The sequence below is a fragment of the Procambarus clarkii genome, chromosome 28, assembly GCF_040958095.1.
Source record: "Procambarus clarkii isolate CNS0578487 chromosome 28, FALCON_Pclarkii_2.0, whole genome shotgun sequence".
NCBI classification, from domain to species: domain Eukaryota; kingdom Metazoa; phylum Arthropoda; class Malacostraca; order Decapoda; family Cambaridae; genus Procambarus; species Procambarus clarkii.
The window spans coordinates 35,410,173-35,482,261 of record NC_091177.1 but is presented as its reverse complement, the minus strand read 5'-3'; the positions used below and the strand labels follow the sequence as shown (position 1 = coordinate 35,482,261).

At 42.2% G+C, this 72,089-nt stretch overlaps 1 long non-coding RNA gene across 1 annotated transcript; it reads right to left on the bottom strand.

Annotated features, from left to right (window-relative positions):
* Nucleotides 1–28,186: 28,186 nt before the first annotated feature.
* Nucleotides 28,187–54,314, bottom strand: LOC138369403 (uncharacterized). The gene is made up of 3 exons (XR_011229824.1): nt 54,258–54,314; nt 29,863–30,010; nt 28,187–28,293 (listed from the first exon to the last, which is right to left on the bottom strand). It is a non-coding gene; the product is annotated as an uncharacterized lncRNA (long non-coding RNA).
* Between the last annotated feature and the right edge of the window lie 17,775 nt (nt 54,315–72,089).

The following is a 72,089-nucleotide window of genomic DNA, read 5'->3' as shown; positions in this document are numbered from 1 at the left end:
GGAGGCTGAGAGACTTGCTCTCCAATTTGCAGAAAGAACAGCTTCATATCAGCTTCCTGCAATGGTCCGAAGGCAGCAAGAACACTTAAAACAAGAGAGGATGACAGTCATTCATGAGGGCATAGCTATAAATGACGAATGTGACTGTCCCTTCACCGAACAGGAACTAAGCAGAGCCAAAAAAGGTGGTAAGGACACTGCACCAGGTGCTGATAACATTACATACTCAATGATCGCACATGCAGGTCCTGCTGGAGACCGGGGGATATTGGACGTCATCAATGCGTCTTGGCAGCAAGGCAAACTACCGCCCTCTTGGAAGAAAGCAGACATCATACCGATTCCTAAGCCGAATGAACCTGGCAGTTACAGACCCATTTCATTAACATCATGCGTTAGTAAAACTGCAGAACGGATGGTCTTAAATAGGCTACTGTGGAAGACTGGAGACCTTCATAAACACATATTTGGCTTCACTAGAGGAGTAGGTACTGCAAACTGCATAGCAACATTACTAGGAACAGTTAACTCGGGTCCAGCTATAGTGGTCTTCCTTGATCTGGAAAAAGCGTTTGAACTTGCAAGCCCGCCAGCAATACTACACACCTTAGTTAAAAAAGGTGTGAGGGGGAAAATGCTAGCATGGATTCAAGATTACCTAAGTCACAGGTATGCCAGAGTAAAGTTGCAAGGACAAGTGTCGGACTACCACTTGCACGAGAATGGGACTCCACAAGGAGGAGTCCTCAGTCCTAGTCTTTTTAACATCCTTATGGAAAACCTTGTTACCATGTCCTTTCCAGAAGGGGTTACATTGCTAAGCTATGCTGATGATCTAGCATTAGTCGTTACGGGTCCTTCACTTCTAAATAAAGCTCAAGGTGCTTTAGATCAAGAGACATCTGAATGCAGTGTTTTAGGGCTAAAAATATCTGCACAGAAGTCTAAGGCGATGAGACTCGGTGGCAAGGCTCCAGACAGGCACCTACGCAATCAGGACATTAACCTTCAGTGGGTTACACAATATCGATATCTCGGAGTGTGGATTGATTTTAAAATGACATTCAATAAGCAAATTCAATATCTAAAGGAGAAAGCAAAGTCACGAATAAACATAATGAGAGCAATCACAGGGTCCCGTCTAGGAGCAGGACACAGAGTGTTGAGAATGTTTTACATACACGCCGTTCGTTCCCTGGTTGATTATGCAGCACCTGCCTTACTCACTCTTTCTCCTGGTCAGTGGGCAAACGTTGAGGTTCTTCAAAATGATGCATTGCGAGTCATAACAGGTGCTCCCAGATGGACTAAAATCCTGAACCTAAGACTAGAGACAAAGCTAACGTCGATTGAAATAAGGGTAAAGGGGATTGCTGCGTGCATGCTGACCAAGATATTGACTAGACCTAGAATCAGTTCACTTAAAGATATGATCACTGGAGCACTAACTCTGGACAGAAGAGCCTCCAATGGCAACAGGTGGACCCATTGTGCGATAAACGCCATCGATACATTCGATATGGCAAACACAGTCACTGAGAGGGGTGTCGACGACATACATGCAGACTTTGTTATACAAGCCCCTTGGGAATCTCTGCCAGCAGACTTTCAGATTATGGCTCTTGACGGAAAGAAGAACCAGACAAGTCCTCATCTGCTACGTCACATTGCACAGATGCATATAGAAGCGAACATGGCATCCGACAGCTTCACTTACTTCACGGATGGGTCAGTAGACCAGCAGGGACATGAAACCGGAGCTGCAGTTAAAGCAGGAAACTCTGTATATAGTTGGAGGCTCTCAAATGGGTGTTCGACTTTACAGACCGAGATGCTAGCCATTCAAAAGGCTTTGGAACATGCTCTTGCTGATCACCGACAACATGTTATCATCCATACAGATTCGAGAACCGCCATTGAAACCTTGCAACAGGAACACATATGTGATAACATCCATCTGATCACCAATGTCTTATCATTCATGCACACACTCAAACGACAAGGCCGACGGGTGCTTATCAACTGGGTGCCAAGTCATGTGGGACTATTAGGTAATGACATTGCAGACGAAGCTGCAAAACTTGCTACTAAGAGGAGGAATGTAGACATTTACATACCACAGAGTCTCTCCCAGATGAAGAAAGTGATTCGAAACAGAGCAATGCGAAAGATGTACAGTGACCACAACACAGCAGTTGCAACATCAGGATCTGCGGGTTGGTACAAGAATTCAACCAACTACGAACCACTTAGTTTGATGAACGGGGCCAGTAGAACAACAGAAGTGCACTTACATCGCATCAGGCTTGGATACCCTTGTGCATGGGAAATAGGCTTACAGGTTCCGGAAGGTGAGAGGAAATGTCAACACTGTGGAGAAATGCCCGACAGACCACTGGAACATTATCTAACACAGTGCACAGTTACAAACCCGTTAAGATTTCACCTTCGATTCACCAGAGCAGAGGAAGTTGTTAAACACATTTGGCAAAATCTTACTGAAGCGACCATACGAGTCATACATACTCATCCTCCGCCCAGGTAAAACAGAAACGAGCATCACTTAGTGGGCCAGCCAGAGGCTTAGGGCCCGCGCAGGATTATCCCTGCTTAAAAGAAAAAAAAAAAAAAAAAAAAAAAACTGTGTGTTGCTCTTACGTCCAACAGATGGCGCTGTTTATCCAAAAAAGGATGTTTTTTCCTGTCACAGGTGAGGCATGTATATAGTAAGAATATAAAAACATGCACCTATTCAAATGCAACGTTGTGACAAAATTTCAAAGCAATCGGTAAAAAAGTTTCGAAGATTTCTCTCACATGAAAAACACAGTAAAAAAAAAAACGTTTTTTTCGTCACAGACGTGACATCAATATAATATGTATATAAAACCCCGCTCTGATGTGAATGGAACATTGTGTGAAAATTTCAAAGCAATCGGTGAAGAACTTTTGGAGATCAGCGATTTTCATCAAACGAACATTTCCATTTTTATGTATATACTAGCTGTACCCGGCCACGCGTTGCTGTGACTCAGCAACAGATGCTGAGACACAGCAACCTTCCCTGTCGCCCAGTCCTCCCCACCATTACCCCCCTCTTTTCTTCCCTCGTCCTTCCCACTATCTCTCACTTCCGTCTTCTCATCAACCTTGCTATTCCCCACTCCCTCGTCCAATGCCTTCCCAAATGATCTGATGTTCCCATCACTGAAATATAATAAAAACAGTTAAATAATGAAATGAAAATATGAAAAAAATTAAAAATAAACTATACTCACGAAATGAACGGTATGGTAAACAATACAGCTTAACTCCAACGCAATTCACACAAAATAATTAAATCAAAATGAAAATAAATCAAAATCTATGAAAATTCAATTTATCAATGCAATCAGAAACATTGAAATGGAATTATAACATTTAGTTTAGCATGTGTGTTGCTCTTACATGCAACAGATGGAGTTGTTTTTCAAAAAAAGCATAGTTTTACCTGTCACAGGTGTGGCATCTATACTTATACTTACGAAATTAACGATCTGGTAAACAACACAGCTCAATTCCAACACAATGTCACAAAATAATTCAAAAACAAAATTAAATAAATCGAAATCTATGAAAATAAAATTTATCAATGCAATCAGAAACATTGAAATGGAAATCATGACATATTTGGTATAACGTGCATGTTGCCATTATGTGCAACAGATGTTGCTGTTTTTAAAAAACGCATGTTTTTACCTGTCATAGGGGTGGCATCTATATAATAGGTATATAAAAACACGCGCCTATTCGAATGCAAAATTGTGTCAAAATTTCAAAACAATTAGTAAAAAACTTTCAAAGATTACAGCGTGTGTAGCCCTTATGTCCATCACATGGCACGTTTTTTTCAAAAAAAGCAAGTTTTTTCCTGGTACAGGTGAGGCATGTATATAGTACATATAGAAAAAGACGCGCCTATTCGAATGCAACGTTGTGTCGAAATTTCAAAGCAATCGGTAAAGAGGTTTTGAAGATTTCTCTCACATGAAAAAAACACAGTTTTTCAGAAAAATCATATTTTTTTACCGTTACAGTCGTGACATCTATATATTATATATATAAGACCTGGCCGGATGCAAATGGAACGTTGTGTGAAAATTTCAAAGCAATCGGTTAAGAACTTTCGGAGATTAGCGATTTTGACCAAACGAACATTTCCATTTTTATTTCTATAGACTAGCTGTACCCACCACGCGTTGCTGTGGGTATACAATACTTTTTGTGGTTCCATTGTCTGTGGAGACATAGAGATTGTCTGGTTTGCCGACTCTAGAACACACAACATATAATTGTCCATGTGAGAAGCAATCCGTGTCTAGATATAAACCGCACAATTCTGAAGATTGGCCCTGAGCTTGGTTGATGATGATGATTGCAAACGCCAATCGAATTGGAAATTACAATTAGTTAAATTGAAATGGCATATCTGTTGGAATCATAGGAATGAGAGGAATAAGGACATCTTCACCTTTGAAAAGTCCTGTCAAGATTGTTGCTTAACGACGTTGCTGATTATTTTTTTATTGCAAGCCGCGTGCCGTTGTAAAGCTTTGTCTGGTTAATATCTCGCAACACGATAATTGGCACGTCGCTTTTCAATTGCAGTATATGTGGTGGTATCCATGGGAGATCGAGTGAATTCAAAAATTCAGTTGGATCATTAATCGCTTCATCTGCTTCCACAATAATGTCGACGGTCTTGTGTGTGACTTCCTCGATTTTTGTTAGAATGTTAGAATGAATAATATTGTTAAGTTCGTAGACGTCTTTGTTCTTGGCCGTAAGAATAGCTCGTTCACTCAGCCTATCGTGATTCTTATAATTGGTTTGAATATTGGAAAATACTTTTACAATCAATTCTTCTTTTGACTTCACTAAATTGCAGAAGTAAGGAGGCAATGAAATTCGTCCTGAGGTCAGATCAACCGGCACGTTTCCGTTCCCAGTTTCCAGAAATTTATGTGAGAATATCTCAGCTGATGGATCATTTTGCAGCTGGACACGCACATTTGTAGTTAATTTTAACGTCTTTACGCTATGCCACAAAGTACAGCATTTCAGGCAAGCATTTATTTCGTCCGCTGGTGTCGATCGAGGAATTACAGGGAATGTTTGCCTGAAATCTCCGGCAAGCAATATTAATGCGTTCCCAAATGGTTTGATGATGTTTGATGTGATATTTTGCAGTCCATTGTGCATTCATCCCAAACAATAAGTTTGCATTTCTGCAATACTTTTCCCATGACAGATGCTTTGGAAATATTGCACGTGGGAGTTTCAATGAATTGCATGTTCAGTTCAATTTCAAAACCGAATGAGCAGTTCTTCCACCTGAAAGCAATATCACAGTTATTCCGGGCAACGAAAGACCCAAGACTATGCCAGTTTGAAATCGAATTGCTGCTAGAATCTATCTAATTTGGAAAGTTGTACCAGTTCCTCCTTGGCGCATCTAAGAAGATTTCTTCAATCCCATTATTGACAGTTTTAATAATTTGGTAGTAAATGCTTTTTTGCTCAACCGTTAGCTGAGGAATATTTGATTGCACATACGACAACAGATCACCCGTTTTGTAATTTTGTTCACGACACAATTCTACAACGAACGAAGCAGCAGCATATCAATTCGGTGATGGCATTCCCAACTGAATGAGAACTTTGTTCGCAATTTCTAAGCACAAATCTTCAATCATTAACAACGTTTCAATGTAGATTTCTGCTGTGAAATCCATCTGTCGTTCTCCAATATTCTGCTTACCAAAAATGGCCCACTAGATGCTCAGATTAGTCGCCGACGCTTCAGCGTTCAAGCAAGCTCGCAATAGCTTCTGCTTACCAAAAATGGCCCACTAGATTCTCAGATTAGTCGCCGAAGCTTCAGCGTTCAAGCAATATGAACATGGAAAAATCCATGTTCATATTGGAATTTTCCTTGCGTATTCGACGGACAATATCTGAAGTCGTGGGCAATTTACATTTCTCCCATAACTGTGTTGGAGATGGAGAGCAGGCGGTCAATACGATTTCAAACAATGCACGAATCTGATTTGGATGTGACGTGTTGGACGCATCATTAATGCATTCATCCCAGTGTCTGTCGTTCTCCAATAAATTCAGAGCTTGACATGCACTACGAAAAGTGGTATGTGTAACGCCGTTTGAAAAATCTCAATTGCTGGAAAGACGTAGGACGGGCACATTTACCAACAGCATGCGAAGAAAGAAGCATTCATCTTGATTGGGAAGCAGGGTGCCCAGTTTGCCTATCTTAATTTGTTTGAATATGCCAGGTTGTCCGTCGATTCGCTCTCCTCGTTTGCGTTGTTCATATGATTTTCTACTCCCAATCCATATGTAATACGCAGCCACTTGCGAATACAGCAGTGTTTTCGCAAACAAATTATTCTGACATAACGTGAAGAAAGTAGTTAACGGAGCCGTAGCCGGAGGATTCATGCCTATTTGTTGTACATTTGCAGCTATGAAATAAACGCTTTGTCCATTTTCTTGTTTTCAAAGTGAAATAAAAAGTACTAACGAAATATTTCAATTCAAACGCAGATCAATCGACACAGCTCAATTGTACCATATATTGCACTGAAAAAAAGGACAGTTAAAAAAGTGAAATGAAAAAATGAAAAAATTAAAAATAAGCTATACCTACGAAATGAGCAGTATGGTAAACAAAACAGCTCAATTTCAACGCACTGTCAAACAATATAGATAAATCAAAATGAAAATAAATCGAAATGTATGAAAATTCCATTTATCAATGCAACTGGAAACATTGAAATGGAATCGTAACATAAGTAGCATAGCGTGTTTTGCTCTTACGTCCAACAGATGGCGCGGTTTTTCAAAAGAAGCATGTTTTTATCTGTCACAGGAATTGCATCTATATAGTTTGAATTTAAAAGACGCACGCATTCGAGTGGAACGTTGTGTCAAAATTTCAAAGAAATCAGTGATAAACATTGAGAGATTACAGCGCGTGTTGCTCTTATGTCCAACAGATGGCGCTGTTTTTCAAAAATAGCATGTTTTTTTCTGTCACAAGTGAGGTATGTATATAGTAGGTATATAATACCATGCGCTTATTCGAATGCAACGTTGTGTAAAAATTTCAAAGCAATCGGTAAAGAGGTTTCGAAGACTTCCTTCACACGAAAAACACATGAAAAACACAGTAAACAAAAAAAACATGTTTTTTCGCAATTACAGACGTGACATCTATATAGTATGTATATAAAAACCCGCTCAGATGCAAAGGGAACGTTGTGTGAAAATTTCAGAGCAATCAGTGAAGAACTTTTGGAGATTAGCGATTTTGAACAAACGAGCATTTCCATTTTTATTTATATAGATTGTTTTAGATACGAATGTTTATTGCACAGACAAAAGCATAATAATTGTAAGGATAATTAAATGCATAACACATTTTCCTTCAGTAAGAAGCAGAACAATGATGACAAAACCACCCGTCGGAAAGTTTAGAAACGACGTTTCGGTCCGTCCTGGACCCCTATCTAGTCATGTGAATAATTATATTGACTTAATAATTGTCTAGGATTGACCGGTGCGTCGTCGTTTCTACATTTCCCGAAATGTGGGTTGCTCATCATATCTTCTGCCATTTTATTGTGACTCATCACTTGCAAGCAGAACAATGCCAATTTGTCTTTCACTTCCATTAACATTGTATAAACAAACTGTTTTAACTTTGGCATTAGTTAATATAACTTATTGGAGATTCCCACACAATTTGTCGAGCACGCCTCAGTAATTATACTCTAACCTTAATAGTCCACTGACCATATTCCTAAGCGAATTATGAGGAAGACACGATGGATGACTGTTTGCCCATGGTTGTTCTTCGATATCTATTGTATGATACCCATTTGCTCGCCTTAGTCAGTTCTCGGCACTAATTTCTATATTTTAGTTTTCATGACAAAAGGGCTTGGTAAGGATTGGGCAGGTAAAAGGATGAGGACTGGAAACGATTGCGACGAAAGTTCAGTGTTCAGTCCACCTTGGAGTGGAACTCGGTTTGTTGTTGTAGTTTATTGTATTCACCTAGTTGTATTCACCTAGTTGTGCTTTTGTGGGTTGAGCTTTGCTCTTTCTGTCCCAGTAATAGGGACACTCTAGGGCACCTCACTTACAGGCTTAGACACAAACGCCCACCTATCCACTCCATAGATGGCGTTGCTGTCTAAGCTCTACCTCACCAGAGGTCAGCAGCGGCTGTGTTATGAGCTGATCAGGACGGGAAACTCGCCCTTGCAGCCAGTATATCTCGTCCTCACTAGATGGCGTCGTCCATTTGGAGGGGGTTTCGGGAGCTGACCCACAGATGGCGCGGTCGTCACTGTTCCGTGCTCGGACGCTGGGCTCGGGTCCGTAACAGGCACAAAAATGGTAATCAGTTAATCACCTATCACAGCGTCTTGCACGCTAATGACAACCAAACACTCTACCAACTCCCTACAAGTGGCCAATAAGAACTTCCTTTCCACCTCTGGAAGTTCACTACCCTGACATCTTCAGGTTTTCCTAGAATCGTCTACCAGGGTCCTCCACAGCTCTCCTGGCTGCTACACCATGAAGTCTTCCTTAAACAACAATGGTGCTTCATAACTGGTATCACAGAAGCATGTGAAACTTCATTCCACTGCTCCTCTTCTCACAGCTTGAGGTCCTGCTCCTCACTGTATGACTGCTCTTCCACAGAGCTCAGAACCTTCCACAACCTTGGAGTCTCATCAACTACTCCCTCTCTGCTGGTTTCGAAGTTCTCAGCAATTCCTTCCCCAGACAAACCTGCTACCCATCGACACGCCAATATAAATGTTTCCCTATAAACACAAACAAAATAAACCGCACAATTAATGTTTCCACCCAACATCTCTCTGCTTTCTACATGCTGTGAGGACGGACTCCCCCATCCAGGATGAATCCATCTCCCGCCCCCCGTCGGGCGATTCCTCTGCCTGTCGCGACGGGGCAGCCCCTCTGTCAGGAGCTAATCCTCCTCAGTCACCTGCCAGCGCTCGGAGGGAATGAATGTCGCTCCGCCCTCCAGGACGTTCCTCCATCTTTACTCTATTATTTAGGCCTTCTCCCCTATCAAAGCATGCCTCACATATCAACAGACACTTGCTACAATCGCTGGGTGCACGATCAACTATAGGCAATCACTATTAACTAGTAAAATTTGGGTTTACCGCAGCAAGGTCTCCTGCAGGGCGCTCCTCAATGACGCCCGACCTGGGCGCACACTGCTGCTCCTGAAAATGTTTCTGTCAGCTTCAAAACTCTTCCTGTCGTCCAGGACTTGAGACCACAATGTTCCTAACTTGATTCCACAGCTGAAGCGTTTGCACACTTCCGTCCTCTTGAAGGTATAATCGCTAGGGGTTCCTCTCTAACAGGAGCTCACACGGAGCGCGGCTTTCCCCTCACGATGTCTGGTGCTCAAGTGGGGGTCAAAGCCCTCCAGAAGCGAGCCTCACACTTCTAGCAAACTCTCCACATCTCATGTCAAGTTATTTACTTATATTCTTGATCACTGCCCATACTCTTAAACTATTTATCAAATCTAACCAATTATTTTACGTTTGTACCTCCAAGTCCATTTTTCTTTGGCCTCTTATTTAGGTCAGGTCTTGCAGAATAATTCACAAGGTAGACTCGTTTCACAGCTACCTGGGATCATAACACCAAGAGGCAATTGCTTACATGTATATTGTGACGGATCGGTGGCTGAAGATGGCAGGGCAGGGTGTGGTGTCCTAATTAGGAAATATAATGAGTTTGGAACTGTGGATAGGGAAAATGAACTTTGACTTAGTAATTATATATCATCCAAAAAAGCTGAATTGCAGGCCATTCTGGCTGAACAAATCCACAAGTGCCTTGATGAGGTTTCATTTGATAAATCACGTTATTGTGGTTTCTGAGTGTATTGAAATAGGGGCGTAGACGTAGAAATATGGTTGACAGAGCCAGAGTGTATGGAGGAATTGTGTGAAAACCCCAGTAAGGCTTCTGAGAAGCTTTGGGATCTTCGTGAGGGCAGTAGCACTCCAGGATCCAATTCCTTTGACTCTGTCGTGGTACAGTTGACTAAGGCGCATCTGGGAGCATCCCGTGCATAGGCTTGAAACCTCATCAAGGCTCTTGTATTCACCTTGTGGTGCTTGCAGGGGTTGAGCATTGCTCTTTTGGCCCGCCTCTCAACTGTCAATCAACTGTTACTAACTACTAACTAACTTTTTTCTCTCACACCACCACCCCCAGGAAGAAGCTCCATAACAGTTGTCTAACTCCCAGGTACCTATACTGCTTGATAACAGGGGCATCTGGATGAAAGAAACTTTGCCCATTTGTTTCTGCCTGGTACGGGATTCGAACCTAGACCACAGAATTACGGATCCTGCTCGCTGTTCGCTCAGCTACAAGACCCCCTTGTGGATTTGTTCATTTGATATATCACGTTATTGTGATTTCTGTGTGCATTCAGGGTGAGATGATGAGATGAGATGAGACGTATTGATTTGGAGAAAGTAAATCAATACGAATTTTTTTTTTGTACTTATCGATGGGCGAGGATCACATGAGTCGTCAAACAGTCGAAGTCACGTCTTCATGTCCATATTTGAGGATTTAAGACCAGGATAAATGAGATACAGCTAAAAGGTCACAAAGTGAAATTGAAGTGGATTCCATCTCATGTTCGAATAGTGCTTAACGAGGTGGCGGATGAACTTGCCAAATGAGCCACATCAAAGCCACTAGTTGACATTGAATGTGTTTTAACCATGAGACAAATAAGAAGCAAAATAAGAAATATTCAAGCGCAAGCAGAAGTGGCGAGGAGAGGTATAGTGCATGAGAAAAGTCAAACCTTGTAACTTGGCATGTATGTGCGAAGCAAAAAAAAAATCACTTATTATGAAAGGAGAAATGTTTGGAGTGACTCTGCACACATGCGGCTCAGACTTGGGTACAAATATTACTGGGAACATGGAACAGGTGTTAATGATAATGAAACGAAGCGTGAACTATGTGTTATGTTAAGGTCTCACACCCTCACCCATTATGTTCTTGATTGCCCATTGATTATATAAAAATATACAGTATATAAAAATGCTGAGCTAAGAATTGTTCCTGAACAAATAGCCAGGATGTGTCTCAACTGAAAGATTGATGATATTCTGAAGAGATATAAGAATTTTGCACCAAGATTGTAAGTTTATTGAGTTGTCTGAATGTCTATTGCAAATTGTCTGCGTACCTAGTCATAAAGATATTTGTGTACCTCTGTTAACATACTGTATGTGTAATGGATGAAATGTATATGTTTATCACTCAGAATGTTCGGCAATATGCAGATTGTTTTTGATGTGTGTCTATATATATGTACATGAACACGTTGAACCGAACAGGGTGAGAATAGCTTGAGCTACTTCATCCCTTTTGTGTATTTATACCTCAATAAACTTATTTCAATTTCAATGTCGATTGTCGGACTATCCTAAACCATAACTTCTCTAGATTCAGTTCATGTAACCCGTTCTTTTGAATAGTACATCGCCATTTGAAGTATAAATCCCCCAAGGCCAAAAATATATGTACTAATAATTATTGTGGCTCACAAAATTGGCGTTATGTCCCATTTTCTATTCTTTGGTCTTCGGTTAGATTAGATTCGGGAAATTTAGTACATCAGTTTTATAACGGAGGGAACACTCTGCTTGCGTGTAGTCTGGTTCATGAACCTACCTGTAAAATTAAACCCTGCATCTGTAGAAATATATTATTTGAACAAATCCAGAAGGGCAATAATGAGGGTTCGAACATACACACTGGATGTTCCCAGACGTGCCTTAGTAAACTGTACTACCAAATGGTCAAAAGAATTGCAACCTGGAGTGCTACTGCCCTCACTGGGATTCCGTGGCTTCTCCGTGGTGTAGGTGCGAGCCCTCATCATTGCCCTTGTGGATTTGTTCATATGATATACCAGGAAATTGTGATTTCTGTGGGTATTAAGAAATATTCAACCTGTAGAGGTAGAACATTTGGTTGACAGAGCCCGAATGCATTGGGGAATTGTGTGAAACCACAGTTGTGCCTCGGAGAAGCTATGGGATCCTAGTAAGGCCAGTAGCACTTCAGGTTGCAATTCTTTTGACCATGTGTTGGTAGTTGACTAAAACGCGCTTGAACATGCAGTGTGTGATTTCTTAGGAGTTAGACAACAGTATCTTTTCTGCCCTCAAGCCTGTCAGGTAGTCCTCTTCCTGTGCGTGTTGTGACATCATAGTCTGGTGTGAGTTCTTCATACAAGCAGTGGTGGTAGTGGCCTCGTAGCCTGGTTCATGAACCTACCTGTAAAATTAAACCCTGCATCTGTAGAAATATATTATTTGAACAAATCCAGAAGGGCAATAATGAGGGTTCGAACATACACACTGGATGTTCCCAGACGTGCCTTAGTAAACTGTACTACCAAATGTAGTAGTGCAGACATGGTGCAGGTAGGTCCTGGACCATAGTAGCTTGGGTCGGCAGCAAAGGTTTTTTGCCACCCCATCAATGGGTCGCAGTGGTTTTTGATGTCTTGTGGAGAGGCTTGAGCTTGCTATTGCTTTACCCATGCAGGACCCGTAATTCTGTGGCGCGGGTTCGATTCCCGCACGAGGCAGAAACAAATGGGCAAAGTTTCTTTCACCCTGAATGCCCCTGTTACCTAGCAGTAAATAGGTACCTGGGAGTTAGTCAGCTGTCACGGGCTGCTTCCTGGGTGTGGAGGCCTGGTCGAGGACCGGGCCGCGGGGACACTAAAGCCCCGAAATCATCTCAAGATAACCTCAAGATAACGGAAGCAGTCGACCACACAGTAGCGTCGTACTATGTCAAGCAGTGCGTACATGACAATATATCGGCCCCCTTCATAACACTCTATCCGCCACATATCGTTGCTGTAGCTGGAGTTGTCACATCTATCCGTCATGGAGGAATTTTTCCTGATGGTTAGCTGTGGTAAGGGAAACACAGAGGGATACGGAGCTCCATGTAGCATTCCTTGGTCACTTGGGCAGGAAGAATGGTGATGCCAGAAAACTTAAGTCCGTGGCGTGGATCGTCGTGGTGGCTGTACTGAAGGTCACCTTCAGTGATGGTCTGCAGTTGACTTCGGTGTTGGAGATGGTTTTTGCCGCTACCGCGGTCAGCGTCGGGTAATGGTCGTTTAGGCTGGCAAGGATGTCGTCGTGGTCTTGGTCGGAGATCCAGGTGCTGGCGTTCCTGACAAACGCAGTCTGGTCAGCCAAGTAGCGTCGTGGTAAGGTGAGTGTAAGGCCGGCGACTTGTAGGGTAGTCGCGGCTGCGGTGGCGAATATCTTCTCAATGTCCAAGTCGCTAGAGTAGAGCAGGGGAATCTCCCTCCCTTATCTTAGGATGTCGGCCGGTGGAACGTATGCTGTGGTGAAGATCTATGTTAAAATCTCGGGGGTGGAGAGAACGAAGTTCTCCTGAAGGCGAACCTTGACCCTATACAACATGGTGCAGGTAGGTCCTGGACCATAGTAGCTTGGGTCGGCAGCAAAGGTTTTTTGCCACCCCATCAATGGGTCGCAGTGGTTTTTGATGTCTTGTGGAGAGGCTTGAGCTTGCTATTGCTTTACCCAGGAATGCTCATTACTTAAAGAGGCCCTCCATCTTCTTCTGAGTATGCTAAGGAAGAGTGGGGCTGACCTTCTAGTGTTATACACCTTGCCGACTATCACACGATTGGTCGCTGTGGGGACGGACACGTCCGTTTCCGTGGCGAGCGTGAAGAAGTTTCAGGACAGAGGAAGTAGTCTAAAACTGCTGATATAGCCACTAATTCATGTCATGAATGGTTTCCAAACATTAAACGAATTCAACAGTCATCCGGTGGTTGGTTTTTGCATAACCCAAGGGGTGACAATAGAAACACCTTCTCTGGAGTGAGGTGTGGCGATAGCGACACTGTCTTTGGATCTGCACTCCAACTCCAAGGCATTAGATGTGACGAAGACAACGCCATCTGTTGGCAGAGGTGTGGCAAATTCAATGCAATCTATGAAAGGCATCCGTTCGTACGTCAGTTAGAAGCTGGGGTCGATGATGAAGACCTCTGGTGACGGAACTAACGGTATCAAAGCCATCTACACTGTGCATCCGATTATATTTTCCCAGCAAAGGTCTGTAATCCTATATTCTCCTTGTATAGTTTCTGTCTAGCTAATGACTATTATGTCCACAGAGATGACGATGAGGGTATATTGTGTTCTGAAAGGTAGTTCACCATGGGCAGTCCTGAACTCCTGACTTGTTTCTGTGAGGACAAGTGGCCGCCATCGGTAGAACAAAGTGTTTTGGCTGTTAAACCTGTGCAGTGTTATTGTGTGGACCGACGTACCTGGGATTTGGCCAAGAGGAGTTACAAGACGACAGAACTGGCCGTCTGCTGAAAAGTTCTGCTTGCGTGTTGTCAGACTTCTGTCAGGATGTCAGTAAAGACCCCTGGAAATGTTATTTGCGACCCCTGTCAGTGTGCTGCTGAAGGCCTCTGCCAGTGTGTTCCTGGGGAGCAGACGTGGGTTATTTGATCATCGTGACAATACGGTGTGGGACTGCCCCATGTTGATTAAGGTGAACTCGCCGGAGTTATAACAACGGAATGCAAATGATGTACGTTCGAAGATAGTGGACTCAACGGGAATTGAAGATATATTAAGTGTCCAGTGCAAAAACGACACTCTGTGTAAATATGTGCATATATAAAGATTATAAGAAGACATTATATTGGTGAAGGTGTTGTTTAGTCTTGTTTACCCCCATTTCTATTTCTTAATTACTTGCTACCTCCAATTCATGATAACTTACTATTGACTTGGGGTAGAATCAAGAAAGAAAAGACTTGAAGTTCCCATATGCAGAAAGAACCCAGTTACTGGCTCACTCAGGTCGTAACATTCAAGGTGAGTCTAACATGCTTAACTCTTTACCAGCAACAAGCATTTTTGTCAAAATTGTTATAAAATACTTGCACTAATATAATATTTTGAGCTCTGGTTACACACTTGGGTTGAGTTGCATGGCATCCTAAGTACTAATGATGTGATTATCTGACAACTTGGATCTTATTTACCTTTCAGAAAAAAAATCCTCTAAGTACTTGCTGTTCCTTTTTTTTCTATTTGGAATGTGAGAAAATGTTCAGCACTTGAAATAATAATAATTCTTCATATTTATAAGCTTTAACGTACTCCCTGTAGTTGTCACTCGTGTGGGGAATTTTCTAGCTGTTGTTTATTTACATTTATATTTACTGTGAGTAAGTGAACTGTAGAAAAATGGACTGTATGTTTTAGTTTTAATTCCTGCTAATGTTACCCTATACACATAAAAATTTGGGGGCTGATTTAATAATACAACACAAATTTACAGTTTTAAAATATGAATATTTAAATGAATTGGTTAGTATGATACACTACTATTGATTAATTGTGATAATTTTAATCTTAAGAGGTCAGAAGAATTCCTCCTAGACTAGCTGGGACACGTGAGTAGACAACAGCTGGATCATGCATGCAATGTAGACCTCGTGCTCACAGCGTCCAGACCTGTGTCGTGTTGGAACAGGTGGGGTTCCTTCTCACGTCGTCACAGAAGATCTGCCGGGATTTCACAATATACCAATTACTACAACCTACTATTCTGACATTTGTTATGACCCCGTGTAGTCTGGGTGTAACAAGTCTGCCCCAGAGAGAGTTATTCAGCATTCTGAACTTGATTGAGAGGTCAGAGGAAAAATATTTATTTAATATATAATAAATAAGCATGTAAATAAGTGACATGAAATGAGATGTCGATACTTTGGTGACAAGACGTGAGGCTAGCAGGATGTCTTAACCTCACTTGAGTTGACGCAGTTGTCGGAGGTTGACATGTGTTCCGTTGTCCTTGGAAAATAAAGAAATATGGCCCTGGATGCAGTGTTTGAGTGATGACTACAGTTCATAACTGCTGAAGAAGCTGTCAAGGGCGCAAAACACATTACCTCTCGGTATTTATGAAGATTTCGAAACGGTCTCAAGTGAAGTGGTGATCATACCTACGTTGAGCTCTAAATCGTAATTTCCTCTGGGGGAGAAATATTATCAGGTTGCTTGGTATGGAGCCTACTGGACGACTATGTGAGCTCAAGTCAGGAGCGGAAGAGCTGGGAGGCAGAAATTAAGGAACTTTGTTGAACGTCTTAGAGAGAACGTCATTTTCGGAAGCGCCAGAGCTCAGCGACCCAAGCTTCAAAATCTGCGGTAAGCTCATTAATCAGTTGTTAGAGTAGCCACTAGTGTTGGATCATGTGCCCAGCAATCAAAGTGAACATATATACATGTAGGATAGATATTTTATTAAGACAGAGAGCTAAAATAAGGAGTTTGAGTTCAGAATGCATGCTTGAGGGAGGAGCTGCACATAGTCCCTCGCCGAAGATCAAGAGGCAACTGAGAGAGCGGAGGCCCCAGCAGCACAGCCTGGGAAGAAGCTCACAGAGGCGTGTCAAGACAGGTCCCTCGCTTGGACCCGTCCAGTTTTGGGGAATACCCTCCACAGTCTGACGACGCGGTTCGGCGTCGGATAGCAAAATTTAATGCTGGTATATAGTTTATTCTTCATGCTATGCTTGGGAAACATTTTTATTTGCATGGTAATGAAATTGCAGGTTTGTTTGGAAGGAGTTCGTGAGGAAACTTCGAGGTTAGAAAAGAAGTTAATGGAGGAACTTTGAGGCTAGAGAAAAAGTGTGCTGAGCTTTGAGGTAAAACAGAACTCCAGAGGGAGGAGTTGACTTCAAGCACTGCAGAGGAGTTACACGTGTCTCTGTGGAATCAGTTGTGAAGCATCACTGATGTTGGAATAGGATTTCGGTGTACAACAGATGGGAGAGCTGCAGAAGTGCCTGACTTGATATTTGGGAGGACCTAGAGATATTCATTGAGTTTGAGCCTCTAGGAGCAGAACAGAAGCTCATGGTGGACACACATAAGGGGAGTGCGTGAATGCTTACTGGCATGTAAGACGCAGTGTAAGGTGAGAGATTGATTGCTTTTTTGTTGGGGAATACTTTTGTAGATGTTTCTTGTGCTTCAGCCCCATGCTGAGTTTTATATACTGTTAGAGTTGAGCGGTACGATATTGTTGTGACAGGATTTCAACCCCATGTAGTGAGGGAGTAGTAAGTGGTAAGCCAAGAGTTGAGCAACCACTTTATATGGACAGTTGGTGAAGCCAGGATATGATGTTGGAATGCTACCGGGTTGTAGCAGGTTAGAGTGTTGTAGGATAATGTTCTATTTTTTATGTCATGTATTGTGTATGCTTTCTCCGTTTATTAAATGTGTATTGTGAGCTGGCTTTCGCTCTTGTCCTGGTGAGGTTTCCCAGAGAGCCGGAGGGAGAGAGAGAGAGAGAGAGAGAGAGAGAGAGAGAGAGAGAGAGAGAGAGAGAGAGAGAGAGAGAGAGAGAGAGAGAGAGAGAGAGAGAGAGAGAGAGAGAGAGAGAGAAAGAGAGAGAGAGAGAGAGAGAGAGAGAGAGGGTCATGGCTGCGGACAGAGTGGCAGTAGATACTAATTCACCACAGGGGGATTTAGATCATTACAAACAATGAGAGAGTGGGGAGTCACTGCAACTCGAGTAGGGTGTGTAAACAAGACAACGAGGCCAGTGTTGAAGCCGCACCCCTAAATATGTGATGCTGAACCCTTCTCCAAGATCAAGAGGCGTACAGGGTGATTTCCTAGATAAATTACAGGCACTCCAGTGTCTAATTGCTGGTCGACCGACGATAGCAGGAGTGTTACTGCCGAGGTCGGTTGTTTGTCCATCAGAGTGGTTGGGGACGTTTTCCGCCTGTAGGCAAGTAACAATATGGAGCAACAACCAGAGCTCTCTTTTAGAGGTTTATGTCCCATAAGCCCCAACCACCTCAGGGAAGGACAAATATTGGGAGCCTGTCTGGGAGTGAATTGACACACCCACACCCTGTCCAAGATTGGATTGACACACACACAGATCGAGTCCAGGAGAGCTGACTGACACACCAACTGCAGCAGTAGGAAGCTCGTGTGACCACAGGTACATTCCCTCTCTCTCAGGAAGAACCACAATGCAAGATGGAGATGGTGCAAGCCTTTGTAGAGTCAGCCAAGCCTGATGATTTGGAAGGTTGCACACCAAAGAGCACTTGAAGCAGATAGAAGAGAAATGTGGCGTCTAGATTAAGTCATTTAAAGTGGCCGGAATGAAGGATGAGATTCTTATGCAGTTGAAAGCTAGGAACGAAGTGACAGAGTAAGGAGCCCAGAAAGGAGGTGGAAGTTGAAAGGAGGATGATGGATGAGACGAAGTGAGATCCCAAGGATCAAGTAGGAGTAGTAGGAGTAGCCACAGTAGCAGGAGTAGCTGGAATAGGAGCTTAGAACAGTTCCAGTTAGAGCTTCAGATGCATCGAGAGTGTGAGCGTGAGAAGAAGCAGTTCCAACTGGAGAAGTTGAGGTTGGAGCTTCAGATAAAAAATGAAGCAGAAAAAGAAAAGGAGAAAACCAGAATATGAACACTGGAACTGGAAGAGAAGAAAGAAAAAGAGAAAGCCCATTGTTTCTATGACAAATCTTTCTTGGAAGGTATTTGGTAACGGACATCTCTACCAATTTATTTCGCTACAGATTGTTCTCTGGTAAGTGTTCTCTACAAGGTTTCAATTTTATTTGTGCTAAGGTACTTCTTCAAAGACGTATCTAAGGTTGCTGAAGGACTGAAATGATGAAGAAGAACTAGCACCAAACAAAACTGATGCAACCCTGCAGGTGAATATTTCTTTAAGTGGATTACTGAAATCTTGGTCCAGAGAAACTTTGTGTGCTTTCAGTCTTCCCCTATGAAGACCAACTCTAAGGTGTTTTTGTTGCAGTTGGCTTTTGAAGACCTACCCTAAAGTGGTTTATTGTTATGGTTGGCTGACCGTGTGCATCAGTTTGTTCTGGACTATTGTCCTTGTAGGAATTTAAAGGTATGGGAGGTTTCTTTGTGATTTCACTTTCCTGCTAAATTCGTTGGGTGCTAGGCTTTATAGCTTCATTGTATTTCATTTGCTTAAAGGATTGAGTGTGGTCAGTTATTACAATCAAGGATGGTTCTGGGACTGCAGTAGGATCAGTGACTTTGGTCATTGTGACTTGTAGCTGTTTTAGGCTACTGGTCACTGACTATCCACTCAGGCCAACCCGTTCTCGCAAATTTAATAAGTCAATATTGACTTATTAAATATGTGCATAGGTGACATACTTAACATAATAGATACCCTTAAAAAAATTCATAGAAAACACCGACCTTACCTAACCTTGTTAGTATCTTAAGATAAGCATCTTATTGCTTCGTAATTACAATTATTACCTAACCTATAATAGGTATAGGTTAAGTAATAATTGTAATTACGAAGCAATAAGATGCTTATCTTAACCTACTAACAAGGTTAGGTAAGGTCGGTGTTTTCTATGAATCTTTTTAAGGGTATCTATTATGTTTAGTATATCACCTATGCACGTAGTTAATAAGTCAATATTGACTTTACGAATTTGCGAGAACGGGTTGCTCAGGCCCATATAACCACCTTTCCTAATACTAATTGTACCAAACTCAGTCTTTGGTTTATATCGTCAGCTGTATTCTACTCTGTGTTTGGTCGCTGGAGATTTATATTCAGCTGACAAATTTGTTTTATTAGTAGTACTGATGGGTCAGCAGGCATAGGCTTCTTTAGGTTTAGGACTGTACCTGTGAGTAGATGGTTTTCTGCTGACATTAGCAGGTTCGTTCCCTTGTTGTTTGGTTTGTCCAGTAATAAACTGGTAGTAGTGGTCTGGTCCTTCAAGTATACCAACTTCGGTCAGGCGGTCAGACGTTATCTTGTTGTCAGCCAATTTAACTCCCCTTTCCTGTAAGAATCTGGCTGTTTTCCCTAGACACATTAACATTTAGGTCAAATGGGATTTGGTCAACCACTATGGTCTGTACAGACTGGGCTTAACCGCCTAAGCGTATTAGTGGCTGGACTACTGCATAGTCTTGGGGCCCCCCCCTCTGTTTATCATGAACTCTGGAAGATTTAATTTTACCTGTGTTACTGGTTTTAGTAACCTGCTATTATCAGCAGGTAATCTGCTATTATCTGCCTAAGGATTTCTGGGACCATTGATCAAATAGCTTGCATCAAATTACAATGAGTTGGGCAGTGGACAATGTTGCATTAACTATAGATGTTGCTGATTGTACACTGTAATTTTCTCGCACCTTGCAGCAGTGTACTTTGGTGGAATTTCTATCTCTCACCTTGGGGTCTGAATATTTTAATTTTGTATACTTGCACAGTACAGCATGATGCTGATCCATTTTACACCTATTGCATGTATATAGTGGGATCTTGTAGTTGTTAGCATTATGTGGTTTGAGACACTTGGTGCATCTGTGTAACTGCTTGATTTGCATGACTCAGTTGTCTCTATTAGGATAAGTTGTGCCATGATATAGTGAATGGTGTTGATGGCAAAACAGACATAACCCCCAACCTACAGGATGTTTATGAGTCACCGGTTTAGGTGAAACAGTAACTACAGGTTTTTAGGGAATTGCTGCTTGTGTGCCCTTACTGCCGTGTTTCTTCCACTTTGGTGCGGAAGTGTCTGAATGGTGTTTCTTGGGATTATATGTTGTACTCTTAGTCTCATTGATAAATCAGTGTTTGACCTGTTAGTGTCAGATTGATTACTAGTACCCATATTACCTAATGACTGTGTCACTTTAGGAGGCTCATTTAAAGAATTTGGCGTAGGGTACTGTTTCTGTAAATTTAGTGTAGGTTGTGAGTGCCTGGTTTCCTTGTCATTTATTTACGGCTGAACGCAAACCTTTAATGATGTCCTGTGAAATCAGGACTGTATTAGTTTGATATGAATGTAACTTGTCTAGCACCTCACCGGACAATTTCCTTTTTATGACAATTTTGATCATCCACTCAGCAGTGGGTTGATCCACTTCACTGCTGAATGATCTTAGCAGTGATATGAGCTTTAAGCTAAAGGTTTGTAAGGAGTCAAAATTTTATCTGGCTGGATTAAGTCCAGTAACTGGTGCTGGAGAGATATGATAGCCTTCTCTTTGTCAGCATTTTTCTTTGGGAGCTGGATTGAGTGATTATTGCTATCATTATTTTGGGTTTAAATTTTCTGTCTAGCTTTAGCTTCGGTTTCAGCTTCAGCCTCTGTTTCAGCTTCAGTTACTCCCGTAAGTTCACCTTGGAGGCATAATAGTTCAGTAGCCTCATGTATTGAGTCCTCAGAATCAACAGAGTGTATGAATATGTTTTCTGTAAACTGTTCAGTTTCTGTTAGTGTAACATTGGGGAAAGCTGTGTTAGATCAGGCTGTAGTGAACGAATTTTTAACCTCAATAATTGATCCAGTATAAGGATCTAATCTGATTAAAGGAGTATCCTCATATTGATCCAAATCACTTATTTTATCTGATATACTGTATTTTTGATCTGGCTCAAGCATCCTGTAAAAGTGCTCAAGCCCAGCATGAATTTCCTCTTCATAATCGGCCAGGTCAGATAAGATTTGCTCCTCGTCAGTTTCAGTATCACTGGCAAGGAGCTTGTTTCTGTAGAACTTGTTCATTTTTTCTCATGATCAAATCTTTGTTCAGACACTTGTAATTTAATTTTCACCTGATTATGATCAACTGGAGACTCTCATGTCAAATTCTCATATTGGTCAAGTAATTTTATCACATGATTTTGGAACATTATTAGAGAACATTTTGTGCTCTCTAGGTTAGCCATGGCGACTACTTGTTTAAGTTGGAATTGTGCTCTAGCTGCCGTGAGGTGAGGACGTGTCACCTGGCCTCTCCGGTAGTTTGGGGTGTTTGCCGCTTTCGTCGGCAGGGGGTAAGGGTGTCTCTACCCTCCCTGCTGTCCCTGGTTGGTGTTGACATGGCACTTTTGCGATGGGCGGTCATCTTTCCCCTATTGTGAGGGATAAACTCCATGGGTTTGGAGTTTACTGGCAGTGCAGGATACCCTATCATGGAGATTGTCATGTGTGACATGCTCCATGTCCCAGTCATGGAGATCTACGGTGTTGAGCTGGTGACTGCTTGCCATGTGATCATTAAGTTTGTGGGAGAAGCGGCGTACCGTGACTTTCTCTGACGATACGAGGGACGTATCTTGCAGTTTCTGGATGGTACTGGATCTGTGGCCATTTCAGATCGAAGTGGTGCCGTGACGTATGTGAGTGTCCATGGGGCTCCAATGGAGTGTCCTGAGACCCTCCTCCGGCGTTTTTTCCCGAGATTTGGCACCGTCGTCAGTGTGCAGATGCACACGCTGTCTTCTGGGATGTATATGGGAGTGAAGACAAACATTCGTACCCTCGGGATTCGCCTGAGGGCGGACATTCCATCCTCTGTCCGACTTTTAGAGTACTACGTGCGGGTGTATTATGCCCGGCAACTCCGTACTTGTTTCCAGTGTGGCATGTTGGGCCATCAGGCTGCCGGGTGCACTGCGGATCCGGTTGCTCCCATCAACTTGTTCCGGGAAGAGGATGTCCCACCGCTTCCTCTGGAGGAGGACTCCAGGGATGAGGTGGTGAGCGTCCAGTTAGCTGATTTGGCTTCCCCTGCATCGCCCGACGTTCCTCTGGTTGTTGGTGACCCTCCTCCAGGTATTGCAGTGTCGTCGGATAGTCTACCTGCTCCTGTCAATGTCCCCGCTGCTCCCGTGGGCCTTCCTGGTGATCACTGTGAGGCGTTGCCGTCTTCTCCCTCGTCTTCGGCTGCTGCGCCTGGCCCTGTGTCCTGGCCTCGGGTCCTGGCTGTGCTGAGTGCTGGGGTGGCTGCGGAGCCTCCTGCTGTATGAGGTCCGGTTCTCCCTGTGGTAGACGCAGCTCCCGTTCTGCATCAGGCATCGGTTCATCCGGCTAGTGGTACCCGTGTTTCTGGGTCTGTTTCCGGCTCTGGCGATATCCGGCCGGAGTACAAACATTCCCGGCGTTCGTCTTCTGCCTAGGCCGATGTTGGGGACTTCAGTGATTGTGGGTGTTCCGGTGTTGACGGTGTGGATCCGGATGCGTCGATGTCTCCGCAGTTGGTAGTGGTGGAGGTCCATGTGCCTGCTGGTGCCCGTGTCTTGGGGTGCCTTCAGTTCCTTCTCCGCCAGAGGACTCTCCACAGTGGGGAGTGGTGGCTTCCGCTACCAGGGATGGTGTGGATGCTGGTGCTGGGCATGGCCTGGTAGTCACCTTACGGAAGAATGCGCGCCGCCCAGGTTCCCTGCAGTTGTCTGGAGGTGTGCCCGTGGCCGCCTGTGTTCCTGTGGTGTTGCCCTTTGTCCAGCTCGCTCCTGTGAGGTTGCTCGTTGGAGACCTTGGGGACATGTTGCCATCGTCTGTGATGCCGGCATTGTCCAATGACAATGCCGGCAATGCAGTGTCAGGTCATTGGACAGAGATTGCCGAGTTAATGCTGTCTGACGAGTTGGAGGACTTTCATGGTGGGAGGGTTCCCATGATGTGGGGGAGAGTGGTGATTACTCGCCTCAGAAGTGATACCATCTGGGTCCCCTGTTTGCAGGTGGTTGTTGCCAGGGTTCCGGATCAAATGGCATCCCCAGTGGATGAACGAGACCCTTGGATGTGGTTGCACTGGGAAGCATTCCATGTACAGTTCCCTCCGGGTCATGTTCCCGGGCAAGTATGTCCGCTGATTTCCTATTTCTTTGCTTGCTGTAGTACTGTGTGCCCCTCTGGCTGTTTGTTTGCCCTATTGTACTCTGTGCCCGTGCCTGTTCCTTTGTTTGTTGCGAGGCAGGTGGTTTGGTGTGAGTGTTCCTATTCATGTATTTGTTTTTGTGTTGTTACTTTGCCCTGTGTGTTCTGTTAATGCATTCCATGTTGTATTTTTTATTTTTTTATGGCTGTTTTAGGTTGTGATTTTCTTGTGTTATATTTCATGTTGTACTTCCTGATGTGCTTTGTTTTTGGTCCTTCCAGCCAGTGCTTCTGTTTGATTTGTTTTATAATGTTACTGTTTTGTTTTCTTGTCTATTTTTTTGCATTGCTTGCTTGTTTGTCATTGTTTTATATTTTTTGTCTTGATGTATGCTGTGTTTCTCATGCGTTTCTCCAGTTTTGTTAATTGTTATACTGTGCTGTCGGTCCTTCTAGTCGGGGGTTTCTTGATTTGTTTTGTAATGTTTTCTATGTTATTTTATTGTATTTATTGTATTAAACTTGCATGCTTGCATGTAAAAATAATACAAACAAAAACTTGTTTATGTCTTATAGGGCTTATATGTCAATTACTGATAGCTGGGGTACCTGCTCATATATGTGGAGCAAGTACGGTGAGTAATAGTCTAGTATTCAAATTTTCTTTACTAGGCTATATTCTCCTACTTACATATATGTTGGCATACAGATTAAAGATTAACTATATGTAAGATTTGAGTGATACTCTGTACCACTACAGGAGGTTCCTAAGATTAGTCCATCATTTTCGCCTTCTGATGGTGAAATTTGAAGCACTCGAAGATGAGACACAGTAGAATAAAATAATAATAATGATAAATATGGTATATATGAGAAACACAATCTGTGTAATTAATAATTCCCACCCTAATTTGGGTCTTCACAATATTAAATGTTGGTTAGGCTGTACATTACTTAGTACAGTACTAGCTGAGTAATAGTCCTACCCTAGTGGGTTAGCTGGAAAAGAAAGAAAATTAGATTAGGTTACATTGTGCAACATTTAGTTCAGCTCTAGCCTAAGTTATCCTACCCACATTTGAGTATTGGCTGAAATTTATAAAATACAAGAATCTGCAAATTGTAAAAGCGCTCTTTTTTATGATTTTGTTTATATAAGAAATATACACAGTTTATATGGTAAAATATATACAAATTATGTTTGGCCTTCTGGCCACAACCGCCTATGATTTTTTATAGTATTAATTAATTAATTTTCACAGAATTGTCGAATGGAAATATTTTCACAGAATGGTCGAGCTGTAAAATGTATATCAGTGGCTTCCAACCGCACCCTTCTCCTGAGACGATAGTCTATGTAATTAGCTGTGCGTTGGTACAATTCTGAGCTCACACCCAAACGGTTATTTCTCGTTGGCTGGCGAGGTTCTATGATTATATTACACATCAGTGGAAATGTTTACACTTGAAGGAATTAATTATACTTCTAAGGTGGTTGATTTTCCTCAGTTGGATTGTGAGTGGGGTGAATGTCGTTAACGACAATTGTTAAGTGATGTGGCTACTCCAAAGCTGCTGTCAACACTGGGTTATTATTGAAATTATCATCCGTGGCTCCAGGTGATCTGAATATTTGAATTTCGGTGTCGGGTATGTGGGGTAATTCTGTGGGTATTTGACTTTGGCCCCACTATTGCTACTTTATACATTAGGATTTATAGCCTGGTAGCTCTGGAGAATCACTTAAGTTATTAATGGAGATTGGCCGAGTTAGGCTATGAACTGCAACAGTCTACTAGCTGCAATAATTTATGATTTGATTATGAGTAACCTAATATCTGGCTGCTCTTGATTATATGTTCAATTTAATGCACTGGTTTGTTCATGGATCGTGTAGAGCCTGATTCGTAAGACCATAAATTTTTATGCGGGTAATTTTCTAGCAGTTGTTTATTTATTTTTAGATTTACTATGAGTAAGTGGACTGTAGAAAATGGACTGTATGTTTTAGTTTTAATTCCTTATAGATGTTACCCTATTCACATAAAAATTTGGGGGCTTATTTAATAATGCTAAACCAACTTGAAATTTTAAGATAAGAATATTTAAATGAATTGGTTAGTGTGCTTCACTTCTATTGGTTAATTGTGAGAATTTTAATCTTAGCTGGTCAAAAGAATACCTCCTATACTAGCTCAGACATGGGAGTAGACAACAGGTGGATCATGCATGCAATGTAGACCTCATGGTTACTGCGTCCAGTACTCCATCATGTTGGAACAGGTGGGGTACCTTCTCATGTCGTCACAGTAGATCTGCCGGGATTTCACAATACACCAATTGCTACAACCTACTATATATACATAGTAAGAATATTCGTTAATACCCATTGAAGATTGAGAGAAGCTTACTTAGTTTATTTATTGGGTATGCCTCGTAACCCGGTTGACATTCTAATCTTACAGATTTCTAGTAATAATGGGTGAAAGGTATACAACTGGGACACATTCTCTCGTGTTTGGTACACGTACCAAACGTACCAGAGTCATACGACACGACTCTGCTGCTCAACCTGCGCCTACGAGAGACACGCTTCTATGTCTTATAAGTACAAATATGGCGTCAAAGCGAAAGCAGGGTGGTCCGTCCGTCCGTCTCTAGTACCATGTGCTCACCGACTCCGCTAGTGCATGGCATCCTACCTCCTCCCTCGAAGCTGATAGCATTGGTTAATTGTACAATAGCTCCCTCGCATTGCACCTCTTTTCAGTGCAAATTTATGAATGAAAGTAAGTAGATGCATTTTTTTGAGAGATTTTACTATCCTCAATTACTATGAACAGTTTTGTACTGTTCCTGATGTCTTACTGCAAAGAAATAAGTAATTTAGGGAGTATCATATTGGGATAGAATTCTCAGTATGATCATTCCTCTTCCTTCATTCCGTGCACTTATTCACGGCGGTTTTTAATTTTACTATAAAGAGAAAATCAAAGAATTCGATCTAGTTTTTGATTAAACTCAATCTAAGATAGCAATCGCAAATGAAAGCAGATTGCAGACGGAGATTTTATCAAGTGTTAGGCAAAGAAATAGTCACTGTGAACATGTGATGGCTGATGCAATCATCCCTCTCCATGTTCTAGAACTTCTAAACTTTCAATTACTACACTCTTAGTAAGGTTAATATCTTACCACACTTATTTACCTTACTGTGTCAAAGGTTAGTATTTGGGAGTGTCGAAAATTTCCCACAACTTGCATCTTTATTCACTCTGTCTCTATTTCGTAAAGGAAACCTACAATGGGCAAGGAGCTATTACGAGGCAAGGAATGGGCTTCTCGACATGCGATTGTTAGTGTATCTATCAATAAACAAGGTTTAACTCAGTGAGTGAATGAGACGAGACCTCATAATGAACGCCTTCATTCTTAACATTGTGTAATTTTTTTTTAATATTTGATCCATGTGAAATAAGTGTTATTGCATTATTACTCATGCCTGTAAAGTATAGAAAAAGGCTATTACTCACTCAAACTTTGCTTCTGTGACAGGAACACTGATATTTAAATATGAAAAAAGTTCATATTTTCCAGAACATTCCAAATAGATTTATGGCTGAGTTAAATTGATGTAATTTCTAGGACTTTTCCTGGAAAATTTATGTTCATCTCATAGTGCATTACAGCAATATGAAGGCGATTATCGGGACTATTATTATATATTTGGTTAATATAAGGAAGCCCTACAACACAGCAGCAGGGGGTGATTTAGCGTTAGTTCATAACAAGTAGTATTCTCATGATTATTATCCATTTAACCCACCCATACGTTTCATATCACAATTCAGTGGCTCGTCTGGGAAATTATAAATATGTATTGTTATTGAAAACGATGTATATTGTAAAAAGTGCATCCCATTAATTCATCGGCTTCCTAGGTACTAAGATTGTGGAGGGAGAGTATGTCTGGTGGTGGAAAATATTATTAAACTGACGCTGCGAGGCCACGCACAATACAGATCATCCTCACGAACTTTTGTCACAGTGCTGAGGGTTGAGGCGCCGTCCGTGAAGAACATGACAGAACAACTGGGCTGAGACTCACCTTAGTCACAGTGCTGAGGGTGGAGGCGCCGTCCGTGAAGAATATGACAGATCAGCTGGGCTGAGACTAACCTTAGTCACAGTGCTGAGGGTTGAGACAACGTCCATGAAGAACATAATGGAACAGCAAAGCTGAGACTCACCTTAGCCACATTGCTGAGGGTTGAGGCACCGTCTGTGAAGAACATAACGGAACAGCGGGGCTGCGACAGCGTTGCCAACACGGCTTTCATAGCACCGCTCAGTAGTGTTACTATATAGTGACAATCTGTAAAATATTTGTAATTACTTCCAGATTTTTATTATCTACTTAATATACCATATATTTTACACAATAAAGTGATATATCTAGGAGTTAATTTCTGGAGCAAGACAGTGGGGTCAAACCAACGTCCTTGGTCACTCCATATGCCCATGGACCATCATGTGCTTGAAAGTGAGTTGGAGCAGTCTCGAGGTTGTGTAGCTTTTAAATATATCATAGTCCACGGGTTAAGTCGCACATCTGGTGTGGCCCATGATGTGGGATCCATCCTGCTCCAAAAAAAATTTTTTGTTGTTGTTGTAACCAGAGATTTAATATCATTAATTAAAATATAATTATATATACGCTAGAGTCCAAAAAGGTAATTCAGAACAGGGTTGCCAGATCCAAATTGCTAAAAGTAGCGAGCTGACGGTCAAAAAGTAGCGAATTTGCAAGTAGAGTAGCCCAATTTTTTGTTTAGTCAAATCGAATCAAATCAAATGTTTATTCAGGTAAAAGTAAATACATACAAGATGAGTTACAAACATAATGTTAGATTTCTAGATAGCGAGAGTACATACAGACAGACGACATTCAAATTTAGTAAGTTTATCTTCCTTCTTTGATAGAACAGACTTGATGCTCATCTGCTGATGACTTACCTCCGATATATTTTGTCTGTGTTTTAATGTTTCACTGTGTTTCTTTAAACCACTTCTATGAGCTCTTATCTCAGTTCTACAAACTTTACAATATGCCTTATTTCCATCTTCTTTCACTTCAGCCAACCACTTCTCAAACACGGGATCCTTAAGCCGGGACATCTGAAACGCTTCCTGGTATTTAGACCACTTCCCCATTTTACACTTCTTTATCTTAACACTTAAGCAAATTCTAAAAGTAACAGCGGTAACTTCTTTTCTATATGCGGTAACTTGTGTCGAACTATCCTTCTGGAGGTCAGAGTCACACTAACAATGAAAGCACAAATGAAGCTGCCAAGTTCACTGTATGCTAATCCGCTCTAACGGCAGTCATTGGATTCTTGGAAACACCTAAAGAGAAACCTAATATTTACAGTAGGCAACAGTGGGAGGTCACTTAACATAGACAGGACTCGGGATGAAGTATTAATGGCAATTAAGGTTGGGAAATCTATAGCCCCTGGGGAGGATTATCTTGCCTTGCGGTTACTTTTTCTTTGGGAAGTTCCTAGGATCAACGTCCCCAGGGGGTTGGTCTCTGACCTGGCCTCCTGCGGTAAGTGGTCTATTCAATCAAGCTGTTGGACGCGGCTGTGATTTGTACACATGACATTATAAAAAGCATAAAAATCATAATTGAGTTTCTTAACATTAATAGCCCAAAATAGCCCAACTTGTTTTTAAAGTAGCCCAAAAAGTTGCAAGTAGCAAAATTAAAAATTTAGGAGCGCGGGGCCCTGAAAAGTAGCCCAATTCACTACTTGTAGCCCAATCTGGCATCCCTGATTCAGAATGATTATAATGAAATGTTGCTTAAGAACGTCCTTAGTGAAATCTGAAAGTGCTCAGAATATAAATATTGGGGAAGATGATAATAGATAAATACCGTGGGAGGGCTGGAGCTCCGTAGCTGCAAGGAGGGAAGTGACCAGCAGTAACAGCACTACAAATATCACTGCAGTCATCATGGTAACGTTGAGAGTATGTTGCAACTTGCACATTACCAACTTACATCCACCTTCTTCCTCACTGACCTACATGGGGGAGAAATATTATTCATGAGTAATGAGCTTTGGATATTTTGTGGCTGTTGGAGAGATATTCATGAATAATAATGAAGGAATATTATGACTTATTAAATAAGAAAATTGTGTAAAACTGAATAAAGGATGGAAAAGACTATAGAATATCTTTAATACAATGCCAAATAATTTTTAAAAAATTAGGAATGCAGATTGCAACTATAAAGTGAGTTTTGCCAATAAATGGAGGCTGTTTTTTTATTTCTAGACAAAATTTTATGTTCATATTTATTATATATTTGCTATTGCAACGTATGTGTGAATTCAATGAGAACCATTTAAATTCAAGACAACCAATAAAAACTAAATCTTTCACTTCTATATTGATGTGACATAATAGCACTCATATATTACTGATAAGTCATTTCTTTGGTAACATTAGGAATTAAACAGAAAGTTATAAAAAATCTTTTAACATATCTATATACATATGTACATATCACAATGAAAGTGTCACTTTCGCACAAGATATTAAAACAATTAATTCTGCAATCTTCTTTTGCCGGCGAGTCCACTTTAGCTTCTATTATTCATCACCCAAGTTCTATGGTGCTCACGCTGGCGAGTTCACCTATTCAATAATATATGGGCCCTACACCGTATTGTCATGGTGTCCAAAACCCCACTTCTAATCTCCAGGAACATATTAGCAGAGATCTCCACCAATACGCTGATAGTGGTTACCAACAACACGCTAGCAGAAATCCTCAGTAACACGTCAGTAGATGTCTTCAGGAATGCACTGGCAGAAGTATCCATCAACACACTGGCAGAACTCTACATAAGCTTACAACAAACCTTTCCAGATGGCCAATACTTCTATCTCATAACTCTGGTCCTAACCCAGCAAACACAAAACGTTTTGGAAACCTTCACCAAAGTTTCAACATGGTTTTGGGGAGAGATAAGTTTCATTTGTGGTTCAACAAGCACATGAGCAACCATTAACCCAGGAATGGTTAAAGTATTTGTTTATGTAATACAGCAAATGCTGCCTTTTCTTACACTAGTTTCACCTTTATATAATAAAAAAATATTTTGTTCATGTTTAAATATTATATTTATGTACATTATACACATAAATTGTGAATGCTTAAATTATACACATAAATTGTGAACACACACCTATCATACTTAGTTGTATGATAGGTGTGCGAAACATTTACTTTTTATTATGATCTTGCTAAAAATTGTTTATATAACCCTGTTTGCTAATGCTGTATTCAGTAATACTGTTTTTATGTTTAAATTATATTTTGATACTTTATGAATAATACATCAACATTAATGGAAAATGCTGCTGCATAGGTGTATGACGGACACACGCAACATTTAATCTACCATTTTTTTAATAAAAAATTAGAGTGCATCAAAATACCTCTTTATTACCTGCATCTGTATTATAGTAGATTTTACTTTAAATATCAATGAAGTACAAATAGGTGAGTACAACTAGGCAAGCACAACAACATGAGTGCAACTAGGAGAGTACATGTAGCTAGGTGAGTACACCGTGGTGAACACTGATAGATGGATACAAGTAGGTGAGTACAACTGCATGAGAGCAACTAGGGGAGTGCATGTAGGTGAGTACAACTACACAAGAACAAATAGGTGAGTGCATGTAGGTGAGTACAACTCACCTTGCAACACCTCAGAACTACAGAAGTCCAGGAAGAGGAGGAGAAGGGGAGTATGGAAGTGCATCTATACTGCACTTAGGGAGTAGGAGGTCGAGGAGGAAGAAGGAGGGCAAGGAGGAAGGAGGAGGAAGGCGAGGTTGAAAGAGTAGGAGGTCGAGGAGGAAGGAGGAGGGCGAAGAGGAAGGTGAGCTGGAAAGAGGAGGAGGGTGAGGAGGAGGAGGAGGGCGTGGAGAAAGGAGGAGGAGGAAGAAGTAGTAGGGTGAGGAGGAAGGAGGAGTAGGGCGAGGAGGAAGGAGTAGGAGGGCGAGAAGGAATGAGGAGGAGGAAGGCGGAGTAGGGCGAAGAGGAAGGAGGAGGAGGGCGATGAGTAAGGAGGAGTAGGGCAAGGAGGAAGGAGGAGTAGGGCGAGAAGGAAGGAGTAGGAGGAAGTAGGAGGGCGAGGAGGAAGGAGAATTAGGGCGAGGAGGAGGAGGAAGGAGGATTAGGGCGAGGAGGAAGGAGGAATAGGGCGAGTAGGAAGGAGGAGGAGGGCGAGGAGGGAGGAGGATCGCAAGGAGGAAAGAGGAGGAGGGTGAGGAGTAAGGAGGAAGGAGGAGGAGGGCGAGGAAGAAGGAGCAAGACGAGGAGGAAGAAGGAGGGCGAGGTGGAAGGAGGAGGAGGGCAAAGAGAAAGGAGGAGGGCGAGGAGGATGGTGAGGAGGAAGGAGGAGGGCGAGGAGGAAGGAGGACGAGGAGGAAGGATGAGGGCGAGGAGGAAGGAGGAGGACGAGGTAGAAGGAGTAGGGCGAGGAGAAAGGAGGAGGAAGGAGGATGGTGAGGAGGAAGGACGAGGGCGAGGAGGAAGGAGGAGGAGAGCGAGGAGGAAAGAGGAGGAGGAAGGAGGAGGGCGAGAAGGAAGGAGAGGTGGAATGAGGAGGAGGCAAGGAGGAAGGAGGAAGAGGGCGAGGAGGAAGGAGGAGGAGGGCGAGGAGGAAGGAGGAGGAGGGCGAGGAGTAAGGAACATAATGAGGAGGAAGGAGATCGAGGAGGGCTAGGAGGAAAGAGGTGGAGGATGAGGAGGAAGTCAAGGAGGAAGATAGAGGAGCTCGAGGAATTAAGGAGGAGGAAGAGGGGGAGGAGGAGGAGGTCGAGGCAGAGGAGGAAGATAGAGGAGCTCGAGGAATCCTTTTTTTTTCTTGGGTCTGCTTGCCAGATACACATTGCCCAGGATTGTACTTGTTTTGTGTTATTTCTCGCTTCTTATAATATTATATTACTATTATTTACAATAATTTTTATTCAAATTAAAACAGTATATCATAATTAGGTTTTCCTTTAAAACGTCAATGAAACTGGTAGAATGATGGTTTGTGAAAAAAGATTTGGCCTATTAATTTTTAGCATAAATGATTGAAGTTGTAGTAGAAATTAAACTTTTTAATAACAGAAAAGTTGTAGTTTTAATAGTAGTAGGCATCCTTCGGTCTCGGGAGACTATGGAGTTGCGCCCTAGTTGTCAATCCTGGTGCAGCGTCTGGTGTGACTGATGGGTAGTTTTAATAACAGCAGTAGTAATAGTATCAGTAGTAGTTGAAACTTTATTAATATAAGAATTATAGTAATTGGTAGCAAAAACAGCTGTAGTATTAGCTGTAGAAATGGTACAAGAGGTAGCAATAGTAGTAATTGTAGAAGTAGTATCTGCAATAGTAGAAGTAGTATTTGCAATAGTAGAAGTAGTAGTTCAAGCAGTATTAATGTAAACCATATAATTTATTTATTTATTTATTTATTTATATTTAAGAAGGTACGATGGGTTTGTGCAGGTACATATTATTGGTGTTCTTACGTTCTTGAAAAGCCACCAACATATAGATGTTATGTTATTCATATAACAAAAGATATAAAAAAATAGATGGATACATGATTGTTGAATAATCTATAAAATTAGAGAAAAATGTCTGTTCAAAGGTGTCGGCCACAAGGTTACAGAACACATACACATACATGAAGTACACATACTTCACCCAAATTGACACAGGGTGTTCTATTTTGTGTTGATGTATTTAACACCTTATTATACAGTTGATCACTTCAGTCATGTTACCCAGCTCTTCACCTCACTCATGAATGTAAATTATGTGTTTATTGTAAATTATGGAGAGCGCGAAAGTGTTAATCACTGTTCAATTGAAGAGTTTCTATTCCTAGGATTAAATTTCACACCTTCACTGAACTCGTTAAAGCGAATTCATGATAAATCTATAGTATGCCTACCAAAGTTTAACTCCTCACTAAATAGAGATTAAGAATAGCATGATTTGGTTGATGAATAACAATAACTGTTTACTTTTAAAACAACTTGAAATCACAGTTCCCTATTTCCCTAATTTCGAACTTTAATGCACTAATTTAGGTATTATATTTGTAACGTATGATTATGTTACGTTGTTGAGTAGATTAGATACTCAGTGTTTGGTGGGTTTTCATATTTATTTAGTAGTCTTGGATACAGTATTCGGTTGTTGGCATTGTCGTAGACGATCAGACGGAGCTTGGAGTAGAGCAGAGAGCTGAGTGAGACCGGAGTCGCAGAGCTCTCTGCAGGAGAGAGTGGCGGTTCGATTGGTGAGTAGTGAGTGTCTGAACTCATGGGAAGCGATAGCACTGAAACTTGATGCGGTCGTAGTCTGCTCTCTGCTCTGTGTCGAAGCTTGTAGCGTCTTGGGGTCGGTTAGAACTGTTCACGCCGAGTGCTACATTCTTGAGGTTGAAGAGGTGAGGTAAATCCAAAGTGTCTGTACTGGAGTTATCTGAATCATTGTGGAAACTACTGTTGGCTCTTCTGTTGTTGTTTGTTGTTATAGATTCAGCTATTCGGAACAAGTTCCCAGTAGCACGGGCTATGGGTAGCCCGTAACTTAAATGGCACAGGAGCGGGGCAAGTAGCACGGGCTATGGCGAGCCCCTGGTGGACTTACCTGGCACAGCAGCGGTGCTGAATGTGCTGTGTGTGGGGTCTTTGATTGATTGATTGATAAAGATTAAGCCACCCAAAAGATGGCACTGGCATGAATAGCCCGTAAATGGTGGCCCTTTTGAGCCATTACCAGTATCAGGAGCTGATACTGGAGATCTGTGGAGGTGTGACTGCCCCTGCGTGACGGGAGATGTCTCCCGTTCAGTGTGATTGATGAAGATTAAGCCACCCAAAAGGTGGCACGGGCACGAATAGCCCGTAAGTGGTGGCTCATTTGAGCCATTATCAGTATCAATAGATGATACTGGAGATCTGTGGAGGTGCGGCTGCACCCTGCGTAACGGGAGATGTCTCCCGTGTCCAAATGGATTCATTGATAAAGATTAAGCCACCCAAAAAGGTGGCACGGTCATGAATAGCCGTAAGTGTTGGCCCTTTTGAGCCATTAGCAGTATCATGAGTGATACTGGAGATCTGTGGAGGTGCGACCCTCCAACAGGATGAAAAGAGTATTACCTGTAGTTGGGGATAGAATTGCAGCTTCTGTAATTAGTGCTAATTAGTTATGGCATTAAGATAATGAGAGACTGGAGCGAGTATAATGTTTACTCGCAACATATTTCTACTAATCATGTCTACCAAATCTGTTCACATTCACTGTTCTCAGATTCAACAAAAGCCAGTAACTGATACCTGGTAACTTTATCATCATTGCCAAGCATCAGAACTCTGTATGTTTAGTAGTAAACTGCATCTGCCAATCAATCGTTGTTAATTTCTTAATGTGTAAGGCATTTATCAATGATTTGTTTAGGATTGTGCACATTATCATTGTAACGGTTCTATTGTTATGTAAAGTATGGTGACAAATAAACACAGACACTAAGATACTATATATATATTTGGTCGAATATACAGAAGTACACAGGTGATACTTTGGTGTGAGTTGAGCGCACTGAGCGTCGGTACAGTATCTCGCAAGTGTCTGCTCTAGACCACACTTGAAAGTAGACTCTGGTTAATGTTTGCTATTCTGCTGCTTATATGCTCGGGCAACACCTCACCGTGTTGCCCGGGCAACGCCTCACCTCATTCATCTCCAAAGGTTGACAGGAATATTAACAATGCATTTGGAGCGAGTATATTATTGGGATAATCTACTCGCTACAGAACTCCCCCTCCCAGGGGATGAAAGGAAAAATACTTGATCAAGGAACTTAGCTGGTCGGTGAATTGTACGCCCTGCTCGCGTTACATAACCATCAAAGTTAACTTCCTCCTCTTCGCTGATGTCATCTAACTGGGGTCGTAGGGTGGGAGGTCGCACAGGATCGTCCGTCGTCGTAGGATCAGGTTGTGGTGCGGCTGGTAACTGGGGTTGTAGGGTGGGAGGTCGTACAGGATCGTCCGTTGTCGTAGGTGGCGGTGCTGCTGGTAACTGTGGTCGAAAAGTGACCTGCGTAGTCGGCGGATGTGTCTCTGGATTTAGCAGTGTCGCAGACGTTGAGACGAAGCCTGGAGCAGAGCAGAGAGCTGAGTGAGGCCGGAGTCGTGGAGCTCTATGTGGGAGAGCGTGGCGGCTCGATTGAGAATTGTGAGTGTCTGAACTCGGGGAGCGAGAGCGTGGCGGCTCGATGCGGTCGTAGTCTGCTGTCTGCTCTGTGTCGAAGCTGTAGCGTCTTGGGTTGATTAGGACTGTACACGCCAAGTACTGCATTGTTGACTGTGGAAATTGTAGTCTGGTACCAAAAGATGTAGGCAGTATGTGGACAAGCTCGGTGTAGCAGGAGAGAAGAATGTGCATAATTGTTGCGTCCTTGGGTCGCTGGTGGAGCATTTAGATCCGGGGCGGATGGGCTCGGGCACCAGGACATTAGGAGGTAATGTAGGCACGTAGTTAGGACAACGAGGTAATCACTGCTAGAGCTGAATTGTCCTGGAGGCGACGAAGAGTCGGAAACGCAAGCTGTAAGACCTGTACTGCGCAAAGTGCTTGAGTCGGCAGAGTATCAGAATGCATTGAACGTGTAGATGAATCTGACGAAAGAGCAGCTTTCGTGGGCGCCCCTGTAGAACAAGCAATGCCCTGTCAGCGACGGAGAGTCGGCAGGACAGGCTGTAGATCCCACATTATGTAGTTACTGATGAAGCTGCCAGATGAGTGAGTAGTGATCGTGGAGCAGCAAGCCGTAGTAGATGAAAATGCAGAGACGATCGCGATGAAAATCATAGCTGTGGCAAGGGTGTTGGCAACGTTCCATGACAGGTGGCTGCGGTCCACAGCAAGCAGCAGCAGTGGAGGTCCAGTGAGAGTCCATGTTCTAGTCCATCGTGGCTGGGTATCGTCGAAACTCTCTGGGGTCACCAATGTAACGGTTCTATTGTTACGTAAAGTATGGTGACAAATAAACACAGACATTAAGATACTATATATATATTTGGTCGAATATACAGAAGTACACAGGTGATACTTTGGTGTGAGTTGAGCGCACTGAGCGTCGGTACAGTATCTCGCAAGTGTCTGCTCTAGACCACACTTGAAAGTAGACTCTGGTTAATGTTTGCTATTCTGCTGCTAATATGCTCGGGCAACACCTCACCGTGTTGCCCGGGCAACGCCTCACCTCATTCATCTCCAAAGGTTGACAGGAATATTAACAATGCATTTGGAGCGTGTATATTATTGGGATAATCTACTCGCTACATCATTAACTAGTTTAACTAGTGTCCATTAATATGAAGTGACGAGGACTCTGTACATTATCACTGACCTCTCTGGGTTTATGTAAGTTATCACTAACCTGTTTGGTTTTCTATATGCTATCATTGCCCTCTATGCTTTCTGTACGCTATCACTAACTTGTCTGTTTTATGTACGTTATCATTGGCCTCTCGGGTTTTCTGTAATTTTTTGCTCAGTTGCTTGGGACTTCATTCATTATCGTTTACATGCCTTTGGCTTTAAACATTACCACTGAATTTTCTAAGAATCAGTACATTCACAAGATAATGCAACATACAATATATTGACCTTTTCAGCTAAAGCATTAATCCGTTACTTTTTCTGATAAAATCTTTGATACAGGTTTTATGAAAACAACTTAGAATATATACACTAGTGAGATGATATTATATCCTTAAGGACCATGGTCTGTACCAAAGTACCAAAGCGCAGGTAATGCACTGAAGTAGGAAGAAAAATTCCAGGAATGAATGTTGTAAAATTGAGGATTTCTCACATATTGATATAAAATTGAATTTGTCTCATATAAGACATTCTCCGGATGAAAGACATCCTGAGACAATTTATGTGACATTGGTTTAAGTATCTGAGAGATGCCCGTGTCCTTATTAAGATATTTTGTAAATATTGTTTTCCAGTGAAGATTTGTTTTAATGTTTCGACGTTGTTTCCAGTGTTTAATCCATCTGCAGACGGTTGAGACGCTGTAGCCGCTCACGTCAGCGATATCTCGGGCTGTGTGTCCGACCTCCCACATCTTCAAATACATTTCACGTTCAGCAACAGAAGATTTTTTTATTAAACTTCCTCGCATCATTTTCCTGTGTAAAACAAATCCACAGTTTCAGAATCACAGTCCCGGAACTAAAATTGTATTTACAACTTTTAATAATAAATGGCAGAGATGACAATAATTTCTCCATAAAGACCCTTAGAGTGAATCTCTACATGGTGACCAAATAAGGAGATACAGATAAATTACCTGCATTATGTAGCTTCATATTTTACCTCCCTGGTAACTTACATATTTACATATTTGCGCAGGTTCGAATCCTCGGCACGGTCCTTGTGGATTTGTACATATTTACCTAGTTACCTCCCAGGTAATTACTAAGCTAGTCAACGTCTCCTCTTCCTCACCCACATAGACTTGTTCGGCTGAAGTCATAATGTTAAGTTACTATTTAGTATATACAGAGATAAACTATTTATTAAAAATACTTTTCATCTTTTCGTCATTATCAGTTATTTGACCTCTCTCAGTTTTTATGGACCTATCCTTTCCCTAATCTTAGTTCGATAAAACTGCATCCAATTACCTTGGATTCTTTAAAATGTATATGGACGTCAACTGGTCCGATTGATGTTGTCTTGCCAATAGATGCTGCAATTTCGCACTCAGAGACTCTTGTAAACTCCTAGGAGTCGCACTTTCACTTTGTATGTCATGTTCTCTGGCAATGGCTTGAATAGTCAGAATAGTCTGAAGTGTAGAGTTGTTTGGTGGCAGCTGTGTGGGAACACAGGATACCAGTAAGAGAGATTGATTGATTAAGATTTAGCCACCCAAGATGTTGCACGGGCATGATTAACCGTAAAGCAAGAGAGGTGCTGATCTACCTGTTGCAGGGAGAGGTTATTGTTGTTGTTGTTTCTGATTTAGCTACTCAGAACGAAATGTCCATGTAGCACGGACTATAAAGAACCCGTAATTAAGGTTGGTTATTCGCGATAACCTTGTTACTGTGATATTTGGGTCAAACTTTCTAAATGGCGGTGAGATTTCCTCCTTTTGCCCTGTTTCTTTTTCGCTCGTTATTTAGCGTGCTGGTTTTAGTCTTGTTTTAATAGCATTATCTTGGTGGCGGATGTAGATGGAGAATGTTCACGTGTGTCATATTCTTCAAGTGCTTTTGTAATCATTGTAGTTGCTGTGGAATTTGGCTCTAATGCAGCTGCTCAAGTTGGACTAATGTTTTGTTTGATGCGCAGAGCTTCAGTTGCTACACATTCCAGTAAGTATTGCAATAATGATGCCTCTGCATCTGTTCCACAGATATTACACTCTTAAACTATTGGGTTTATTACCTTCCAGCAACACTTGTAACCAGGTCTGAGTCTGTGTATGGCTAATGCAAAGTCTCTGGATATCGTTTTGCCAAGCTTGAAAGAGTAGTACCCAGTGACTTGTTCTTACCACATCGCAGTTGATCTTCCTTCCGCTACTTTGGCTCTGTGGCGACTTTTGATAGTTGTGAGTATTTTCGTCTTGATTTGCTCCCTAATCTATAACAATCTTGGGGGTATTTTATCCTATACAACAGATACAGCAGTGGCAGTTTTTGCTAGTGAGTCTGCCTTCTCATTACCATCTATGCCAGTTTGACATGGTATCCAATTTAGGGTGATTTAACAGTCCTAGATTGTGGGCTTCTTTTCCTATATGTAGGATTTATGTGATGAGTTGTATATTATATATTATATGAGTTTCATTAATTACATCCAGTGCTGGTTGGATAACAATGCCTGGAGCGAAGATTTAGAGTCGGTATGAATGATGACATCATGCTAATTATTCTCAACTGTGTAATTTTTGGCCTCCTTCAGGGCATATAATTCTTTTCGTAATGTTGAGCACCAATTATTCATGCTCCAGTAAGTTTCATTGTTGTTAGTGTAAACTGCTGCTCCAGCTCTTTCTTGATCAACTGATCCATCTATGAAGATGTGAGTGATTGTCGGTCATAAGATTGTTTCCATTTATTGTTCTATGACTGATTTCAACCTCTGAGAGGCAAATGCTGTTTTTTTAACTAGTAATCCTTCAATGAATATCTTTAGACCCATATCTTCCCATGGTGGAGGCTGTCAAACGTGTTGATATTCTCTAACTTCACCTTTGTTTTTCATGGTCCATTTCAAGTCCACTTTCTCTAGAATCTTAACCAGATTATTTGTCCATGCACTTGTTCTATATTGAAAGTCTCTGTGAAGCGATCTGTGTAAGCTATCTTTCATTGACTGTGAAGCGATCTGTGTAAGCTATCTTTCATTGACAGTCTGGCGGTGGTTCCAACAAGTTTTGCTGTTATGGTGGCTATTCTTAGTTTAATCCTGTTTTCTAAGGCTGGTAAGTTGGTCTCCATTTTCAGATTCTCTCGAAGCGTGTATATAGGTACTCCCAGCATTGTTCTGAGGGCATCATTTTGAGACTCTTTCAGTTTCTCCCATTGGTTATCACTGAGGGATGTAAGAGCAGGAACAGATTAGTCAACGAGTGACATAACTGCTTGAACGTAGTACATTTTGAGTACTGGTAGAGATGAACCATCTCTAAGACTTGTCAGGGAGCGCAAAGCTGAGATTCTGGCTTTACAACGTTGCCGAAGATATTAAATTTCTTGAGTAATTTTCAACTGGCACTCTATTATGACTGTAAGGTATTGAAAAGAGGTAATCCACTCAATTTCGTGTCCATATTGCGAGTCTGATGTCTTGAGTTCTCATTTTAACGGCCATTGGTTTGGTGTTATTGCTGTTTATTTTCACTGCTATGTGTTTCACTTCCCTGCTGATGATGCATAGACATTTATGTGCATGGTTCCTGGCGCCTTTGCCAATGATGATGACCACAAAGTCGTCTGCATATTTAAGCAGTTTGGCTCTTCGTAATTTGAGTTTCGTGAATTGTTCCATGAGACAGTTGAAGAGAAAGGGGCTTAGTATTCTTCCCTGTGGAGTCCCATTTTCCAGAATCTTTGAGGAGGATTTTTTTCTTGGAAGTTGACTTTAGCTTCTTGGTTAAGCAGGCTTCCTTTGGCAAAGGCAAGAGCGTGTCCTTTGATTTCCTTATCTACCAGGCAGCACAGTGTAGCTGGAACAATGTCTTGCTCGAAGGTTTTCTTCTAGTTCCAGAAAAATAAGGATTTTGGTTTGTCATTGATTTGATCCAGGAGGGAGGTAAGTTATTCTTTAGTTCCCACACCTTTTCTGTAAGCAAACATATTTTCATGCAGTAGATTGACTATCCAGTCAATTGGATTAAGGGCTATTCTTTCCGCAGTTTTGGTGAGACAGCTTATTAATGAAATGAATCTTGGATTTCCTGGGTCTTTGGGTTTTGGAATGAGACCTATAATTGCACTATTCCAAGATAGTGGTCGTGTTCTTGTCACCCAAACTCTGTTGATGAGATTCAAGAAAGCTTCTTCACCCTTTTCTTCTAGCTTGGCTAGCATGTTGTAAGTGACTTTGTCCTCAATTGGAGCTGTGTTTGTAGTTTTCTTTGTAGCTCTCCTCAGTTCTTTCAGATTGTAAGGTTGGTCTAGTTCGTCAGGTAAGGCTAAAGCATTATCTACTTTTTTCCGTCTTGCTGCTTGAGGTCTTTGTTGGTGAGTCAGAGTTGCTTGAGTAAGTTGAGTGGAACTGGCTCTTGAAGCAAATAGATTTCCTAATATTTCTGCTTCTTGCTCTGGATGAACATGATGAGGCGGAGCATGAGGAGATCAAATAATAATTGGAACTAAGGCCCCATATTCAGTTTGATAAGTATATAACCCAGTTGCTGGCGAAGTGAGGCCGTAACATAATCGTTATATACATCGCATCAGGCTTGGATACCCATGTGCATTGGAAATAGGCTTAAAGGTTGCCGAAGATGAGAGGAAATGTCAGCACTGTGGAAGACCCGACAGACCACTGGAACATTATTTAACACAGTGCAGAGTTACAAACCCAATAAGATTTCAACTTAGATTCAACAGACCAGAAGATGTTAAATCTAACTTAAGCGACCATACGAATCATAAATACTCATACTCCGCCCAAGTAAAACAGAAACAAGCAACACTTAGTAGGGCAGCCAGAGGCTTAGGGCCCGCAAAAATCACTCAAAGTAATAAATAAATAAATAAAAAAAAAAATGACATCCCAAGCGGGATCCGACTTCATGTCGGGTAAGTTAGACAGGACCGTGCAAGTGGTTAATGCAACCCCCTTGTACATTCCCTTGTTCCATTTTTTGTGTTTAAGTGCAATGTTAAGAGAGTGACGAAAGGCACAGAAAACTACAAAAGATACGCAGGACGATGTTCAGGGGTTCTTAAACCAGGAGAACTGCCTCTATAAATTGATGTAATTTTGGGAAACCAGAGATAATTCTTATCTATAAGCATCTACTTAGAAATAAAAGTGAAAGAAAATTATTCACGTGTGTTACAGGAAGGGGGGGGGGGGGAAGTGCTAAGGGCTAGGGTAAAGAGATTAGCCTGTCATAGTCACGTAACCTACTAGAGTCTATCGGTCCCTAAGATGAGGACCACGTCAGGCCCACCGTCGCAGGTCTATGCTCCCACACACCTGGGTGCCACTGATCGCCCTGGGAGCCCTTCAGCTGAACTACGGGGGAACTGCTACCAGCAATTCCAGCTTTGCCCCACGGAAGAGTGAAAGAAGAATCAGAGTTACCTTCAAGACGTTGCTTCGTGCGGCAACAGCACCTTCTCTGAATCTTGCCCGCGGTAACAAAGGGGTCAAAGGACCCTCGTCCGCACACCTGTATCTCTTAACTATTCACAAGGTCGGCAGCTGGGTTTATAACTCTGCACCTCAGCAGTGTACTTCTGTGGTTACACTTTATTTTGCCTGACAGCATTACGTGTTGCAACTATTACCGTGTTAAAAAAGGATTGCTAGCCTAAGGTACGTTTCCATATATATCAGTGTTGCTCCAACTCTGCCAGCCACTAGCATATTTCCATATGAAATAATACCACTCATATATGGTGCTATAATATCACTCATATGTGCTCAAAGAGATATATGAGGGCGCACGTAAACACTTCAGCAAAATTATATGAAGTTTACTAACGAAAACTTCATTAAACATACATAGAATAATACACAGATTAATATATTAAATAAATGCTCTGGAGAACGTTGGCAGCTGTCCTCTCGCCACCTCAGCCTCTACATCAAAGACACACTCATCTGTACTGAGCTGCTAAACACCTCAAATGATATGGTGGAAGTGCTGATAATCAAAATAGAGATTTTAAATGTAGTTATTGTCCTTGTACATAAGTCACCGGAGGCAAACCCTCAGCAGTTTAAAGACCAACTAATGAAAATAGAACACTGCTTGGAAAACCTCACAAATCCAGCTCCGAACATCATCCTGCTTGGGGACTTCAACCTACGGCACCTGAAATGGAAGCACCTGGCTAATACAGTAATATCAGAAAGAATACCAGGAAGTAGCCTAAATGAACAGGCACATGCAAATGACCTGCTACAGATGTGCGACAGGTTTGCCTTAAACCAGCAAATAGTAGAACCAACTAGGAAGGAGAACACGCTGGACCTCATTTTCACTAATAATGATGAATTGATCAGGAACATAATGAATACAAATACCTGTTACTCAGATCACAACTTAATTGAAGTTATGACAACCATGGGGAGTAGACCTTCAAAACCAGTCCAGATTCTCGGTGGAGATTTCAGCAAATTCAACTTCAATAATAAACAGATAAACTGGGAGCAAATAAACCAGGACTTCACAGAAATAAACTGGGAAAAACAGCTAGAAAATGCAAACCTGAACCAGTGCCTGGAAAAAATAAGCTCAGTAGCACTAGAAATATGTTCAAACTGCATACCTCTAAGAAAAAAGAGGAAGAGATGCAGATTGGAACGGGAACGTCGTTCCCTATATAGGCGAAGAAAACGAATCGCGGAACAACTTGAGAGTCGCACCCTATCTCAAGAACGGCGAAGAAGGTTAGGTAGAGAAATAGAAACAATTGAACGGAAGCTACAAGAATCATACAAAACCCAGGAGAGGCAAAGAGAGCAAAAGGCCATCAGTGAAATAGAAAGAAATCCGAAATATTTTTTCTCCTATGCAAAATCAAGATCAAAAACCACATCTAGTATCGGGCCCCTGCGCAAGGGAGATGGAACTTTCACCGATGACAACAAAGAAATGAGCGAGCTACTGAGGACACAGTACGACTCTGTTTTCAGCGAGCCATTAAACACACTAAAGATTGATAACCCAAATGAATTTTTCATGGATACGATACCAACATCAGATCATATATCAGACGTCACCCTATCCCCACTGGATTTTGAAGAAGTCATAAACAGTATGCCTATGCACTCTGCACCAGGCCCGGATTCTTGGAACTCCATATTCATAAAGAACTGTAAAAAACCACTATAGCAGGCCCTCCACATTCTGTGGAGACAAAGCCTAGATACTGGCGTTATTCCTGATATACTAAAAACAGCAGAGATAGCACCACTTCATAAAGGCGGAAATAAGGCAGAGGCAAAAAAATACAGACCGATAGCACTAACATCGCACATCATAAACATTTTTGAGAGAGTGCTAAGAAGTAAAATCACAAAATACATGGAATCACAGCAACTCCATAACCCCGGACAACATGGTTTCAGAACAGGGCGCTCTTGCCTGTCGCAGTTGCTGGACCACTATGATATGGCATTAGATGCTATGGAAGACAAACAAAACGCGGATGTAATTTACACAGATTTCGCAAAAGCTTTTGATAAATGTGACCATGGTGTTATTGCACATAAAATGCGTTCAAAAGGAATTACCGGAAAAATAGGCAGATGGATCTACAATTTCCTGACCAACAGAACCCAATGTGTAATAGTCAACAAAATAAAATCCAGCCCATCAACCGTGAAGAGCTCAGTCCCCCAGGGTACTGTGCTTGCTCCAGTACTTTTTCTCATCCTCATATCGGACATAGACAAGAACACAACCTATAGCACTGTATCATCCTTTGCAGATGACACTAGGATCTTCATGAGAGTAGGCAACATAGAGGACACGGCGAACCTCCAGTCAGATGTAGATCAGGTCTTTCTATGGGCTACAGAAAATAATATGGTGTTTAACGAAGATAAGTTCCAGCTCATGCGCTATGGAAAAAATGAAAATATAATAACGGAAACCACGTACAAAACTCAGGCAAATCATAACATAGAATGAAAAGGCAATGTAAAGGATCTGGGTGTACTCATGTCGGAAGACCTTACCTTTAAAGAACACAATAAAGTAGCCGTCACAACTGCAAGAAAAATGATAGGTTGGATAACAAGAACTTTTCACACTAGAGATGCTATACCGATGATGATACTTTTCAAAACGCTTGTGCTCTCTAGAGTGGAGTACTGCTGCACAATGACAGCACCTTTCAAAGTTGGAGAAATTGCTGACCTGGAGAGCGTGCAGAGATGCTTTACTGCTAGAATCCACTCAGTAAAACATCTAAACTATTGGGACCGACTAAAGAGCCTAAAACTGTACTCCCTTGAGCGCAGGCGGGAGAGGTACATAATAATTTACACGTGGATAATATTAGAGGGGCTGGTCCCAAACCTGCACACAGAAATAACGTCACATGAGACCAGAAGACATGGCAGGATGTGCAGGATACCCCCGTTGAAAAACAGAGGTGCAACTGGTACTCTGAGAGAGAACTCTATCAACATCAGAGGTCCGAGACTGTTCAACACGCTTCCACTACACATAAGGGGCATAACTGGCCGACCCCTCACAGTGTTCAAGAGAGAACTGGATAAGCACCTCCAAAGGATACCTGATCAACCAGGCTGTGTCTCATACGTCAGGCTGCGAGCAGCCGCGTCCAACAGCCTGGTTGATCATTCCGGCAACCAGGGGGCCTGGTCGACGACCGGGCCGCGGGGACGCTAAGCCCCGGAAGCACCTCAAGGTAACCTCAAGGTAAGGTAACCTCTGGAAACTCCATCAGCTAATCATCAAGGGGGTATTTGGAGGGAAATATGATCTACCTTAATCATTCCTGTCCTCGATGTCTGTCCTCCTATGGTGTGAGGTTCCCAGGTCGCTCCTCGGTGATCCAGTAGTGTGTTGTATGCCCTCAGGTGTCGTGCCGTGCCACTCCCTAGAGTTCAGATTTTCCCATACCTGGTCCAACCAGTGGTCACTGAGCCTGTCACTGTACACTCACGTTCTTTCAATGAGACGTTCTCTTCTTGATCCGGAAACGGTGTCTTCCCTCCAGCATATCAGCAGATGTGATGCAATCACTGCAGCATTGCTTATCGTACCAAGCTAGACTCGCAGGCTCCAGACTTGCCCTCCCGAGTCGTCGCTCACCTCCAGTCGCCGAATTATATCCTCAAGTTCTTGGTACTCCTTTGCCCACTAATCTTGGCTTCTCCATGCTGCCCAGGAACACGGTGTCTTCAGTGGTTATGGTAGACTGTGATGGCTGCTCAAAATCTACTGAGTGAGGCTTCCTCAACCTAAAATCTCTTGAGCTCTCTGATGCACTTCTGCTCGCGTCCAAAGTCAGTTCAGCTCTGTGGCCACGCCTCAGCTGGCGCAGGGCCAGGTCTCTCAGTGATGTCGCAGCAAACCCTGATTGGTCAGCCACGTGACGTGACCTCGGCCAGCCAATCACCAGTCTGTTGGCGTCGTCCACAAAATGGCTGATTTGTAGGAAAGGGAGTCGCCATTTTGTATGTACAAGTTTGCCACCCCCCCCCCTCCCGCTCTTTACCTACAAACTTATAAACAGAAACTTCTCCCTATATGGGTAATCAATTCGGTCGCCTCATACACCAAAAGAACCTGCAGGGTTAGTGGATATGACTCTTAACGCTGGCATTGGGGAGAAATAGGAGGGGACACCGTAACAGTGTCGAGATCCTATCAAAAGTGTATAGGTATTGGAAACCAGACGACGAACGGGAAAGTGTATAGCAATCTAGCCAGTGTCATGGATTCCACTGAAAGGAAGATCAGTGAAGTGATGGTGAGAGTGACCCCGGAGAACTAAATGTGAGTTTATTGACATTATAAGTACGTGAATTAGAAATAAATCGTTAAATCTCATGGAAAATGTTAGAATTAGAAAGAGAAAGAGAAGAGAAGAAAATTGAAATAAAACGTGAAATCGAACTGAAACGGTTGGAAAGAGTAGAAAGGGAGAAAGAGAGAGAAAGACTAGACAGGCGAGAAAGGGAGGAGAAAGCAACACGAATTGGAATTGCTTAGATTAGATAGTAGAAGAGAATCCAATGGTTTCCATCCAGTGCGGAATATAAAACCGGTGTCTAAATTCACCGAGAAGAAGGTATCAAAGTTCGTTTCTTCCTTCGAGAAAGTAGCTGCCACATTTGACTGGCCAAGGGATAGTTGGGCTAGTATGAGTCACCAATCAATGCTGACTGGTAAAGCCTAAACCGCGTACTCCATACTGTTAGTAAGTGACAAGTGACTATGACTGCTTACCAGTAGTGCCTGATGTTTGCATAACCTTAAAAAAAGCAGCAGAGCAAACTTTTAAGGAGTTCGCATATATTAAGGAAATATTTTTCAAATGTTGTGCGTCTCGGAAGGTTGAGACTAAGGAGCAGCTGGAACAAGTGAGCTTGTTAGAAGATTTCAAGGAGTGTCTATCAGGTGATCTGAAAACGTACTTGAAGAAACAGGAAGCAGAGACTGGGTGCTACGGCCACCATGCCTGAAGAATTTATTGTAACCAATAGAACCTCTACAAGATATGTTTCAATTACCTTCTATAAATCTTTTACCAGGTATAAGCAGAAGGAGAGAACCGTTCCCCATGGTGTCGTGAAGAAAACCGAAGGTAGTCCAAGACGTATAAGTCCAAGGAGAGACATAATGTGTTGGACATGCAGGAAGAAAGAACAAGTATCTGATAAGTGTAAGAGTAGGGCAGGAAACGACCTGCATAGGGTGGTAATGCTGGTGAGTTGTGTGACACCACCATTGTAAACTTTCTCCCTATGGACAGATAGGAGAGAGATACCATGATTGCTTGTCCCATACACTTCAAAAAGGTATGTATCGAGTGACCAGTGTGGCAGGTCAGTAGTAATTCTCAGACACAGTGCAGCAGCCCAATCTCTGATTATGAAAAGGTCGTTATCCAAGGAAGTACCTACTGAGGGAAAGCAAAGTGTCAGATTAGGTGGTTTTCCCTAGACTTTGTATGTTGCCCTCCGTAGTAGAGGTTCATTTAGAATCCCCATATTTCATAGGTAGGTGTACATTGGCAGTAATAGACATCTTCCTATGAAAGAGATAGGAATAATACTTGCCAATGACATAGCATTTGGGTTTGGATTGTAACCATCCATTAGTTGTTGCAAATCTTGTAGAAGACGTGGTAATGTCAGTAGTAGCCATATAATCCAGATCCCAGGTTAAGACACGGCTTGGATTGGATGATTTGTTTAGCTCAACACCTACTCCACAGGTTGCCTACATCGAAATCCCTTTTTACATCACCTATCGCTGGGTTCATGTCTCGCTTCAAGACCGGCCCACCCCCCATGCCCAAGATTTTCTAATCTATTTGACCCCAAAAAATCTTAGGCTATTAAAATCAGCTTTTCGAAAATCTCACACCTAAACACAATTTACTCATACAGATCTATTCCATTCTATGCTAAATCTGATTTCTTTGTGATCACTGTTCCCTAATTCACACCCTATTTCGATGTCATTAATTTGTGTTTCCCTGTTAGTTAACAATAAATCTAAAATATTATTTTCCCTTGTTGGTTCCTTAATGTGTTGCATAAGAAAGCAATCGCCAATTAATTCTAGAAAATATTTTGCTTCATTATTCTCTGTTCTGTTAAGTCAGTTTATTCCACTAAAATTAAAGTCACCCATGACACAAATACTGTTAGACCTAGATGCTCAAGATATTTCATCCCATAGATGCTTTGCTTCCATCCTGTCAAAGTTTGGTGGCTTGTATATTACTCCTATTACAAGATTATTTGATTTTTCGTCTAATTCTATCCAAATAGTTTCTCTGTGTGGTTAAGTTTTAATTCCCTCTTCGAGACTACATTTCAAATTTTCCCTAACATATATGACTACTCCCCCTCCTCGTCAAATATTTCTGTGTGAAATAGTTTAAATCCATTTATTTGATATTTGGCTAATAGTTCTCTATTTCTACATTCATCCACGTTTCTGTAAGTGCAATAATATCAATTTTTTCTAGTGCAGACAATAGCATTTAAATCGTTTATTTTGTTTCTTAGACACCTACTGTTCATGTAATATATTCTAAGTGTATTGTTATTTCGAGGCACTTCTCTTTACCTGATCATTTTGCCAATTTGTTTCCAACACAGAGACATATTTTTATTACCTCCTTTATCCATATCAATCCCCATACCACTATCTACTAAAAGTTTAAACCCAAACAAACACCTCCAACCACAGGATCCAACGAGTTGGCAACAACAACAACCCCAGCCCTCCTTGAAAGATGCACACCATCCCTAGCATGCATGTCATTTATTTCATAGAAGTGTTCGAAATATCTATGAAAAATATTGGATTTGATTTGCAATATTTTTCCCGCCGGCAATTGACATCAAGTGCCCTCGACAAGCCATCATTTCCAACTCCCTTTCATAGAAGAATGCCACATATGATCGGGATTCCTCCCTTGCTCCTAACTAGTTCTATTGCTGTCTTAACTATAGAATTGTTAAGACAACTACCTTTTACAGTTAACTTTATTCCTATGTTCTTATGACCATATTATTACAATATTATGTACACCTCTCCACCACACCCCACAATTAGCACAAACCATTCCTCCACTTCACCACATCATTGATACAAACTATTCCTCCACTCGACGAAACTTCACAATTTACTCCTCTGAGAGACAGTAATAACTTCACTGCACTATATAGTTGATTCCACTGCACCAAAACACAAACTTCCCCCTCCAACCATTCTGACTTCACTTAACCATTCACTCAACTGGACTACACTGTTAACTCTGCCACGCACACAATATCGACTATACTGTGCTTCTCCTTTGATTCTCTTTTTTACAATATTTTACCCCTCTATACTCTAAGATTAATTCAACAGTGGTTGACCATTAACTCCACAGTGGTTGACCATTAACTCCACAGTGGTTGACCATTAACTCCACAGTGGTTGACCATTAACTTCACAGTGGTTGACCATTAACTCCACAGTGGTTGACCATTAACTCCACAGTGGTTGACCATTGACTCCACAGTGGTTGACCATTGACTCCACAGTGGTTGACCATTAACTTCACAGTGGTTGACCATTAACTCCACAGTGGTTGACCATTAACTCCACAGTGGTTGACCATTAACTCCACAGTGGTTGACCATTAACTCCCCAGTGGTTGACCATTAACTCCACAGTGGTTGACCATTAACTCCACAGTGGTTGACCATTAACTCCACAGTGGTTGACTATTAACTCCACAGTGGTTGACCATTAACTCCACAGTGGTTGACCATTAACTCCACAGTGGTTGACCATTGACTCCACAGTGGTTGACCATTGACTGATAATGCCCCAGAATGAGCTTGAACATTAACATGAGTGTGTTGAGTGTTAAGTCTTAACTCCTCTTCTCGTATTTTCATAAGAATTTATTTAGACTAATTTCCTGAGCATTAGGACACTGCCACTGACTGGACACGTTAACCCTGACTGTCAGAACTCAACCAACCAACGAGAGAGACAACCTTCCCCGCCTCACTCGCTCTCTTGTCATGATACAAGACCATTGAATGGGTTCACTTGCTAGTATTTTCTGGTCCCTGATCTAACGAGGTCAACTTTACCTTTCATGAAAGTCTTGTGTAAAAAAAACTGAAAAAAACTTACTTATTCAAAATTGTTATCCTTAGTTTCCTCGGACACCCGTGTCATGTGTCATTTCGTCCAAACACTCAGTGTAATCCTTCATCATCTTCACTGTAACACAATGATAGAATAATTATATAAGCAACAGATTACGCTGTCCCCGTGGTGAAGTGGAAAGACACTCATCTGGCATTTCGCGAACGCTTTCTCCTCGGTTCCTATCCTGGCTGCGGAGGGTTTACTGGGTGTTAATCCTTAACTGTAGCCTCTGTTTACCCAACTGTAAAAGGGGTACTTGGTTGTGAAACGATTTGGCGGGGTCGTATTCCGGGGAACATAGGATTAAGGACTTGTCCAAAACGCTACGCGTTCTAGCGGCTGCACAAGAATGCAAAAACAATTGTATATGTAAACCAGCAGTACCCGGCCACGCGTTGCTGTGGCTCAGCAACGCATGTGTGTTGCTGAACCACAGCTACCTTCCCTGTCCCCCAGTCCTCCCACCATTCCCCCCCTCACCTGTCTCCTTGGCCTCCCACCCATTCCCCACTCCACAGTCCCCTCGTCCTCCCCACCATTCCCCACTTCTACATTCCCTCTTCCTTCCCAGCATGTCCCTCTCCCCAGTCCCTTTGTCCTCCCTACCATTCTCTGTTGCCCCATCCCCCTTGTTCCCACGATCCCAAACTCCCCTGTCCCCTCGTCCTCCCCACCATCTCTCACTTCCGTCCCCTCTTCATCCTCACCATTCCCCACTCCCTCGTCTGATGCCTTCCCAAATGGTCTGATGTTCACATCAGAAAAATGGGAACATCAAGTGATCTGATGTTCCCATCACAGAAATGTAAGAAGAACAGTTAAAAAATGAAATGAAAATATGAAAAAAATATATAAATAAACTATTCTCACGAAATGAACGGTCTGGTAAATAACACAGCTCAATTCCAATGCAATTCACACAAAATAATTAAATAAAAATGAAAATATATCAAATCTAGGAAAATTCAATTTATCAATGCAATCAGAACCATTGAAATGTAATTGTAACATATTTAGTATAGCATGTGTGTTCCTCTTACATGCAACAGATAGCGTTGTTTTTCTAGAAAAGCATACTTTTACCAGTCATAGGTGTGGCATCTATACTTATACTTACGAAATGAATGGTATGGTTAACAACACAGCTCAATTTCAATGCAATGTCATTCAAAACAATTCATTTTAAAATAAAATAAATCGAAATCTATAAAAATAAAATTTATCAATGCAATCGGAAACATTGAAATGGAATTCGTGACATAATTAGTATAGCATGCATGTTGCCATTTTGTGCAACAGATGGCACTGTTTTTCAAAAACTCACACTTTTATCTGTCACAGGGGTGGCATGTATATAGTAGATATATAAAACGATGCGCCTATTCGAATGCAACGTTGTGTCAAAATATCAAAGCAATTGGTGAAGAACTTTCGGAGATTGCAGTGTGTGTTGCCCTTACATCCAATAGATAGCGTTGTTTTTCAAAAAAGCTTGTTTTTTCCTGTCACAGGTGAGGCATAAAAGACGCGCCTATTCGAATGCAACGTTGTGTCAAAATTTCAAAGCAATCGGTAAAAGGGTCTCGAAGATTTCCGTCACATGAAAAACACATGAAAAACACAGTTTTTCAGAAAAAACATGTTTTTTTACCGTCACAGACGTGACATCTATATAGTATGTATATAATCACCTTCTCGGATGCGAATGGAACGTTGTGTGAAAATTTCAAAGCAATCGGTGAAATATTTTCGGAGATTAGCGATTTTGAACAAACGAACATTTCCACTTTTATTTATATAGATAACAAGAAAAATAATAGATTATAATCTTGGATCTTTACATTATTGTTTAATTTCAACCATTCTATGGTTAATTTAATTTAATTGCTTGAATTAACTGATCTTGTGATTGATGTAGACAATTATATAACGGAGTTTAGCAGATTATCGTAATGGGATGAACATATAATTTCACAAAGTTCTTTTATGCCTTAAATATTTATACAGCCTTTAGAGCTCCTCAGAGACGTCCCCGGGTTGGTTGACAGTCCACTTGGGCCCCAATTTACTTTACTTATAAAATATTGCACTTAATTCCCAGCTGCTCAGAAGCTCTCACATCCCATTAGGGTTCCATAATATTACGCTGACACGGTTTATTTCGTCACTATGTTGTGTATTTATCTGTGAGTTATATATTCTTTAACCGGTTTAATATTTTGTTTTAATAAAAATATTATGTGCAATTATGCACGAGACAATTTGACTTATCTCTTTGTTAGGAGTGCAATGCTTGACTGGTCACTGTTAACAGAGCAATATCTGACTGATCTCTCTGTTAACAGAGCGATGTCTGACTGCTCTATCTGTTGACAGTGGAATGTCTGACTGCTCTCTCTGTTAACAGAGCGAAGCGTGAGACAGAAGTGGACGTCATAACATAACATATTTAATGCAACATGAAAGAAAACACTGATTTAATCTTTTTAAACAAATACAAAAGCTTCTCACAGAGACAATACCTCACAATCTCATCCGTTCACAGCAAACTTGTAATACAGTTAAGGTAATTTATTAATGGTTGAGAATAAGTTACGAAGCGGAGAGAAATAAGTCACTTGTGCTACAAGATGATAACCTCAGTGTTTGACAACATTCAACTTAGAATATTTAATATAAAAGTAAGATGTTTATTATTTAGGATCTGATTATTTTCAAGGTTACCTTGTCTATAACACCTTCTAACACCTAATGCAACACCTTCTAACACCTTATGCACCACCTAAATAATTAATTTTAGCAACACACTAATAATCCCTCAACAGCACCATAGAGATATACACTTTATACAACACAATGAATACATCATTCAGCACACAGATATGCAGCATAAAGGTCGCTACTTATTCCTACTGACACGCTTACAACTGATGTGTTCTTGAGTTAATCACACGATATGTAACGAGAAATAATGTTAATAAAAAAAAATTACCCCCGTATATGACTTTCCTCCCATATTCTGATTTAACAACATAAACATTGAGTCAAATCTACCCAAAATTATATTTTCAAAAGAGACCAACTTGTGTAACTTACCGACACGAGACGACGAGCGTCAGCGGGAGAGTGGTCTAGGGCGTGTTGTTGGCTGTGGATCCCAGAGTGTAATGAGCGGACAGTGAAGGTGCAGCAGGTATTACCCCCCGGGACTGTTGGCCCCGCCCCCTGGTCTCCCCCAGAGTGGGCCACGCCCCCCTGGCCTTCCCCAGAATTGGCCACGCCCCCCTGGCCTTCCCCAGAGTTGGCCACACCCCCTGGCCTCCCCAGAGTTGGCCATACCCTCCTGGCCTCCCCAGAGTTGGCCACACCCCCTGGCCTCCCCAGAGTTGGCCACACCCCCTGGCCTCCCCAGAGTTGGCCATACCCTCCTGGCCTCCCCAGAGTTGGCCACACCCCCTGGCCTCCCCAGAGTTGGCCATACCCTCCTGGCCTCCCCAGAGTTGGCCACACCCCCTGGCCTCCCCAGAGTTGGCCATACCCTCCTGGCCTCCCCAGAGTTGGCCACACCCCCTGGCCTCCCCAGAGTTGGCCATACCCTCCTGGCCTCCCCCGAGTTGGCCATAACCTCCTGGCCTCTCCCAGAGTTGGCCACACCCCCTGGCCTCCCCAGAGTTGGCCATACCCTCCTGGCCTCCCCAGAGTTGGCCACACCCCCTGGCCTCCCCAGAGTTGGCCATACCCTCCTGGCCTCCCCCGAGTTGGCCATAACCTCCTGGCCTCTCCCAGAGTTGGCCACACCCCCTGGCCTCCCCAGAGTTGGCCATACCCTCCTGGCCTCCCCAGAGTTGGCCACACCCCCTGGCCTCCCCAGAGTTGGCCATACCCTCCTGGCCTCCCCAGAGTTGGCCACACCTTCCCCTTTCCTGTGCTGGGACCCAAGCGTGGTCCAGCATATTGAGTAATGATGGAATATAGCTAGAAAACCCTAGAGACTATACAGCCTTCAAGCTTATAGCAACACATTTTGTTCTTCAGTACTTGTGTATTTGTGTGGGAGAGAGAGTGTGTGTTGTTTAGTGTGTGTATGTAGTCACATATTGGTGATTGTGTATATATGTGGGAGAGAGAGAGTGTGAGTGTTGTTAACTGTGTGTAAGAAGTCACATATTGGTGATGGATGATCAAACAATTCAGCTATTGGGCCCCAACTCTTATTAACTGCCCGGTATAAATTGTAAGGACTCTAGATCAGTTTTCTCTATCATATATACCTGGTCACTTAGTGACCATCCCCAAGATACAACCCACAACAGTTGTATAACTCTTTGACCCATTTTTACTGGCTGACGAATAAGAAGATTAAACGAAAGGAAACGATATGTAAATGTTTTGTTCCTGCCACGGGGATCTTCACTTGATACCCTTGATCCTTCAGTTGATACCCTTGATCCTTCAGTTGATACCCTTGATCCTTCAGTTGATACCCTTGATCCTTCAGTTGATACCCGGTGACTTAGCCACCGCATATGTCTGTTCCAGAGCGTATTGGGGTCTATCATATCTTTCATTGTAAACTGTGTATGGAGTCTGCCTCCACCACACCACTGCCTAGTTCATTTAATTCCTTAACTACATAGAATTTTTTCTAATGTGTCTGTGGCTCATTTGAGTTTTAAGTTTCTACATGTGTCACCCTTGTGCGTGTTCCACCAATGCTAAATAACTTATCTTTATCTTCCATGTCAATTCCGCTGAAAATATTGTGTGGTCATCATGTCTTTTCTAACTCCTCTGTCTTATAGTGACTTACGTTTAATTCCTGTTGTCATTCATCGTAACTCATACCTCTCAGCTCTGAAACTGAGATGTATGCATAACTTTGATTGTTCTCTAGCAGGGTCTTCTGTTTAACTAAGTATGGACTCTAGGCTGGAGCTGAGTACTCCAGGATTAGTCTGACGTATATGGTTTACTGTGTATCGGACCCCAGAATGCAGGTACTGCTGAGGCCCAGAATGCCAGAATGACAGTGGCTAAGTTCTGAAGGATTCCATGCATAAGTTTCTGAAGAATAATGTATGCCGACTTATCATATGCCACTGATGATATCCTTTTGATTTGGCCTTCTGGAGACAGGTTCGTAGTGATATAAACCCCCAGATCCTTTTATCTAATTCACGAAGTATTTCTCCTACCAGATGATGCTTTGTTTTCGGCCTCATGCTTCCGTCACCTATTGCCAACACTTGAGTTAAACTCTAGTAGCCGTTTGTAGGACAATTCCTTCCATTGGTCTAGGTCGTTTTGTTGTCTCTTTCTATCTTCTTCTGTCGTTATCCTTCTCATAATTTTAACATCATCAGTAAACATCGAGGGGAATAAATCTTCTTTGGTGAAATGGGTCTGTACAGAACCGTGTTGGACCCCGCTGGTGACATACTCGCCACTCTGAGGTCTCCCCCTTACAGTAACTCGTTGCTTTCTGTTGCTTAGGTATTCCATTATCCATTGAAGCAGCTTACCTGACATTTTCTACCAGTTTCTCAAATTTTTGCTCCGGCCATTAACGGGGTTCTTTGTCAAAAGCATTCTGACACTCTTCAAAAATGCAGTCAGTCGACCCTTCTCTTTCTTGCCTAATATTGCCGCCTGGTCATAGAATTCTATTAAACTTACAAGGTATGATTTATAATCCCTGAATTCATGTTGGTGGTGCGTTACAAATCTGCTATTCTACAGGTGAGCTATGAGCTTTTTCCTCGCGATCTTCTTTACCACCTTGTACGATATACAGTTCAGGGAATCTAGCCTTAAATTCAATGCTTCTTGCCAGAAACCCTTTAGTGTATTGGGACTACATTAGCTGTTTTCCAGTTTTCTGGTAAGTCTTCTGTTTCGAGTGACCTACTACACACGACAGAGAATGAAACACAGTGCTTCACTATCCTCTTTTAATATCCTCACTGTGAATTTGTCAGGCTCAACAGCTTTTCTCACGTCCAACTCCAATAGATTCCATTTGGCCTCATCTTTGGTAAGCTCAAATTCTTCCAAAGCTGCTATGATTACCGCCACCTTTCTTAGTACAGGAACTTTTCCTTGCTTTATTGTAAACACTTCCTGGAGTCTCTTTGTAATTCCTTACTCACCTTCTTCTCAATCTCTGCTTATGTGTTTTTCCTTTTTTTAATTTGATCACTTATTCCTTCACTAGTGTTTTAACCTTCCTGATGTTAATGTGGAGCAGTTTTGGTTGGGTCTTGAGTTTAATTGCTATATAATTTTCATACTGTCTCTGCTTCTCTAAACCATACTGTGGTACTCATTCCTAGCCCTTTGGTATATCTCTCTGCTGTTTTGTGTTCTGTTATTTCTCTAGTTTCTCCATGTTTTTGTATATGATTGCTTTGCTTCCTTACATGCCTGATTGAGGTATGGATTCCTCTGTTCCTGTTCATTTGCCTCCTCTTGGGCCGGGATAAACTTGTCTACTGCTTCCTGGCACTTCTGGGTGATGATATCTTCATATCATGTACAAGTATTTATATTTGGAATTTCCTCAAATCATAGTTTCCTATTCGGTAAGCCGGCCCCTTTCCTCTCCGGTCCCTTCCATGGATACTTCGATCAGATACACAAATGTCAACATGCTGTGCTCGCTCATTTTCATGGGAGCTTCTAATCTGACTGCTCGTATGCCTGACTCGTTCAGAGTGAATATCAGGTCGAGTCTAGCGGATTCATCATTGCCTGTCATTTTTATAGGTCCCTTGGCATGTTGGCTTAGAAAATTCTTTGTTGCCACGTCCAATGGTTTAGCTCTCCATGTATCTGTACATCCATGTGGGTCTCTGTTTTCCAAGTCTATCTTTCCTCGGTTGAAGTTTCACATAATTAAAGACTTGGATTCATTCCTGCAGGAAACCCAAGTTGCTCCCTCTTATACTAATGGCTGTCATGTTGTTTCTATCATACTACTGTCTGAGACTTCTATCATTTAATGGATGATTGTAAACTACTGCTGCTGTTGTGTGTGTGTGTGAGTGTAGTTACTGTCTCCTTCAATTGCCTAAGTGTCGTTACAGGATCAGAGCTACGCTAGTGGTGTCCCGTCTTCCCAGTACTCTTTGTTCTATAAAGCTTTGAAACTACTGAAAGTTTTGGCCTCCACCACCTTCGCACTTAACTTGTTCCAACCCTCTACCACTCTGCTTGCAAAAGAAAACATTCTAATATTTGTTCGGGCCCCTTCGTTTCTTTAGCTTGAATTTGTGTCTTCTTGTTTGTGAGGCTGCTGGTTTCAGCAATTCCACTTTATGAATTTGGTAGATTCCTGTATCACCTCATTTTCTTCTGTCTTCTAGTTTTTGAATATTTAACGGTTCTAGTCTCTCCTCGTAACTCTTGTTTCTCAATTCCGGGAGCCATTTTGAAGCATGCCTTTGGACCTTTTTCAGTTTGTTTGTGCTTGTTGAGGTATGGGCACGATACAACTGCTGCATATTCTAATTTTGGTCTAACAAAAGTCATGAACAGTTTCTTTAGTATTTCATCATCCATAAAATTAAAAGCAAGTCTGAAGCTGGAAAGCGACGAATACGTTCTGCAAACAATATTCTTTATGTTCCTCTGGAGACAGTTTACTATCCAAAACCACCCTTAGGTTTCGTTCTTTATTAGAGTTCTGTAATTCCTTCCTACATAATATAGGTTGTATGATCTATTTTCTCAGATTCCACATTCTGTCTCTGAATTCTATTTGCCACTTGATGCTTAAAACACTTGTTTATCTAGATCAATTTGAAAGGCATGACAATCGTCGGCGTCTCCTCTCTTCCCCAGTGTCTTAACATCATCTGCAAACATGTTTATATAATTCTATATTCCTTCTGGTTGATCACTTAGTAGACGATGAACATTACAGGTGTAAGAACATAACCGTGTGGTACTCCGATAGTATCGCTCCTCCAGCCAGATACATTACCTCTGATTACTGCCTTCATCTGTCTGTCAGTTAGAAAATTTTACGTCCATGTCAAAAGTCTTCCATTCACTCCTCGAGCATGTTACAGTTTCCAGAACAGCCTCTTGAGTGGGACTTTGTCAAAAGCCTATTTTAAGGTTAAGATAGACACAGTAAACCCAACCACCTCTTTTCTGGCGTATTTCTGTGTCCAACGTACTCATAGTAGTACCATATCATATCATATCATATCATATCATGAACAAATCCACAAAGGCCGTGACGAGGGTTCAAACCTACATCCGAGAGGATCCCAGATGTCCCTTAATCGACTGAGCTACGACATGGTATAAGAATTGCAACCTGGAAATCAACTTGACCTTCCACGGATGCTGCAGTCTCTTTGAAACACAATCCAGGTTTTTACACAATTCCCCCGTGCACCCGAGCTCTGTCAATAAGCTGTTCTACCTCAATGCATTCATTTTATGCATCACGCTATTGGGATTTCTGTGTGTAATGAATTAAGGGCGAAGAGGTAGAACAACTTATTGACAGAGCTCGGGTGCATGGGGAAATTGTGTAAAAACCTGGTTTGTGTCTCGGAGAGACTGCAGGATCCGTGGAGGTCAAGTAGATTTCCAGGTGGCAATTCTTATACCATGTTGTAGCTCAGTCGATTAAGGTGCGTCTGGGATCCTCTCGGACGTAGGATCGAATCCTCGTCACGGTCCTTGTAGATTTGTTCATTTGATGCATCACGCTGTTGTGATTTCTGCGTGTATATCATATCATATCATATCATATCATATCTAAATTGATTTGTTAAACACGATGCTCGAAAATCACACTGTCTCTCCATTATTATGTCATTAATCTCTATAGGTTCAACACTAATAGGTGTTGAACCTATTTTGCTTTAACTATTTTTTATAAGGTTCTGACTACCAAGCCTTTTAATGACACGGATCTACAATCTAGAGGATCTTCTTGACTACCATTTTTGTAAACTGGTAAAATGTTTTCCTTTTTCCATATTTGCTAAGATTCTTGTGCACATGGATGTCTGGAAAAATAGTTGGCTTGGAATATTCAGCTCATTTACACATTTTCACAGCACCCAAGGTGAAACTACATCAGGTCCAACTGCTTTATTTCTTTCTAGCCCCTTGAATAATCCAATTCGTCATGAGATTCCTTTATGTATTCTATGGTGTGTTCTGGAACTGGTATTGGGTCCTGCTCTCTGAAATTCTCATTTTGAGCAAACACAATTTGGAACTGTTCGTTTAGTGTTTCACACATTTCTTTTTCATTCTCAGTAGTCCTGTTCCCCCGTTCTCAATTTCTGGATTTTAATCTTTACATGCAGCTTCTTTTTATTGAATATATAGAAAATGCCTGAATCTGTTTTACATTGGTCCGCTATACCCTTCTCAAAGTTCCTTTCTGGCTCTCTCCTCACTATTGTACAATTGTTTCTTGCTTTGCTTGTATTGTTGGAATGTTTGTGTGTTAGGCCTCTTCTTATATTTAACCCATTTTCTTGTATTTCTGTTTAACAAATTCTGTTTTATGGTCCTGCATCTATATTTTGGCATGAATGTTTGAGTGCCTTTCAAGTATATTTCGCAAAATTTTATATTCATCTTGGCCTGGCAACAATTATTCCCAATTAAATTTATTACAAAAAAATCGGAGTTCCCTATAGTGTCTTCTCTAGAAATCAAATTTAACAACTGTTTCAATTTCCCCACTCTCTTCTAGATAATATCGCAAAGCATATTTACTTTCCAACAGGACGTGATCACTCTTTCCCAAGGAAGGAAGGTACCGGATGTCATATATACGTTATTCTTGTTGAACAAACCACACACTAGAAAGTGAAGGAACAACGACGTTTCGGTCCATCCTGGACCATTCTAAAGTCAATTGTGAATGATTGAGAATGGTCCAGGATGGACCGAAACGTCGTCGTTCCATCACTTTCTAGTGTGTGGTTTGGTCAACATATTTCAGCCACGTTATTGTGACTCCTCGTCTGCATATGTTATTCTTTCCTGGTGAATATTAGATCCAGTATTGACGGAATATAGTGTGTGTGTGTGTGTGTGTGTGTGTGTGTGTGTGTGTGTGTGTGTGTGTGTGTGTGTGTGTGTGTGTGTGTGTGTGTATTTACTATTTGTGTCTGCAGAATCGAGCTATTAGCTCTTGGACCCTGTGACCCTTCCAAGTGCTCTATAGTCGTAATTCCTTGGCGCTTTTCTCTGATAATTCCCTCTCTCTCTCTCCCTCTTGGATCCTGCCTTTTTAACCAATGAATTTTCCTCTATTATATCTGCTACATATATTTCTCTCTCTAACACATACACACACATTCCCAGGAAGCATCTCGTAACAGCTGCCTAACTCCCAGGTACCTATTTAGTGCTAGGTGAACATCAGGGTGACAAAACCTCTGCCCATTTGTTTCCGCATCAGCCGGAAATCGAATCCGAACCCTTAGGACTACAAATCTCGAGCTCTGTCCACTAAGCCACTGGGCCCCTATGTGTGTGTATGTGTGGGTGTGTGTGTGTACTCACCTAGTTGTACTCACCTAGTTGTGCTTGCGGGAGTTGAACTTTAGCTCTTTGGTCCCTCCTCCCAACCGTCAATCAACAGGTGTACAGGTTCCTGAGCCAATTGGGATCAATCATATCTACACTTGAAACTGTGTATGGAGTTAGCCTCCACCACATCACTCCCTAATGCATTCCATTTGTCAACCACTCTGACACTAAAAAAGTTCTTTCTAATATCTCTGTGGCTAATTTGGGCACTCAGTTTCCACCTGTGTCCCCTAGTGTGTGTGCCCCTTGTGTTAAATAGACTATCTTTATCTATCCTATCAATTCCCATGAAAATCTTGAATGTGGTGATCATGTCCCCCCTAACTCTTCTGTCTTCTAGCAAAGTGAGGTTTAATTCCCGTAGTCTCTCCTCGTAGCCCATACTTCTCAGCTTGGGTACTACTCTGGTGGCAAACCATTGAACCTTTTCCTGTTTGGTCTTATCCTTGACTAGATATGGACTCCATGCTGGGGCTGCATACTCCAGGATTGGCCTAACATATGTGGTATATAAAGTTCTGAATGATTCCTTACACAAGTTTTTGAATGCCGTTCTTATGTTGACCAGCCTGGCATATGCCATTGATGTTATCCTCTTGATATGGCCTGCAGGAGACAGGTCTGGCGTGATATCAACCCCCCTAGTCTTTTTCTTTCTCTGACTCTTGAGGTATTTCATCTCCCAGATGGTACCTTGTATCTGGCCTCCTGCTCCCTACGCCTATCTTCATAACATTTCATTTGCTTGGGTTAAACTCTAACAACCATTTGTTTGACAATTCCTTCAGCTTGTCTAGGTCTTCTTGAAGTCTCAAGCAGTTCTCCTCTGTCTTAATCCTTCTCAAAATTTTGGCATCGTCCGCAAACATTGAGAGAAATGAATCTACACCCTCTGGGAGATCATTTACATATTTCAGAAACAAGATAGGGCCGAGTACAGAGCCCTATGGGACTCCACTGGTACTTCACGTCAATCTGAGGTCTCACCCCTCACCGTAACTCTCTGCTTTCTATTGCTCAGATACTCCCTTATCCACTGGAGCACCTTCCCAGCTACACCTGCCTGTCTCTCCAGCTTATGTACCAGCCTTCTATGAGGTACTGTGTCAAAGGCTACTGACAATCCAAGAAAATGCAGTCCGCCCAGCCTTCTCTTTCTTGCTTTATCTTTGTCACCTGGTCGTGGAATTCTATTAAGCCAGCCAGGCAAGATTTACCCTCCCTGAACCCATGTTGGCGATTTGTCACGAAGTCCCTTCTCTACATATGTGTTACCAGGTTTTTTCTTACGATCTTCTCCATCACCTTGCATGGTATACAAGTCAAGGACACTGGCCTGTAGTTCAGTGCCTCTTGCCTGTCGCCTTTTTTGTATATTGGGACCACATTTGCCGTCTTCCATATTTCTGGTAAGTCTCCCGTATCCAGTGACTTACTATACACTATGGAGAGTGGCAAGCAAAGTCCCTCTGCATATTCTTTCAATACCCATGGCGAGATCCCGTCTAGACCAACAGCCTTTCTAACATCCAGATCCAGCAGGTGTCTCTTGACCTCCTCTCTCGAAATTTCAAATTCTTCCAAGGCCGCCTGGTTTACCTCGCTTTCTCCTAGCACAGTGACCTCACCTTGTTCTATTGTGAAGACTTCCTGGAACCTTTTGTTGAGTTCTTCACACACCTCTTTGTCACTCTCTGTATACCTGTCCTCGCCTGTTCTAAGTTTCAAAACCTGTTCTTTCACTGTTATTTTCCGTCTGATGTGACTGTGGAGTAGCTTTGGTTCGGTCTTGGCTTTGTTTGCTATATCATTTTCATAACTTTTCTCTGCTTCTCTTCTCACCCTGACATACTCATCCCTTGTTCTCTGGTATCTCTCTCTGCTTTCTGGTGTTCTGTTATTCCGGAAGTTCCTCCACGCCCTTTTGTTAAGTTTCTTCGCTTCCATACATGCCCTATTATACCATGGTTCTTCTGTTGTTTCTCGGATTTTTCCCTTTGAGCCGGGATGAACCTGTTTACTGACACTTTTGGGTAACATAGTCCATCATAGTCCATCCAACTGAGTGTGTACTCACCTATTTGTGCTTGCACAAATAGGTGAGTACACACTCACCTGACTCACACTCAGGTGAGTGAGTACACACTCAGGTGAGTGAGTACACACTCAGGTGAGTGAGTACACACTCACCTGAGGTGAGTACACACACACACACACACACAATGTGTGTGTGTGTGTGTGTGTGTGTGTGTGTGTGTTATCTATCTTTTATATTTATCATATCATATCCCTATCATCTCTACTTTTATATTTATGAATTGAGTTTGCTTGCACAACCTGCTCCTTAAGTTCATTCCATTTATCCACTACTCTTACGCTAAAAGAAAATTTCCTAACATCTCTTACTCATCTGAGTTTCCAGCTTACACCCATGACCCCTCGTTCTGTTAGCATTCATTGGGAACATTTCGTCTATTTCCACTCTGTCAATTCCCCTGAGTATTTTACATGTTCTTATCTTATCCACCCTCTCTCTTATTTTTGCTAGTGTCGTCAGGTTCAATTCCTTCAGACCCTCTTCATACCCCATCCCTCATAACTCTGGGACGAGACTCATCACAAACTTCGGAACCTTTTCCAGTTTCCGTATGTGTTTCTTCAGGTAGGGGCTCCATGATGGGGCGGCATACTCAAAGATAGGTCTCATGTAGGCAGTGTGAAGCTCCCTAAATGCTTCTTTACTTAGGTTTCTGAATGATGTTCTTATTTCTGCCAGTGTAGAGTACGCTGCTGTCGTTATCCTATTTATAAGTGCCTCAGGAGTTAGATTAGGTGTTACGTCCACTCCCAGGTCTCTTTCTCGAATCGTCACAGGAAGGTAGTTTCCCTGCATTGTGTACTGTCCCTTTACTGTCCTATCACCTAATCCCATTTCCATGACATTATATATGCTCATGCTGAACTCCAGTAACCATTTCTCTCATCAACTCTGCAATTTGTTTAAGTCCTCTTCGAGGACGCTACAATCCTCATCTGATACAACTCTTCTCATTAATTTTGCGTCATCCGGAAACATCAACATATAAATCTCTACTCCTGTAAACATGTCATGAACGTATATAAAAAATATAACTCGTCCCAGTACCGATCTTTGAGGTACTCCACTCATTAATGTTCAGCAGTTCAACTTCTCGCCCCATACCCTTTCTCTCTGGCTGCTTCCTGTTAGGTAGTTTCTTACCCATACTAGGGCCTTTCCACTTACTCACACCTGCCTCTCAAGTTTCAATAGCAATCTCTTGGGCGGTACTGTATCAAAGGCTTTTTGGCCGTCAGAAATATGCAGTCTGCCCATCCTTCCCTGTCCTGCCTTATTCGTGTTATTTTATCATAGAATACCAGAAGAATTGTTAGGAATGACTTCCCTTCCTTGAACTCATGTTGGTGTTTGTTTACGAATCTAATGTTCACTAGGTGAGCAACAAGTTTATTTGACTGATTATTGTTTCAAGTATTTTGCAGGGAATGATACCCGCCAAACACACACCGAAACTACGACGTTGCTACAACGTTCCAACAAGTTTTAACGCCTCCTAACCAGTTATAGCAACCAATATAGCAAGTTGTAACAACGTTCTAATACGTCATAAACACGTTAAGCCAAGATGTAACAACTATATTACAAGTTGTAACAAGCAGAAAATAGAGACAGTTTCGGTTTGTGTTTCCAGGGTAGTGACTCAGGTGGTCTGTAGATAAGTGCCTCTTCTCTATCCCCCTTTCTTGAAGACTGGTACCACATTTGCCTTCTTCCAGCAACTGGGTAATTCTCACATCATATGCGACTCATTAAAGATCCTTGCCAGGGGTACGCCGAGGGCCTGCGCTGCAACTTTTAGTTTCCATCGTGATACTTTATCTGGTCCAACTGCTTTAGTTGCATCCAGTATTGTCAGCTGTTTCATTTCCTCCTCTTCTGTCACCTTCAAATCTGATAATCTTTTATCTACGGTCATCTCTTCTAACAATGGGAGCTGCCCAGGCTCGGCAGTGAACACTTCATAGAAAGTGCCATTCAGTGCCTCACAGATTTCCTTGTCATTTTCCGTATATGCCCCTTCTGTTTCCCTTAGTCTTGTCACTTGATCGTTCACTGACATTTTCCTTCTTATATGACTATAGAGTAATTTAGGTTGCTCTTTTGCTTTGATTGCAATATAGTTGTCATAATTTGTTTCCGATACTCTTCTTAACTTAATGTAATCGTTCCAAGCTAAGTTGCATCTATTCCTGTTGTCCTCTTTCCTTTGTCTTCTGTACTTCCTCCTCCTGCTCCTCATTTTTGTTTCATAACACTGTCTATTAAACCATGGGTTATTTTATTTCCTCCTACATTTTTTATTCACTGTTGGTATCAATCTCACTTCGGCCTTCTTGCATTTACATATGACTAGGTCCATAATGTCTTTGACTGTTTTTCTACTAATTTCTTCCTCTCACTGCACTTCACCAGATATTTCCATATCCTTCTGTAATCCCCCTTTCCTGTTGTCAACTCTCCTTTCCATCACCTCTTGACCCGTGGTCACAATTTTGAGTTCCATCACGTAGTCAAAAACTAGGACACAATACTCACTGGCTCCTAGAGGTATTTCATGCACCAAATTCTCGATGTCTTCTAAGTTCTGGGTGAAAATCAGGTCTAATAGGCTTGATGTATCCCCTCCTCTTTCCCTTGTGTCTTCCTTCTTATGCTGTGCTAGGAATTCCTGTCGATAACGTCTACCAAATTTGCTTCCCATGTTTTCTCCCCACCACGGGGATTCCTTGATTCCCAATTGATCTCTCCATAATTTAGGTCCCCTATGACCAGCAGTTTCGCTCTCATTCTTTGAGCTAATGTTGCTGCCCTTTGCAGTTCATCTATACATTCCTTGTTATTGTAATCATACTCCTGCCTGGGCCTTTTGCTGTTTGGTGGGGAATTGTAGATTATCAAGATCACAATCTCTTTTTCATCTGCTGCCAGAGTCCCACTAATGGAGCTTGTGTTTTCATTAGTTGCAGGATTTTCCAGGTTTTCAAACTTCCCTTTCTGCTTTATTAGGATTACCACGCCCCCTCCCTGTCTCTGTGTCCTTTCATTTCTTATCACTTGGTATCACGCTTTAAAGATTGCACCCGAGATCATGTCATTTATTTTAATTTTCTCTATTGCAATTATGTCAGGATCTGCCTCACTGACTCTTTATTTTATCTTTTATGCTTTATTGGATACCCAATCATCATTGGTGTACCAAACTTTGAGACTCTTCTTAAAAACATTGATATCAGAGTTCACCCTTTCTGTAGGGGGTCTAGAGGTGTCTGGCATGCTACTGGGGTCTGGGCAGCAAGGGAGGGTGTCGAAAAGGCATAATGGGAGGGGTGTCGAAAAGGCATAATGGGTCTCAAAAAGGAATTTAATTTAAATTAAATTAATTTGGTCGGAATTTAAGGATTTCTTTTTCCGGCGCTTCGTTAACAAAGGAGGCCTCGACCAGTATAGGTTAGTCAAGAAAATTGCCAATGCCACCATGCAGCCTGGTGAATCGTTTAATGCGTTTACTACCCGTCTCAATCAGTATCTGTATGCCTTGGGAACTGCCGTGCTTAGTTCCTCAGAGGTAGATAAGGACAAGACACTGACCCCCTAGGCCATGGCCAAAATTATTGCATTTGGGAACGTAATTAATTTTGCCCAAGAACATACTAAACTGATCATCGAGCAACAAACTTTTGGAGTTAAAGATAAAACTGGTGTATTGTTTGAGACTATCAATAATGCCGCCGATAAATTAGCTAACCGAGGTAGACAAGTAGACAAGACCGACACAGATATAAATACCTTGAAAAACGCAAAACTGGAACACATTTCCAAATTCTACGCTAAAGGAATATGCAAATATGGAAAATTAGGAACAAAATGCAACTTTCTGCATCCTCGAAAATGCAGGAACATGTTGGCGAGGGGTACATGCCGTTTTGGAACAGGGTGTAGATACTTCCACCCTAAATTATGTAAATTTTCAATTAGGGACAAAAAATGCTACAATCTTCAGTGTCCGGAATTCCACGTGAGACCTACACAGCGTTATAGACGGGATGATCAATATGACACTACTGGAATTTTTTTAGAGGAAGGCAGAAACAGAGTAGTAAATATAAGAGAGAGGAACAGTCGGATGGAACCACTACAGGATTACAGAGGGGAACGGAGATACCAACAAGACTGGAATACAAATTATCAACAAGCATACAGGTACTACACCACACAACACCCGTCCTACTACCAAAACTGGACGAATCACTTCCAAAACAACACACCCTGGACGCAAACACAGTGGCCTCCTGTTATGATCCCAGGTAGCCGAAAAACGAGTCTCCCCTTTGAGAATTATTCTATCAAGCCTGACCTAACCAGAAGGTCTAAGGAATATAGAGGTGATAACCCATATGTAAAAATAGTTGCTTGGATATGTATAACAGTTTGAGATTATGGGCAATGAAGAAGAAAACAGAGAAATGACTGGCGAGGAGATGTGGACATTTTGCTGGAGGCGTGAGGCTCGCTTCCGGAGGACCTTGACCTCACTTGAGTGCCAGACATCGCAGGGGGAAGCCGCGCTCCGTTGAGCTCCCGTCAGAAGGGAACCCCTAGTGATATATCTCGAAGAGAAGAAAAGTGTGCAGACGTACCAGCTGTGGAATCGATCTGGGGACGTGTGGTCTCAAGTTGTGGGCGATAATTAGTGAATATTAAGCCGCCCGAAGGCATTATTGTGGGCCGTGGAGCGCCCTGACCAGACGCCGTCAGAGGGAAAGCGCCCTCGATCAGTTAATCTGTGGTAAGCACGATATACGCCAGTTCATAGTGATTGCTTGTAGTTGGTCGTGTGCCCAGCGACAGTAGCGATGTTTATTTTATAAGTTAGACACGTTTTAATAAGGCAGAAAGCCTGAAATAAGAGAGTGGAGAGGGAGGAACACGGAGCGACGTCCGCCCCCTCTGAGCGCTGGCGGACGACTGAGGGAGCCTGGCTCCTGATGGAGGAAGACCCTCCCAGCGAGTGAGGACCGCCGCCAGGCGAGGTGGAGTATGGACCCGCCCAAAGCGGGGGAGTCCACTCTCACTGTATGTAGAGGACAGATAGAGGTTTGAGGCAAGCATATTGTGTGGTTATTTTTGTTTATGTGTTAAAGGGGAACATTTTATTGGAGTGTCGATGGGTTGCAGGTTTGTCCTTTGGGGAAGAAGTTTCTGAGAACTTCGAAGCCAGCAGATGAAGTAGCTGATGAGACTCCAAGGTAGTGGAGCAGAGGACCTCGAGCTGTGAGGAGAAGCAGCAGTGAAGAGGAGTGTCACGTGCTTCTGTAGAGGTGGAGAAGCACCATAGTTGCTCGGGGAAACTTCATGGTGTAGCAGCCAAGAGAGCTGTGGAGGAACCTAGCAGAAGGGTGAAGCACCGTAGTTGCTCAAGGAAACTTCATGATAGCAGCCTGGAGGAGCTGCAGAGGATCCTGGTAGTGAAGCCCGGAAGAACCTAAGGATATTAGGGTAGTGAACTTCCAGAGGTGGAAGGGGAAGTTCTGGTGGATTACTTATAGGGAGTTGATAGTGTTTGGTTGTCATTAGCGTGCAAGACGCAGTGAGAGGTGAGTGACTGTTTGCATTCTTATGTCAAGGAGTGATTTACACTGAAGTTTAGAGTTACAGTCGTAGGTTGAATTACCTACAGATGTATGCGTTCCAGGACTGACAGTGATCGATTGATCATTGTTGTGTATCAATGAACATTTATACTGATATATGTTATTGCATTCGAATGCTGATTTTCTATATATACATTATCTTGCTGATAGTGCAACAGTGTATGTAGGCTTGATCAACTTGAGGAGGTTAATAGTATCAGGTGGTGAACCAGGAGATAGGATACCACTTGATAAGCTGATAATAGAGTTCTGATGGTGTTGGAGTGCAACCTGATTGTGATATTACAGAGTATAGGATTCATTATTATTATATGTGTGTATGTATCGTGTATGTGCTTTGTCCAGTAAATGTGTCACAATTTGCTGGTGTTTGCCCTTGTCCTAGTGAGGCTTCCCAGGAGGTAGTAAAGAAGGAGAGAGAGAGAGAAAGAACCAAGAACCACTGCTGTGGACAGGGTAGGAGGTAATACTAGTAAGTCATAGGGGATTGAGGAGATCATATCTCATAAGGAGAGAGTGGGGAGTCACAGCGGCTCGAGTGGGTGTGTGCACGTGGCAACGAGGCTAAGTGTTGGAGCCGCATCCCCTAAACGTGTGACGTTGAGCCCCTCTCCAAGAGCCAGAAGCGCCAAGGGTGATCTCCTAGTATAAGCACTCTGCCGAGTTGTGGGTTGGGTTGTCCATAGAGAAGGATCAACGACGACAACACCAACCAACCCACAGTCTATAATACTCCTTACCAGAGCCTCGGATATTAACACCAAGTAAGGCATCCAGCACTTCCACTAACACGATAACATCATTTATATTTGCCAGCATTCAGGGTATAAAAACTCGAAAATCCAACAAAGTTCACTTTATAGATGGTCTCCTTCATGAGGCAAATGCAGTGTTTGCAGCCCTAACAGAAACCCACACAAAGGATTACCAAAGGATTTTTCCTCAAACTCAGTGTGATTACTAGTGACAGACCGCCGTATTGTTCTCAAAGTCTTGTGAGATTACTCACCTTGTATTTTAATCTGGACATAGTGAACCTTAAGTTAAATGGCTGAATAATAACACTTATCATGTGAAATATAACTGATATATTTAGTGTTCAAATTGTCTTTATCTTTGTCCCCGAGAGCTTTGTGAGTCGAGGCGGTAGAGCCTCTGAGGTTACTGATTTATTGAGTACATGGTTAGAGTTGGTATATGAACTCTTTAGTTAATTTTGTGATACAGACAAGTGTCATTCCTTGTCTTGTATGCACTTAGAGAATGGATGGTGGCAGCCTGTTTCTACTTGTACTTATCTACCCTTCTACCTCTACATCTACTACTACCTCTACATCTACTACTCCCTCTCCTCTTTCACCTCTCTTACTCACTTATCACTCCCTTTCCGCTCCTCTTCCTCCCCTCCTGTCCCTTTCACCTGACGACCCTCCTTATTCCTCCCACTCCCTCCTTCCTCCTCGTTACTGCCCTCACCCCAAACTCTCACTAGTGCCTCATTATTCATCTCTTTCCTTTCGTGTCTCTGATTCGTTCGTGGCAGTGAACTGTTCTAGAGTTCTTTAGAGTCACGAGGAACTGATCAAGTTACAATGCCTTGTGTTCGTGATACCTAGGTAATCAAATACCTAGGTCACAAGGGGTTGAATTAGAGAGGCTGCAGTAGGGACTCTGGGGAGGGGGGCACTCTGGAATGGCTAACTGGGGGGGTGGAATAATGGACAAGAGAGAGCCGTTTCCCCCACCCTCCCGTTAGGTTAGTTAACTAGGGGTGGGATAATGGACTAAAGAGAGCTATTCCCCCCCCCCGTTACAAACTGGACTGCGGGCTACGACCATGGGTGCGGTTCTGTGACCAAGCGTTTTGAGAGTTTGTGGGAGGATGCTGAGGGCCTGTTACTACATTCACAGTGTCAGAGGATGACAACAGTTGAACACTTCGGTTTGCTAATTTATCGGCGGCATTATTGATAGCCTCAAACAATACACCAGTTTCATCTTTAACTCCAAACGTTTGTTTCTAGATGATCGGTTTAGTATGCTCTGGGGCAAAATTAATGACGGTCCCAAATGCATTAATTTTGGCCATGGCCTAGGGGGTCAGTGTCTTGTCCTTATCTACCTTTGAGGAACTATGCATGGCAGTCCCCAAGGCATACAGATACTGATTGAGACGGGTAGTAAACGCATTAAACGATTCACCAGGCTGCATGGTGGCATTGGCAATTTTCTTGACTAACGTATGCTGGTCGAGGCCTCCTTTGTTAAAGCGCCAGCGAAAGAAATCCTTAAATTCCGACCATGACTGTATGCTAATAATGGCTTTCTCGTCTACCACAAAACGTGCATCACCTTTGGTTGTGGTAATGGCTGACCGAGACATTGCCAAATATTCGGCATCAATTGGCTCAGATAAACGGGTCTTGGTTTTCACCACAACCTTGCTAAGCCAGGACTCTAACAAGCGGGATTCGCCAGCCAGCAAGTTTTTTTTTGTTTTTTTTATTTTTATTTTTACATGCAAAGCATGCAATTTAAATACAATAAAAACAATACAGAATACATAACAAAGAAAAACAATAGACCACCGGCCAGAAGGGC